This window comes from Trachypithecus francoisi, unplaced genomic scaffold (genome assembly GCF_009764315.1).
Source record: "Trachypithecus francoisi isolate TF-2019V2 unplaced genomic scaffold, Tfra_2.0 Lachesis_group1, whole genome shotgun sequence".
Classification (NCBI taxonomy): domain Eukaryota; kingdom Metazoa; phylum Chordata; class Mammalia; order Primates; family Cercopithecidae; genus Trachypithecus; species Trachypithecus francoisi.
The window spans coordinates 49983705-50044652 of NW_022681454.1; the positions used below are offsets into that span (position 1 = coordinate 49983705).

General features: G+C 42.5%; 1 protein-coding gene across 4 annotated transcripts; it reads left to right on the forward strand.

Moving 5' to 3' along the window:
* The first annotated feature begins 33501 nt into the window (after positions 1-33501).
* PLAC8 (placenta associated 8) lies at positions 33502-59609 on the forward strand. Of its 4 annotated transcripts, XM_033214223.1 has the most exons (6): positions 33534-33661; positions 37594-37846; positions 40144-40284; positions 43028-43152; positions 55498-55611; positions 59331-59609. In XM_033214223.1, exons 3-5 carry the CDS (start codon positions 40173-40175, stop codon positions 55600-55602), a joined length of 342 nt encoding a protein of 113 aa, XP_033070114.1. In that variant the 5' UTR covers positions 33534-33661; positions 37594-37846; positions 40144-40172; the 3' UTR covers positions 55603-55611; positions 59331-59609. The 4 variants fall into 4 exon arrangements, with proteins under 4 accessions (XP_033070112.1, XP_033070114.1, XP_033070115.1 ...); XM_033214221.1 differs by lacking the exon at positions 37594-37846 and having other exon boundaries at positions 33502-33661; XM_033214224.1 differs by lacking the exons at positions 33534-33661; positions 37594-37846 and adding an exon at positions 38129-38538.
* The last annotated feature ends 1339 nt before the right edge of the window (positions 59610-60948 follow it).

Consider the following 60948-nt stretch of genomic DNA (forward strand, 5'->3'; position numbering starts at 1 on the left):
GGGAAAGATTCTTCTTTTTTTTCTGGGAAAAAAATTATTTTGTTTTCAGTTTTTCAAAAGAGCTGTCTTGTTTTGAACTAATCACCTGATGTTTTAAAAGCATATCTTCAATATGAATGAAGGTTTAGTGTTCACGGGAGCAGACAACTAACTTGGTTTTATATTATTTTATTTTATCTTATTTATTTATTTTTTTGCAACGGAGGCTGGAGTGCGGTGGCGCAGTCTCGGCTCACTGCAACCTCCGCCTGCCAGGTTCAAGGGATTCTTCTGCCTCAGCCTCCTGAGTAGCTGGGACTACAGGAGTCCGCCCCTACGCCCAGCTAATTTTTTTGTATTTTTAGTAGACAGAGTTTCACCATGTTGGCCCAGATGGTCTCGATCTCTTGACCTCGTGATCCACCCACCTCAGCCTCCCAAAGTGCTGGAATTACAGGCCTGAGCCACTGCGCCCGGACTCATTTTTGTATTCTTAGTAGAGATGGGGTTTTGCCATGCTGTCTAGGCTGGTCTCCAATTCCTGACCTCAAGTGATCTGCTCCCCTCGGCCTCCCAAAGTGCTAGATTTACAGGCATGAGCCACCGTGCCTGGCCTCTAACTTGGCTTTAGATGACAATTATTTATAGTTGTGTCTCAGCCTGAACAAACAAAACCAGAAGCTCTCTCCTCCAGCAGCCATTCCTGAGTCTACAGGCCAAACTGAAAAGACCTGATATGCACTGTCTCCTGAAAGAGAGCAGATTGGGGGTAATGCTGGAATAGAGGATAAAGGAGCATAAAATGATAATCATTTAGGAGAAAGTGTATTGGTTACTGTTCTTCAAATTTCAAACTGGAGATCTGTCAGCCTCAGCATCTCAGATTAACACATCTGTGCTGTTCTATCAATAAAAACAAAAAGATGAACAAAGAAACATTTTTGGTCATACAAATGTAACATCAGTCTCTGCCCCCCACCTCCTATCGTTGGGAATTTTCTGGACTTTATGAAGTTGTCCAAAGACAATTATATCAGATTAGAATATTAAATATACTGTTTAATAATCTAGAAGTCTGGGCCGGGCGCGGTGGCTCAAGCCTGTAATCCCAGCACTTTGGGAGGCCGAGACGGGCGGATCACGAGATCAGGAGATCGAGACCATCCTGGCTAATACGGTGAAACCCTGTCTCTACTTAAAAATACAAAAAACTAGCCGGGCGACGAGGTGGGCGCCTGTAGTCCCAGCTACTCGGGAGGCTGAGGCAGGAGAATGGCGTAAACCCGGGAGGCGGAGCTTGCAGTGAGCTGAGATCCGGCCACTGCACTCCAGCCTGGGTGGCAGAGCAAGACTCCGTCTCAAAAAAAAAAAAATCTAGAAGTCTGTCCCCTGCCGGTGGTGTGGGAGCTTGGTGAGCAGGGGAAGGAGTACAGCAGGGAGATGTTTTCCACGCGATGCCATGAGGAGGAGGAAAAGACTAAAACTGCCTTTGCAAAGATTATGACAGCGACAGAAGTCTAGCATGGCTCACTCCATCTTGCTTCTAGTCTCACCAGCTGGCTGTCCTCACTCATTCCTGGGCATACACCAAGCTAACCACAGGAGGAATTTAGTTTATAGTTTAACTTTGAAGCAAGGATAATAGTCTCTCCCTAAAACTAGCCCCCTCCTTGCTCAGGGACTAAGACCACCTTTGTAAGACTAATGAAAAGTCACAAGATTAGAATTATGGGAGGGACCTGAATTTTGGTAAAACGTAGGCATGGTTAAAGAATAACCAGTCATTGTTTTTCTATAATCCCTTACCACTCAGGAGTCATGAAGCCAGAGTTCACAAGATCTGTGGCTTCCCAAATTGCTCCTACAGATAACATCACTATTATAGAACCTAAGATTGGTCTTTTGAGATGTTCTTCAGACTTTTGCATTCTGGTGACTGACTGACCACCTGGACCCATGACTCACGACTCAACCAGTCCTGTGACCTCCAGACTTAACACATGAGGACTGTTTTCCACACTCTTATGATTTTATCCTCAACCAATCAGTAGCACCCATTTCCTAGCCCCCTGCCTGACAAATTATACATTAAAACCCTTGCCTCTAAGTTCTTGGGGAGGCTGATTTGAGTAATAAGCTCTCACTGGTTGCTTGGCTAGCCATGTGTTAGTTAGACTCTTTCTCTACTGCAATAGTACTGTCTCAGTGCATTGGTTTTATCTGTGCACCCATCAAGAAGAACCTGATGGGTGATTACAAAAGGAGGAGGAATTTTGGAGGTCCTGAACCTGGGAGAAGAGAGAAGAGGGAAAAAATGCCTTAAGGAAAGTATGGGGTTCCTGGGTGCTGGCTTTTATTTTTCTCCACTAAACAGTGCTGTAGGGAGGCTTATTTCTGAAAACATTGCCATTGAACGACTTATTTGTAAATGTCCTTGCTCATTCTTAAGCTCGTACTATGTGCTGTGTGGCTTTGAAGGCAGGCACCTCACTGCTTGGTGTTTTCTGCTGAAATCACATGGTCACCTACTGTCTATGTCCACAGTTCCTAAACCCTGTCATTCTGCTGCCAGGCCCTTTCTGTGGGCTGTGGCTTTGTAAGGAAAGAAGCAGTCAGGATTCTCCTCCAGATGCAAATATTCAGCCCTCACTCTGACATGTTTCACAGTTTAATTTCTTTCTCTACTATCACTGGGTCAAAATTCTTGAAACAAACAAAAGGATATAACTTGAAAAATTATTTTGCAGACAAAGTCCACCACGCTGCCAGGTTTCACTGCTTCCTGAAGATACTGCTTTTTGCTTGCTTTTCTTCCAAATGGTAAAGCAGATCTCAGGATACATATGTAGCTTTGCTATTACTGTCTTCTTTTCCCCCTTGACAAATGAGAAGTTCAATGCTCATTGAAGCTTTTTGTAAAGCTGTGGTATAAGAACTGGCATTATGGAGTACAGGTCTTTTCCCCATCCACAGTGTTTGTGACCAAACTCAGGTGAGCTTTTAGGCCCAAGAGATTACTGATGCTTAGTGGATTACACTTCGCATTTAACAAACCCTGTTCCTGCACCAGTATATTGTCTCTTTTAACCTTAAAATCTAGGAAATACTAGGAAGACCTTATTTCCACTTTTATTTTTTAATTTTTTTTAAGAGACAGTCTTCCTCTGTCACCCAGGCTGGGGTACATAGTTTACTGCAGCCTCAAACTCCTGGGCTCAAGCAATTCTCCTGCCTCAGCCTCCCAAGTAGCTGGGACTACAGATGCATGTCACCATGCCTGGCTAATTAAATAAAAGGTATTTTTTGTGCAGAGGAAGTCTTGCCATGTTGCCCAGGCTGGTCTCAAACTCCTGGCCTCAGGTGATCCACGTTGGCCTCCAAAAGTGTTAAGATTACAGATGTGAGCCATTGCACCAGCCCTTATATCCACTTTAGTGGTGAGGAATCTGTGGCTAAGAAAGGCCAAGCAATATGCTTGACTTCACACAGTGGCAAGGGGATTGGTGAGGCATGAATTCCTCTCTAGGCTCTTCTGCCTTTGCCAGCCCCTGCCTATGGGGCCACCCTGGGCTCTGACCATGGCCCCTGCTCTCCACGCTCTCACACTGCCCCTGAGCAATCTCATCCTCTTACAGTTTTAACTGTCAGCTGGATGCTGATGATTTCTAAATGTATATCTCCATCCCAGACCATTCTGAGCTCATGTGTTCAAATTTCAGCTGAATGTCTCTACTTGGGTATCTCATGGGCATCTCAAACTCAACATGTCCCTAAGCAAACTCTGAGTTATGCATTGCACTCAAGCTTTCTCCTCCTCCTGTATCATTTCCTCTCCTTCTTCCCTTCCTCTCTCTCACTCTCTCACTTCCTTTTTCTTTCTGAGAATTCAGGGTTTTTTCTGCCTGATTACTCTTCTTAGTTTCAATTTCAGGACTTTAATAGATGAGAACATGTGGAATTTTTGTTTAAGAATGCTAGAAAGTAAAAACATCCATTTGGGGAAAAACAAAGCAATCAGAACTTTAAAGACTATAGATATTGCAACTCTGAAACACTTAACAAAAAGTAAATTCACCATGAAAGTACTAATTTGGCATTTGAACACAAAATATTTATCACTATAAATTAAGGAGAAATGACTAAATTTATATGTCTGTGTGTCCTCTGTAGATATGTCCTGTTCTCTGACATCTGTGGGAAGGAATTATCCATTGTTTAGCAGAAATTCTGATTTGCCTCATTTTTTCATTTCTCTCTTACCAAAAATAACTCTTTTTGTTCTTGTTGTTTTCTCCTGACGTTTACTTTTCAGGGTCTAACTTTATCCAGATCTGAAAATCCAGACAATCCAGCTACTTCTCTCTGTATCAGGAAACAGAGGCCTGGGTCTAGAGACAGGGTCTTGGTGAGAGAAGGACTCAAAACCATGGGATACAGCATGACTGGGCAGCACCACAGCTGTGGAAGGTGAGAATGTTTGGCAGCATATGACTCAAGGCATATGGATCTACATAAAGAAGGAAAGTATCCTGTCCTTGGGTAGGAGAGCTGGGTTGGGCATCAGTTGGTAGTTTTGTGTTTACTGATTTCATCTTCTTAAAACCGTTTCATGATGGTTATAGATTCTGGGGACCAAGAGTGTGGAGGGCCTGGAGAAGTGGTGATATGGTTTGGCTGTGTCCCCACCCAAATCTCATCTTGAATTGTAACTCTCATAATTCCCACATGTCATGGGAGGAACCCAGTGCGAGGTGATTGAATTTTAGGAACAGGTCTTTCCTGCACTGTTCTTGCAATAGTGAATGAGTCTCCCAAGATCTGATGGTTTTAAAAATGGGAGTTTCTCTGCACTAGCCCTCCCTTTGCCTGCTGCCATCCACATAAGATGTGACTTGCCTTCCACCATAATTGTGAGACTTCCCGAGCAAGGTAGAACTGTGAGTTCTCTGTTAAACCTCTTTCTTTGTAAATTGCCTAGTCTCAGGTATGTCTTTATCAGCAGCTTGAAAACGAACTAATACAGTAAATTGGTACAAGTAGAGTGGGGTGTTGCTGGAAAGATACACCAGCAACAACTTTGGAACTGGGTAACAGGCAGAGGTTGGAACAGTTTGGAGGGTTCAGAAGAAGACAAGAAAATGTGGGAAAGTTTGGAACTTCCTAGAGATTTGTTGAATGGCTTTGACAAAAATACCAATAGTGATATGAACAATAAAGTCCAGGCTGAGATGGTCTCAGATGGAGATGAGCAACTTGTTGGGAACTGGAGCAAAGGTGACTCTTGTTATGTTTTAGTGAAGACACTGGTGGCATTTTGCCCCTGCCCTAGAGATTTGTGGAATTTTGAACTTGAGAGAGATGATTTAGGGTACCTGGCAGAAGAAAATTCTAAGCAGCAAAGCATTCAAGAGGTGATTTGGGTCATTTAAAACTAAATAACTAAAGGCATTTAGTTTTAAAGTGGTTTAAAACTAAATGACTAAAGGCGTTTAGTTTTAAAGTGGAAGCAAATCACAAAAGTTTAGAAAATTTGCAGCCTGACGATGCAATAGAAAAGAAAAACCCGGGCCGGGCGCGGTGGCTCAAGCCTGTAATCCCAGCACTTTGGGAGGCCGAGATGGGCGGATCACGAGGTCAGGAGATCGAGACCATCCTGGCTAATACGGTGAAACCCCATCTCTACTAAAAAATACAAAAAACTAGCCGGGCGATGAGGCTGGCGCCTGTAGTCCCAGCTACTCGGGAGGCTGAGACAGGAGAATGGCGTGAACCTGGGAGGCGGAGCTTGCAGTGAGCTGAGAGCCGGCCACTGCACTCCAGCCTGGGTGACAGAGCAAGACTCCGTCTCAAAAAAAAAAAAGAAAAGAAAAGAAAAGAAAAACCCGCCAGGCGCGGCTCAAGCCTGTAATCCCAGCACTTTGGGAGGCCGAGACGGGCGGATCACGAGGTCAGGAGATCGAGACCATCCTGGCGAACACTGTGAAACCCCGTCTCTACTAAAAAATACAAAAAACTAGCCAGGCAAGGTGGCGGGCGTCTATAGTCCCAGCTACTCGGGAGGCTGAGGCAGGAGAATGGCGTGAACCTGGGAGGCGGAGCTTGCAGTGAGCTGAGATCCGGCCACTGCACTCCAGCCCCGGCGACAGAGCAAGACTCCGTCTCAAAAAAAAAAAAAAAGAAAAGAAAAACCCTTTTTCTGGGAGAAATTCAGGCCAGCTGCAGAAATTTGCATAAGTAATGAGGTGTAGGATGTTAATACCCAAGACAACAGGGAAAATGTCTCCAGGTCATGTCAGAGGTTTTCACGGCAACCCCTCCCATCACAGGCCCAGAGGCCTAGGAGGAAAAAGTGGTTTCATGGGCTGGGCCCAGGGTCCCCATGCTGTGTGCAGCCTAGGGACTTGGTGTCCTGAGGCCCAGCCACTCTAGCCGTGGTTAAAAGGGGCCAACACAGAGCTCAGGCTGTGGCTTCAGAGGGTGCAAGCCTCAGGCTTTGGCAGCTTCCACATGGTGTTGAGTCTGCGAGTGCACAGAAGTCAAGAATTGAGGTTTGGGAACCTCCACTTAGATTTCAGAAGATGTACGGAAATGTCTGGATGTCCAAGCAGAGGTGTGCTGCAAGGGCAGGGCTCTTGTGAAGAGCCTCTGCTAGGGCAGTGCAGAAGGGAAATGTGGGGTTGGAGCCCCACACAGTGTCCCTACTTGGACACTGCCTAATGAAGCTGTGAGAAGAGGGCCACCGTCCTCCAGAGCCCAGAATGGTAGATCCACTGACAGCTTGCATGTGCACTTGGAAAAGCCACAGACACTCAACACCAGCCCGTGAAACCATCTGGGAGGGAGGTGAAAGCATCTGGGAGGGAGGCTGTAACAGGGGCTGAACTGCCCAAGACCATGGGAACCCCCCTCTTGCATTAGTGTGACCTGGATGTGAGACATGAAGTCAAAGGAGATCATTTTGGAGCTTTAAGAATTGACTGCCCCTCTGGATTTCAGACTTGCACGGCCCCAGTAGCCCCTTTGTTTTGGCCAATTTCTCCCATTTGCAATGGCTGTATTTACTCAATGCCTGTACTCCCATTGTATCTAGGAAATAACTAACTTGCTTTTTATTTTACAATCTTTCCAGCTCACAGGCGAAAGAGATTTGCTTTGTTTCAGATGAGAGGTTGGACCGTGGGCTTTTGAGTTAATGGTGAAATGAGTTAAGACTTTGGGGGGACTGTTAGGAAGGCATGATTGGTTTTGAAACATGAGGACATGAGATTTTGGAGGGCCAGGAGCAGCATGATATGGTGTGGCTGTGTCCCCAGCCAAATCTCACCTTTAATTATAACTCCCACAATTCCCACATGTGGTGGGAGGAACCCAGTGGGAGGTGATGGAATTATGGGGATGGGTCTTTCCTGCACTGTCCTCATGATTGTGAATGAGTCTCACGAGATCTGATGGTTTTAAAAACAGAAGTTTCCCTGCACAAGTTCTCTTCTCTTGTCTGCCTCCATGTGAGACATGCCTTTCACCTTCTGCCATGATTGTGAGGCCTCCCCAGCCACATGGAACTGTAAGTCCAATAATCCTCTTTCTTCTGTAAATTGCCCAGTCTTAGGTATGTCTTTATCAACAGCATGAAAACAGACTACTAATGCAAGTGGGCAGAACTGAACAACAAACAGAGAAAGAGGAGTGGGGGGATCCTCCACCATACAGGGATTATATCAACTTTTGAGTCAAGGTGAAGGTAAACTGCAACAGGTCATAGTCCTTAGACCCCAGGACTAAGAAGAAAATAAAAAAGGCTGTGCTAGCTAAGGGAAAGCTGCTTGGAAGCCTATACCAGAATCGTCCAGGGATTGATGGGGGATCAAGAGAGCATACACCCGGATGTGATGCTGGTACAACCCAGAGTAGAATTTATTCTGTCTTTCATTGACCACATTGCTGGAGATCAGGATCATACAGATGTAGTAGTAGCTTGTGCTGCTGGACTAATAGGGGACTTATGTACAGCATTTGGGAAGGATGTACTGAAATTAGTAGAAGCTAGGCCAGTGATCCATGAATTGTTAACTGAAGGGCAGAGATCGAAGACTAACAAAGCATAAACCCTTGCTACAACAAAAGAACTGAGGAAACTGAAGAACCAAGCTTGATCTGTTACCATTGGGATGATAAACTGAGGACCCCCACTGGAAATCTCCAATCTTTTGAAAAACGTGGAAGTGAGGAGTGTGCACAGATGCTGAATGTTTGGGAATGACAGGATGAGTGAGTGAGGCTTGAAAACACACCACATTGAAAATCCTGCCATAGCAGCAGCCACAGCCGCCAACAGCAGTGCTGTTAGTGAGCTAAACAAGCACTGACTTCGTAGAAAACCATAACATCGGCCATCTTGGAAAAGAGAAAAACAATGGAGTTACTTATTAAAAAAGAAAGAAAAAAAAAAAAGATTATGCTTATAACACTCTAGTTCTAGGTACCAGGGTTTTCAGTGCTGGGAAATGCCAGTGAAAAGGTATGAGAACTTTCAAAACTAAGCCCAGTGGTTCAGGAGCAAGATGGTTGATATAAGAACATTTTGTCATCTGGTTTCCAGAAGTTAGAACAACCGACTGGGGAAAAAACCCTGGCTGTGTCATATTAAGAATATCATGGCTGGGCACAGTGGCTCACACCTGTAACTTTGGGAGGCCGAGGCGAGTGGATTGCCTGAGGTCAGGAGTTCAAGACCAGCCTGGCCAATATGGTGAAACCTCATTTCTACTGAAAATACAAAAAATTAGCCAGGCATGGAGGCAGGTGCCTGTAATCCCAGCTACTCAGGAGGCTGAGGCAGGAGAATTGCTTGAATCTGGGAGGTGGAGGTTGCAGTGAGCCGAGATCGTGCCATTGCACTCCAGCCTGGGTGACAGAGCAAGACTCTGTCTCAAAAAAAAAAAAGAAAAAATTCCTCTGCAGTCCGCCACTTTTCCCTTTTTGGACGCCTCTCTCTCTCTGCTCTCCTCTATCCTTTCTTCTGCCTATTAAACTTTCCACTCCTTAGCCCACTGTGTGTGTGTCTGTGTTGTAATCTTCTCCGGGCAAGATGACAAATCCCAGGTATCTACCCCAGACAATGGTGCTGCTTCCCTATGACAGGAAATGTCCTCTCCATGGGGCGTAGACCAAGTAAATGACTTTGTAACTTTCCTTCAATCTCTTCATTCACATAGAGCGTACACCAAGCAACCAATGGAATCCTCTAGATGGTATTTAAACTCCCAAAGATTCTGTAATGGGGCCCTTGAGCCTCTATGCTCAGGACCGCTCCCACACTGTGGAGTGTACTTTCATTTTCAATACATTTCTTCAATCTTTCCTTGCTTTGTGCGTCCATTTTGTCCAGTTCTTTGTTTAGGACCCAAGAAACTGGACTCCCTCCACTGATTTCGATGACACCATGGAGCGCCCTGCCCTGATCTCATCCTCTCTTTCAGAGGCAATCTGAATTTTGCACTACAATTTCCTTGATTTTCCTTACAGTTTCACCACGTATGCAGGTATTGCTGACCAACATACTTTTGATTTAAAAGTGTATGTTATCATATAACATGTATTCATTATACGGAATTTCTATAAATATCATCATATACCATATGTTTTCCTCTGACTTGCTTTTTCCCACTCATTGTTATATTTTTGAGCTCACCAATATTGATCCAGACAGCTGAGGTTCATTCACTTTCACTACAATATAATATTATTTGTCTGATAATAATATAGCCACAGCAACTTACTTTCAGCTAGCTCCCTGGTAGACCATTATCCATCTTTTGACCTACTAAGGTTGTATGTAGTATGCTGGGGCAAATCTTGATAAGAACATAGAGCTAGATGTATTTGTTTACTTTTTTTTTTTTTTTTTTTGAGAGCGGAGTCTCGCTGTGTGGCCCAGGCTGGAGTGCAGTGGCGCGATCTCGGCTCACTGCAAGCTCCGCCTCCCGGGTTCCCGCCATTCTCCTGCCTCAGCCTCCGAGTAGCTGGGACTACAGGCGCCCGCCACCGCGCCCGGCTAGTTTTTTGTATTTTTAGTAGAGACGGGGTTTCACCGTGTTAGCCAGGAGGGTCTCGATCTCCTGACCTCGTGATCCACCCGCCTCGGCCTCCCAAAGTGCTGGGATTACAGGCTTGAGCCACCGCGCCCGGCCGTATTTGTTTACTTTTAAAATCTGATCTGGCAATTTTTTATGTTTTAACTGAGGTATTTAATGTGATTGCTGATACGTTTGGGGAGAAAAATCTGCCATCTTATTTTGTGCTATTTATTTCTTTCTCTATTTCTCTGTCTTTCCCCTCTTCTTTCTTGACTTCTTTAGACTTGATTTGAGTCCCCACTTCTAGTTCATCCCACCGATAGGAAATTTTCAAAACATAGAATTTTAAATGTAATCAAACTATAAAATGAAAGGGAAAATATGAATATGTTCAGACAAAGAAGGACTCAGAAAATGTACTTCTCACTCCCATCCCGTCTTAGGAGGTCACATTCATATGTCCCCCAGTCAAATGAGAGAATAAGCCAATGAAAGAGGATGTCTAGGAATCTATAAAACCCCAGGAAACAATAAAGAAAAGTTTCAGATGGACAGAAGCACAGCAAGTCTAGAGAAGAATCCATCCAAATTGGAGCAAGAGGGTAGAGGTTTCAGGAAGAAGCTATGCAGGGAAAACAGAACTCCAAAGATCTGCAACCAGCATTGAAGAAATGATTAAGATAGGTAAGGTAAGGAGACAAAAATGATTTGAAACTTCAGAAGAAAAAAAATGTCCTGGCCAGGCGCGGTGGCTCAAGCCTGTAATCCCAGCACTTTGGGAGGCTGAGGCAGGCGGATCACAAGGTCAGGAGATCGAGACCACCCTGGCTAACACGATGAAACCCCGTCTCTACTAAAAAATACAAAAAACTAGCCCGGCGAGGTGGCGGGCGCCTGTAGTCCCAGCTACTTGGGAGGCTGAGGCAGGAGAATGGCGTAAACCCGGGAGGCGGAGCTTGCAGTGAGCTGAGATCCGGCCACTGCACTCCAGCCTGGGTGACAGAGCACGACTCCGTGTCAAAAAAGAAAAAGAAAAAAAAGTCCTGACTTCATACCTCATCAGTTAACTTTATTGTTATTTATTATTAATCTTATGTTGTGAGCTGTGAAGCAACTTGCCCAAGGTTAATGCTTCCTCCCAGGGCTATTGTTGGGGATTGAGTTAGTTAACACAGTAATTAGAAGAGTGTCCAACAATTAATAAGGGCTACATAAGTATTTTTCAAATAGATGATGGGAAATGCAGCTTGGCTTTGCCCTTAGCAATAGTCACATAGTCACAGTAATGTTACTATTGCTTTTTTAAACTAAATTCAGCCATGAGGCAAAGCACAAATGACTTAATTATGGTTACAGAATGAGATGTAAAGTTTTATCAACTTTGAAAATATATAAAAGCTTTGAATATATAATATAAAATATCAAAGACACAGATGACAGAAGTTGGGCAGTAGAAACGAGGGCAAGAGAAGAAAGGAAAGGACACTGCTCACCTCTTAAAATGGAAAGTCAAGGGATACTGTCTAAAGTAGAAGAAACCAAAGATAAAGGTCCAGTCAAGTATTTAAAGTTATAAGGGAATTGGGTGGAGTGCAGTGACTCACATCTGTAATCTCAGCACTTTGAGAGGCCAAGGCGGGACGATCACTTGAGGTCAGGAGTTTGAGACCAGCCTGGCTACCATGGTGAAACCCTGTCTCTACTAAAAATACAAAAACTAGCTGGGTGTGGTGGCGCATGCCTATAGTCCCAGCTACTCAGGAGGCTGAGGCAGGAAAACTGCTTGAACTCAGGAGGTGGAGGCTGCAGTGAGCCGAAATTGTGCCACTGCATTCCAGCCTGGGTGACAGAGTGAGACTCCATCTCAAAAATAAATAAATAATAAACTAAAATAAAGCTATAAGGGAATTAAAGTAGGAATTAAAAATAGTTTGTGGCCAGGCGCGGTGGCTCAAACCTGTAATCCCAGCACTTTGGGAGGCCGAGATGGGCGGATCACGAGGTCAGGAGATCGAGACCATCCTGGCTAACATGTTGAAACCCCATCTCTACTAAAAAAAAAAAAAAAAAAATACAAAAAACTAGCCGGGTGCGGTTGCGAGCGCCTGTAGTCCCAGCTACTCGGGAGGCTGAGGCAGGAGAATGGCATAAGCCCAGGAGGCGGAGCTTGCAGTGAGCTGAGATCCGGCCACTGCACTCCAGCCTGGGCGACAGAGCGAGGCTCCGTCTCAAAAAAAAAAAAAAAAATAGTTTGTAGTTTCATTGAGGCAGGCAGAAGGGTGACTCTGTAAATGAGCTAAATCTTCCTCTATCATGCAGAAAGTCATACTTTTTTGTTTTTTTTTGTGAGCAACATGGCTGTTTATTTCACCTGGGTGCAGGTGGGCTGAGTCAGTCAAGGGAGATAAGGGTGGGGCCGTTTTATAGGATTTGGGTAGGTAAAGGAAAATTACAGTCAAAGGGAGGTTGTTCTCTGGCGGGCAGGAGTGGGGATCACAAGGTGCTCAGTGGGGGAGCTTTTTGAGCCAGGATGAGCCAGGAAAAGGAATTTCACAAGATAATATCATCGCTTAAGGCAAGGACCGGCCATTTTCACTTCTTTTGTGGTGGGCGAGGCAGGGCATTTGCACTTCTTTTGTGATTCTTCAGTTACTTCAAGCCATCTGGGCGTATACGTGCAAGTCACAGGGGATGCGACAGCTTGGCTTGGGCTCAGAGGCCTGACATTCCTGCCCTCCACTGTAAGAGTTACCCAAAGCATCTGTGCTGGTCCAGAAGGCTTCCGAGGAGATGTGGCAGCGTGGATCTTCAGCCGCTAAGCCGAGAAGGTCTGATTTAAAATTGATGAGATGTTCCTTGGGCTGGTTGGTCTGAGGACCAGAGGTCATAGGTGGATCTTTCTCAGGGAGCAAAGAGCAGGAGGACAGGGGATTGATCTCCCAAGGGAGGTCGCCTGATCCGAGTCACGGCACCAAAATGTCATGTGCGTCCATGTGAAGAGACCACCAAACAGGCTTTGTGTGAGCAACATGGCTGTTTATTTCACCTGGGAGCAGGCGGGCTGAGTCGGAAAAGAGAGTCAGCCAGAAAGTCATACTTAACATCTAAAATTATTAACCAAGACATAAGCGTATAATATGTTATTCAGAGACATGAAGATAAATCCCAGAAAAACTTAAAAAAGAAACAGAAACAATTAAGAGAATTAAAAGTAGTTCCCTCTATGTAGCAGGATTGAGACCATGGAAAAGTAGGGGAGGAGACTGCTGCTTTTCATTATAAATCCTTCTCTATTATTTGAAAATATTTAATCATTTATATGTACTACTTTAAAGAAAAATGAAAACTTTTTTTTTTTTTTGAGATGTGGTCTTGCTCTGTCTCCCAGACTGGAGTGCAGTAGCATGATTTTAGCTCACTGCAACCTCTGCCTTCTGGGCCCAGGTGATCCTCCCACCTCGGCCTCCTGAGTAGCTAGGATCACAGGCATGCATGCACCACTATGCCTGGCTAATTTTTTGTTATTATTATTTGTCGATATGAGGTGTCCCTATGTTGCCCAGGCTGGTCTTAAACTCCTGAACTCAGGCAATCCTCCCACCTAGGCCTCCCAAATTGTTGGGATTACAGGCGTTAGCCACAATACCTGGTCTAAATCTTGCAATTTTTAAGTTCTTAAGTAGTTACTATAATTTACCATCATTCATATCCTAAATTATTTTCAACTTTAAATAAAGATTAAATTTCTCCATGATATTATAGGGAAGAGGTCGGAATGTTGAACAAATATTTTTAAGTTTTAAGGTGCACCAAATTACTAGCTTTCGTAGGGAGTCTTTAAGCCTTGGTCGCTCACTCTTTTAATTACACTGTTCTTTTTTATCCCTTGATCAAGAATTGTCAGGTTTGCACAATAATTAAAGTTTTCAAAAGCCTCTGGAAGCTTCCATCGTAGCTACAGTTTCTCATATACACCTTGGTTTTCTTTCCTTGTTGGGGTGGGGAGGAAGGTAAGAAGAATCAGGAGGCTTCCTTGATATTGAGGAGGAGGTTCAAGATGTCTGGAGGGACCAGAGTCCAATAACAGAACCAAGTCCAACAGTATCAGTGATGTGATGTCAGTCAAGTTATTAACACATAGCTAAGATCCCAGGTTCCTACTAAGCCAATGGACAAGGACCAGGGGACACTCTGGGGCAACTGCACCATCACACTTTTCCCAAATGCCAGGCAAGCCCGTGCTATCACAGGCTGAATCTTTGCAGTTTATGCTCCAGCCTACAGATAGGAATCCTGTCTTGTTAAGTGACTGGTGATTACGCAGGGCCTTAACACTACTCCCTATTTCAGAAAAGCCAGTCAGTCAGCAATTAAAAAGAACAAACACAGATAGTCACAACCCTGTTCCAGTTCCTGGTTCTAGTCATTTCTAAGGGCTATTTATATCTCTGCCTTTAGACTTTTGTTTATTTTTATCTTGCTTCGCTTTAGTTGGGAGCGGGGAGGGAGTTTCTATCTCATAGCCTCGCCCTAACAAGAGTTCCCAGATTTCATGAAGAAAGCACAGCCTATCTGCAACTCCACAGCTATTGAGTATGGAGACAGTGTCCCACATCACCAAAATGAAGTCTTCCATCTGGCTGCAGGTGGTCAGGAATTTAATCTGTAGTTAGGGGCTCCACAGTAAAGATACATCTGTAATTTACCCAGGGAAACAAATGTCATAACTTCTTCCATAACACATACTCATGATCATAAAACCACATTCTCGGTTGTAACCTTCTGGGAATGTACTTCCATCAGACATAAAGTGACTCAGGTTACTGGCATGAGCTTGAATTGCACCAGAATCTAACCACAGAAATAGGTTTCCACAGACTTTACTATTGCAATACATACCTTCTCCTTTACCAAGTGAGTTGTAAATGATACGGTTGGTCTTAGACCGGATACAGCGGCTCATGTCTATAATCCCGGCACTTTGTGAGGCCAAGGTAAAAGGACTGCTTGAGCCTGGGAGGTCAAGGTTGCAATGAGCCATCATGGCGCCACTGCACTCTGGCATGGGCAACAGAGTGAGACCTTGTCTCAAAAAATGAAAGGAAAAGGGGAAGGGAAGGGAAAGGGAAAGGGAAGGGGAAGGGGAAGCAAAGGAGTAGGGGGAGAGAAGAGAAAGGGAAAGGGGAAGAGGAAGGCAGGAAGGAAAGAAGGAAGCAAGGAGAGACAAAGTACAAAAGAGCATATAAATATAGCAGCCATTTGCCATATTGGCATCAACCCTAGAGTAAGAAAAGGCAGATTTTGTGACAGTGTAAAAGTGCTTTATGTAAGTATAGACCACAGATTAGTGATGACAGACAGAAAAAGAATATATCATAGTTTCTTTAGATTTAGATTTATTTGGATTTAGATTTGGAATTTAGATTTAGAATGGATAACAGTATGGAGCGAATGTTTTCCCTTTTCAATTTTCATGTCATGTTTTGTTTGTTTTGAGACGAAGTCTCGCACTGTCGCCCAGGCTGGAGTGCAATGGCACGACATCAGCTCACTGCAGCCTCCACCTCCTGGGTTCAAGCAATACTCCTGCCTCAGCCTCCCAAGTAGCTGGGATCACAGGCACACACCATCATGCCCGGCTAATTTTTGTATTTTTAGTAGAGACAGGGTTTCACCATGTTGGCCAGGCTGGTCTCGAACTCCTGACCTCAAGTGATCTGCCTGCCTCAGCCTCCCAAAGTGCTGAGATTACAGGTGTGAGCCACCGTGCCCAGCCTTCATACTGTTTTTTAAGGCTATTATTCATGGGGAACTGGAGTCGGCAGGAAGAAATTTGTTCAAGTGCCAAATTTCTGTTTCATAATGAGATTTTTTTGAGAAATCTATATTATATTGTTTGCTCTTAGTTCTATCAGTTATCTATTTCTGGGAACAAACCACCCCAAAATTTAGTGGCTTAAACCACCAACCATGTATTTTGCTCACAAATCTGCAATCTGTGCAGAGCTTAGAGGGGACAGTATATCTACTCCAAATGGCATCAGCTGGGGTAGTTGTACAAGGAGGATCTATTATCAAGATGGCTGGCAAGCTGGTGCTGACCCTTAGCTGGGAGTTCAGTTGGGGATGTGGTCTGGGTTTCAGGTTTTCTCCACGTGAGCCTCTCATGGACTGCAGGGTTCCGAGGGCAAGCATTCCAAGAAACAGAAAGTAGAAGATGTTAGTTTCATAAGTCTGGCCCAGAAAGGGGCACAGAATCAGTTCTGCTGTTTTCCATGGCCAAGAAGCCACAAAGTTCAGCTTCAAGGGGAGAAGACATAGACCTCTCCTTTAGATAAAAGAAGTATTAGGCCGGGCGCAGTGGTTCACGCCTGTAATGCCAGAACTTTGGGAGGCCGATGCAGGCAGATCACTTGAAGCCAGCAATTTGAGACCAGCCCGGGCAACAAAGCAAGACCCTTGTCTCTAATTAAAAAACAAAACAAGCTGGGCGCAGTGGCTCATGCCTGTAACTCTGGCACTTTGGGAGGCTGAGACAGGCAGATCACTTGAGGCCAAGAGTTTGAAACCAGCCTGGCAACATGGTGAAACTCTGTCTCTACTAAAAAATACAAAAATTAGCCGGGTGTAGTGGTGCACTCCTGTAATCCCAGCTACTCAGAAGGCTGAGGCACGATAATCGCTTGAACATGGGAAGCTGTGACTGCAGTGAGTAGAGATTATGTCATTGCACTCCAGCTTGAGCAACAGAGGGAGACTCATCTTAAAAAAAAAAAAAAAGATGAAAGAAGTATCAAAAGAAGTAGTGAAGAATTTGGGGGACATATTTTAAAACTGAAACACAAGCTCTCCTTTTTTTTTTTTTTTTTTTTTTTGCATGGTATGCTAAGTCTACATGGCCTGTTCAGAAAATCTAGTGCAAAGAGGAAAAAAAAACATATATAGACATATGTCATATATCCAACTTCAGAGCTGTAAAGTGGCTTTAGGGTCAAAGTGAGGAGTTTGAGAAAAGAGGGATAAAGGGGTGAGAGAAGTATGCAAAGTGTAATAAATGGAAAAGAAAAGAGAAGGCAAGTCATAGACTATATCAGAGATTAAATACTGGGATCAAAACCAAAAGATGATGAAGTAAAAATAATCATCTGGACTTAGTTATCTTTCTCTCTTTCAGATTCGTGCTTATCAAATTTCGGCACTTGGTACATGTAGAAACGTATATGATAAAGATGGCATCTTAAATCCCTGGATGGAGCAAAGTAGACTTTTAATAAATAGTGTTGGAATGACTGGTTAGTTGTTTGAAAAAAGAGAAAATTAGATCTAGAGCTCACACTATACACAAAAATAAACTCTAGATGGATTAGGGAGCCCAATGTAAAAAACGAGACCATGAAAGTACTAGAAGAAAACATGAGGCCGGGCATGGTGGCTCACACCTGTAATCCCAGTACTTTGGGGGGCCAAGGTGGATGGATCACTTGAGGTCAGGAGTTCGAGACTAGCCTGACCAACGTGGTGAAACCCCATCTCTACTAAAAATACAAAATTAGCCAGGCGTGGTGGCCCATGCCTGTAATCCCAGCTACTTGGGAGGCTGAGGCAGGAGAATTGCTTGAACCTGGGTGGCAGAGGTTGCAGTGAGCCTAGATCATGCCATTGCACTCCAGCCTGGGTAACAAGAGTGAAATTCCATCTCAAATTAAAAAAAGAAAACATGGTTGGATTCCTCATTAATCTCAGTGCAGGGAAAGGCTTTTAAACTATAGCTCAAAAATCTAGATGCAGTAAAAGAAAAGACTGATACATTTGACTACATAAATTTTTGTTAATTACATGCTAAAAAATGCCATAAACAAAGTCAAAAGACAACAAACTGGGAGAAAATATTTGCAACATATTCCACATTCAAAGGGTTAATATCTTTACTGTATAAAGAACTCTTAAAAACTGAGGCCAGGTGTGGTCCCTCAGGCCTATAATCCCAGCACTTTCGGAGGCTGAGACTGGAGGATCAGTTGAGCCCAGAAGTTTGAGACCAGTCTGGCCAACATCAGAAGACCTCATCTCAAAAAAATAAATTTAAAAAGACAAGCCAGGCGTAGCTGCAAGTGTGGTCTCAGCTACTTGGAAAACTGAGGCAGGAGGATTACTTGAGCCCAGGAGTTCAAGGCTGCAGTTATTAAGCTATGAACATGTCATTGCACCCCAGCATGAGTAACAGAGCAAGATTCTGTCTCTAAAACAGAAAAAAATTGAGGAATAAGGGTCAAAACTCAATAGAAAAATATAACAAAAATATGAACTGACAATTCTCACACACCCCAAAAAATAAGATTTTAAAACAGCCCCAAAACATGAAAAAATAGTCAAACTCAAAATTAGAGAAATACAGCTTAAAACACAAAAACACAATTTTTCACTTATCAAATTGGCAAAAATTAAAAAGCATGAAACACGTGCAACAGAGTGTTGCTGGTGAGATGGGGAAGAAGATACTCCCATACATTTCTTGTGGGAATACAACTAGTATCACCTTTCTAGAAGCAAGTTTGGCATTATCTAACAAAACTACATACGTACGTACCTTTTGACCACAGTCCCACTTCTATAACCTATTCTGAAGATAAACCTCCAACGATAGGAACATACACATGCATTCAGTTATTTCTTGCAGCATTGTTTATAATTGCAAACTATTAAAAATAAACTAAACGTCCACACACAGGACATGGTTGAATAAACTATGGTATTCCCACACAATAGAGTACCCTATAGCTATTAAAAAATAATGAAGAAGATCTCTATTAGCTAATATGAAATGTTTTCCAGGATTTAAGTCTTAAAAAGCAAAATGCAAAAGAGTAGCCATAGTGTGCTATCTTTCACATAAGAAAATATGCACATAAGGCCGGGCGCGGTGGCTCAAGCCTGTAATCCCAGCACTTTGGGAGGCCGAGACGGGCGGATCACGAGGTCAGGAGATCGAGACCCTCCTGGCTAATACAGTGAAACCCCGTCTCTACTAAAAAAAATATAAAAAATTAGCCGGGCGAGATGGCGGGCGCCTGTAGTCCCAGCTACTCGGGAGGCTGAGGCAGGAGAATGGCGTAAACCGGGAGGCGGAGCTTGCAGTGAGCTGAGATCCGGCCATTGCACTCCAGCCTGGGCGACAGAGCGAGACTCCGCCTCAAAAAAAAAAAAAAAAAAAAAAAAAAAAAAAAAAAAGAAAATATGCACATATCTGCTCCTTTGTACAAAAGAAATGGGAGGATAAACCAAAAACTAAAGAAATTGGTTACCTTTAGGGGATGGGGGTAGGAAAGGAGTGGAAAGAAGGGGGAATAGGAATAGGGCAGCAGAGATGAGGAGAGTATAGCTTGCTTAACCACACTAAAGAGGGTAGGAAAGAAAAGAACTACCCTAAGGAACTTTGAAAAACAGTATTTATTTTACTTTATTATCTTTATTTATTTATTTTGAAATGGAGTCTCATTCTGTACCTTAGGCTGGAGTGCAGTGGTGCGATCCCAGCTCACTGCAAACTCTGCCTCCTGCGTTCAGGCGATTCTCCTGCCTCAGCCTCCAGCGTAGAATAGCTGGGATTACAGGCACAGACCGCGATGCCTGGCTAATTTTTGTATTTTTAGTAGAGACAGGGTTTTGTTCACCATGTTGGCCAGGCTGGTCTCAAACTCCTGATTGCAAGTAATCCGCCTACCTCAGCCTCCCAAAGTGCTGGGATTACAGTTGTGAGCCACCGCACCCAGCCTGGAAAATAGTATTTTGACTGGATATTGTGAGGCTAAAGATGAAAGGAACTATACACAAACTCTGTAATCTAATTAGTAAATTTGTTTCTCATAGAGGTATGCATTAGCAATTCTGAAATCATTTTAAGATTAGACAGATAAATCATGATGATGATGAAGACAGATGGATAGATAGGATAGAGATGTATGTATGCAGCATATATGTATACATATTCACATATATATGCAAATATACATACTTATCCTAGCTGTACTGAAGTGGCCTAAAAGCAATGATAACCCAACAGCAATAAGCCCAGCTAGCAAGTAGATCTTGGTTTCTAAATACCATCCTCCAGTGAAAGGAACCAAGGCTCCTCGAGGAAGAGGTTAATTCCAGGGCTGGGGGAGGGAAAATACAAGATGTAGCTGGAATATCTTGTGATGCCAGAGAGTAAGAAAGTGCTCATAAAGGATGAGGGCATGTGAAAAGGACACTGGAGCCAAGCCAAAGGACTTTTCAATGGCCAAAGTGGGAACACTTTGAGCAATAAAATAAATAATGATAGCATTAGATTATAATCCATATAATAAAATAAGTAAATAAATAATCTGATGGATAAATAAATGGAAAAAAAAGAGAACTTTTCCTTACAGAAGAATTTTAAGTAATGAATGAACAAAAAATGAGGAAATAGAAACTTACTTTTGCAAACAAAATCTACCAAGGAAACTAAATTAGTAAGTGAAAGTGACAGGAGATACAGGGTAGTTGCATAGTCTCAAGCAGCTCATCCAAGATGTTTATTGATTACAAAGGGGAAAATAGTAACTTCATAGTGGAGACAGACAACCCCGACCTTAGCCAAGTGATCAAGGTTAACATCACCAGTAATAAAACACATTGACATCATATATGATCTGATACAATCACTGAGAAAATGGCAGAGAAATCCATATTGAGAGGTTTTCTACAAAATAGCAGACCAGTATTCTTTAAATATGTCAGTCATGAAAGATAAGGAAAAACTGAGGAACTTCTCCAGATGGAGGAGACTAAGGAGAGATGACAACAAATGCAATGTGGAATCCTGGATTAGATACTCAAACCGATAGAGAACATTCATGGAAAAACTCTTGAGATTCAAATAATGTCATCAGTCATTAATACATTACTGTACCAATGTTAATTTCCTGTTTTAAATCATTGTATTATGGTTACAGGAGATGTTAATTTTAGGGCAAGCTAGGTGAAGGACATATGGGAGCTTTAGCCTATTCTTGCAACTTTTCTGTCCAAAATTGTTTCAAACTTTTAAAAAATACGTAGGCATTTGGAGGAAAAAATTCTCTCATGTTTCTAACATATATCTAACATATATATCCTTCAATCAATAGCCAGTTACCACAAAGATCTTGTGAGTAGAATTCTAAAAAACTATCTTCCCTCAATGAAGTGTTTTTTGTTTGTTTGTTTGTTTGTTTTCTTTTGAAATAGGGTCTTGTCTGTCACCCAGGTTGGAGTGCAGTGGCGCAATCTCGGCTCACTGCAACCTCCACCTCCAGGTTCAAGCCATTCTCTTGCCTCAGCCTCCCAAGTAGCTGGGATTACAGGTGCGTGCCACCACTCCAGGTTAATTTTTGTATTTTTAGTAGAAACGGGGTTTCCATGTTGGCCAGGCTGGCATCAAACTCCTGACCTCAAGAGATCCGTGGCCTCAGTCTCCCAAAGTGCCGGAATTACAGGTGTGAGCAACCGCGCCCAGTTCCTCAATAACATTTTTATTGCTTACTCACAGGTTCAAATCAGATAAGAAACAACGTTTGCTGATCTCTTAAAGAGCAACTTTCCACTGCTAGGACAGTATTTTTTTTTTTCTTTTGAGACGGAGTCTGTCTCTGTCGCCCAGGCTGGAGTGCAGTGGTGCGATCTTGGCTCACAGCAAGCTTTGCCTCCTGGGTTCACGTCATTCTCCTGCCTCAGTCTCCCAAGTAGCTGGGACTACAGGTGCCCACACCACCACACCCGGATAGTTTTTTGCTTTTTTTTTTTTTTTTTTTGTATTTTTAGTAGAGACAGGGTTTCACCGTGTTAGCCAGGATGGTCTCGATCTCCTGACCTCGTGATCTGCCCGCCTCCGCCTCCCAAAGTGCTAGGAGTACAGGCGTGAGCCACCGCACCCAGCCAGGACAGTATAATTTTAAGTATATTATTGCTCAAGAGTTTTTCAGCTGTAAAGTGATAGGAATGAAATTCAACTTGAACTTTTGCTCTGTCGCCCAGGCTGGAGTGCAGTGGTGTGATCTCAGCTCACTGCAACCTCCGTCTCCCGGATTCAAGCGATTCTCCTGCCTCAGCCACCCGAGTAGCTGGGACTACAGGCAAGCGCCACCACGCCCGGCTAATTTTTGTATTTTTAGTAGAGACGGGGTTTCACCACGTTGGCCAGGATGATATCGATCTCTTGACCTCGTGATCCACCCGCCTTGGCCTCTCAAAGTGCTGGAATTATAGGCGTGAGTCACCACGCCTGGCCCAACTTGAGCTTATTTAACCAAAGTGAAAAAGGGCCACGGCAGGGGAGGTAGAAGTTGGTAATTGTTGGCTTACGTAGCTGTGAGGATTTGCGGGGCAGGTCACAGAATCTAAAGAAGAGCTACCGGAAGCCGGGGCCTTGGAGTGAGGAGTGGAATCTCAATGCTCCTCTCCTCTCCTCTGCCTGCACATTGGAATCATTCTCCCCTGCTACAGTCAGACTTCCTCCATGTAGCCAGGGAAGATGGCCACCAGCAAGGCTATGCTCTCACTCCAAGTAAACAAAATTCCAACAGAAAAGAGAGAGCAGTTTTCCTTCCCCTTCCCCTTCCTTCTCCCTTTTTTTCTTTTTTTCTTTTTGAAAGAAGTCTCGCTCTCTCGCCCAGGCTGGAGGGCGGTGGCGCGATCTTGGCTCACTGCAACTCCGCCTCCTGGGTTCACGCCATCCTCCTGCCTCAGCCTCCCGAGTAGCTGGGATTACAGGCGCCCGCACCACGCCTGGCTAAGTTTTGTATTTTATAGCATTTTTCAGAAAGAATTTTAATTGGCCCTGCTAAGGTCACACGCTCAATCTTTTAGTCCAATCAGTTTCCGAGGACATGGAGCTCTACCATGGGCTAAGCCTGGGTAACATTGTTGCTGGCATTGAAATGTGTCCCAGATTCTCCTCAAGAAAAGACTGGCTGCCCAGCTGCAAGGAGTGTAGTTAGCTGGTGTTCTGGTGGTGGCTTCCATGACCAATTCTTCTTCCTCTTTTCACAGATGTTGCCCAATAATCTTTCACAAGCATAGCCAACCTGGGACCCATGCCCTGCCTGGGGTTGCACCACACCACCAGAACCATATATAATGTAGGTGAACAGGCTTTTCAAAGAAATGAATGATTTGTGTTTAACAATTATTTATAAACAATTGTAAGACAGGTTGTTTTGACCAATGGTGTACTAACAATCGTTGTAATGATAACTCAAACTGGAATAAATTTTTGATATTTCGATTTATTTTATTTTTATTTTTTAGAGATGGGATCTCACTCTGTCACCCAGACTCAAGTGCAGTGGCATGATCATAAAAAGAGTTTAATTTACATACCTACTTTTGTTGCAGAGAACTATGACAGAGTGATCAAATAAAAGGCTTTCAGAAATAAAAATACCTACATTAGGATAATATTCTGTGGGAAAATCAGAAGTGAAATGCAAGTTGGCGAGAAACAGGAACAATGTAAAATTTCTGACTATTAAAGAGCTTGCTTCAGCATTTTTAAAATAGGTGTGAATGGGTTATAAATTGCCATGGAGCAATCTGGAACTGAAGGGCTGGCACAGGGGACCAGCCACCACCAAAACAGGTGTGTGGACTCCTCTGGGATTCTCAGAAATGCTTTCAGAATGAATGGGAGCTTAATTAATGGCTGGACATCTTGCATTTGGAACTTCAAATTATTATTATTGGTATTGAGGGGAACAGAGACCCCTGTGAACACTTAAGAATAAGGAGATGGCCAGGCACGGTGGCTCACACCTGTAATCCCAGCACTTTAGGAGGCCAAGGTGGGCGGATCACGAGGTCAGGAGATTGAGACCATCCTGGCTAACACAGTGAAACCCTGTCTCTACTAAAGAATACAAAAATTTAGCTGGGCGTAGTGGCAAGTGCCTATAGTCCCAGCTACTTGGGAGGCTGAGGCAGGAGAATGGTGTGATCCCAGGAGGTGGAGGTTGCCGTGAGCCAAGATTGCGCCACTGCACTCCAGCCTGGGTGACAGAGCAAGACTCCATCTCAAAAAAAAAAAAAAAAAAGAATAAGGAGACATGGAGGTTCCATTATGTACACGTATGTATTACTACTTTTCTGTTGAAAATAAGTGCCATGTTAATTATTTAAAAATACATTTCCTTAATCTATTCAAGAATCCCTACAACCACCTCCTGCCTAAAGGTCTGATAAATACATGCGCTATGGTTTGAATGTTTGTGTCCTTGTAAAATTCACATTGAAAATTAATCCCGGCCGGGCGCGGTGGCTCAAGCCTGTAATCCCAGCACTTTGGGAGGCCGAGACGGGCGGATCACGAGGTCAGGAGATCGAGACCATCCTGGCTAATACGGTGAAACCCTGTCTCTACTTAAAAATACAAAAAACTAGCCGGGCGACGAGGCGGGCGCCTGTAGTCCCAGCTACTCGGGAGGCTGAGGCAGGAGAATGGCATAAACCCGGGAGGCGGAGCTTGCAGTGAGCTGAGATCCGGCCACTGCACTCCAGCCTGGGTGGCAGAGCAAGACTCCGTCTCAAAAAAAAAAAAAAAGAAAAGAAAATTAATCCCTATTGTGATGGTATTAAGAGGTAGGGCTTTGGGGGAAGTGATTGAGTCATAAGGGCTACCTGGCCCTCCCACCTTTTCTGCCATGTGAGGACACAGCTTCCATCCCTTTTGCCCCCTTTACCATGTGAGGACACAGCAAGAACATGCAAGCCCTCATCAGATACTTTTAATAAGTATCCCAAGTGATTTTGTTATATAGTCAAGATTAAAAATCACTGAAGATCCCTTCTAACCCAGAGGTTACTTAATTCTAACTATAGCTGGTGCCTTCCTTATGACTATCAAAAGTATTTGAAAAATCATTCCAGTTTAGTATATAACAAAAGTGACAAATCAGGAAAATATGAACTTTGTGGTAAACAGCGTTGTTATAACTGTATAATCTTAAGATAAAGATAAAATTGGATCTGTTTCTCATATTGTACATGAGAATAAGTTCAAATTCGATGAGAGATTTAAATGTAAATAAACAATAAAAGATCTAGAAGAAAATAGGAGTAAATACCTTTATAACCTAAAAGTGAGGTAAATTTTCCTAAGATTCACATTTCAAAAGAAATAAGAGGAAAGATTAACCATTTTTACTATCTAAAACCTTAATTTTCAAAATGTGTAGCAAATAAAATGAGCAAAGTATCAATTTGAAATCACTTTGTATTTTATTCTTAAAATGTGTGTATGTTTCTTTGCTCTAACCCCTGAAAAAGCCCAGTGACAATGAGCACCTCTAGTATCTAAATTATGGTCTCTAACTAACATTTCCCACTAAAAGAAGCCAAGACTCCTAGGGAAAATTGTCAATTTCAGGTCTGAGTCAGAAAATATATAAATTGATCTGGGAACATCTTGTCATACAGAAAGCAAGCAATATGGTTTAAAAGAACAATTTTAGGCTGGGCACAGTGGCTCACTCCTATAATCCCAGCACTTTGGGAGGCCAAGGCAGACGGATCACGAGGTCAGGAGATTGAGACCATCCTGGCTAACACGGTGAAACCCCATCTCTACTAAAAATATAAAAAAAATTAGCCAGGCGTGGTGGCAGGCACCTGTAATCCCAGCTACTTGGGAGGCTGAGGCAGGAGAATGGCATGAACCCGGGAGGCAGAGCTTGCAGTGAGCTGAGATGCACCACTGCACTCCAGCCTGGGCGACAGAGCAAGATTCGATCTAAAAAAAAAAAAGAACAATTTTAACATCAATAAGAATAACTGCAATGGGCCAAGTGCAGTGGCTCACCATTATCCCAGCATTCTGGGAGGCCGAGGCACGCAGATCACTTAAGGTCAGGAGTTGGAGACCAGCCTGGCCAACATGGTAAAACCCCATCTTGACAAAAATTAGCCAGGCATGGTGGCACATGCCTGTAATCTCAGATACTCGAGAGGCTGAGGCACAAGAATTGCTTGAATCCAGGAGGCAGAGGTTGCAATGAGCCAAGATCGTGCCACTGCCCTCCAGCCTGGACGACAAGGAGAGACTTCATCTTAAAAAATAAAACAAAATAACTGCAATGGATCAAAATGCACCAAATATGTTTAAATTCATACGTTCATAATGAAACTAAAAAAAACTTTCCATCATTGGATACTTTTGAAAAACGCTAGGAAACAGCCCATTATTTTGAAAACTGGTGAATAAAGGGAATAAATAAAATATACATTTGCCTTTTTATAGGAATTATACCTCACAGTAACCAAATGGTTGATGAGGAGAATTTTCTTTTTTAGAATCATTTCACCTAATAAATGAAAAAGGAATATGTGTTAGTTCTTGTCCATTGAGAAGCAGATGTCCAGATTGGATGAAATGCAAAGGGATTTTACTTGAGGAAATGATTGTGTGAAAGGAAATAGGGAAGGAGCAGGAGAAGGCTGGGAAGGCTGACAGACTGTGGTGCAAAAGGGTGAAGGAGAGATGAAGAGAAGGCTGGTTGAAGCATCCTAAACTGCTCTGCAGTATAAGGAGGTTTGCCAAAGCCATCGAGCCAAAGTCAACTTACAAAGGCATCCCATGTCTCCCAGAAACAGGTCTACCGTAATATCCCCATTGCACTCAGTTATTGTTGGGAGGAATGGCCTCAGTACAAATGCAGCATTGTATTTCAAAGCACAGCAGCTGGGGCCTGACTTCAGTGACACTCCATGTAGTAGGAGGTCTCCTAGGCACATTCTTATGGCCATCTCAGCATGATATAATTAGAATATGACTATTTTGCAACCTCTGCTGAAGGAATGGATCCAGGCAATGATCATCAACCAACATCAGAAAAAGGAAATCCACTAAACATATATGCCTTCTTAGGGCAGTATAGAGTGGTACCTATGAAGTGTTCTTGCCAAAACAAATTTACCTGAATCTGATCAAGCTTCTAGGGATAACTACCATGTGACAGGAAATACAAGGGGACAGAGGAAGGGGTTAAATGACATAATGGGCGTAAAATCTGCCAATCTAGACTGTAGGAAACACTAGAGACAAACAACCAGGTTTATTCCATATACAAATTGCGTGCATTGGGGCTGGTGGTTGTAAGAAGTAGGGAAAGTGAGAGGACACCTATAGATTTTAAAAGACTTAAGAGATATGTGGCAATGTATACACCTTATTTAGATCTTGATTCAAACAAAAACAAATGTTTAATATTATGAAACAATCAGGAAAATCTGAACACTGAATAGTTGATAATACAAAAACTCAAGGGGCTAGGTCTGATATATTTGGTTTACAGTTTTATAAATGGAGGTTTTGTTAGATATACATACTAAAATACTCAATGATATTTACCTTCTAAAGATGTATACTAAAATATTAACTAATGAAATAATATGATGTCCAGAAGTTGTGTCAAAATAATCCAGGGAGAAAGAACTAACAATTTAGTGTGGCAATAGACTGAATAATATTAACCGTAGTTGAAAATTGTTGAAGCTGGATGATGGGTCCATACAGTTCTCTCAACTTACTTCTAGGTTAAATACATTGATTGTAACAATATGCAAGAGCCAAGAAGAGGTGTATGAAACCTTCTCTACATCATGGTCTATGAACCACAGAAGGAGTTCAGTAGGGCGGCCATCCCATTGTCCACTTCTTTCCCAAGCGGAAGCACCCAGTTCCAAGGGAGCTCTCCTGGCTGGAGCAAAGAATGCACACCAGCCTGGGCAACATGGAGAAAGCTGTCTCTATTAAAAAAAAAAATACAAAAATTAGCTGGGCATGGTGGTGCATTCCTGTAATCTCAGCTACTCGAGAGGCTGAGGTGGGAGGATCACCCGAGCCCAGGAGTTGGTGGCTGCAGTGAGTCGTGGTGCACTGCATCCCAGCCTGAGTGATAGAGCGAGACCCTGTCTCCAAAAGAAAAAAAAGAAAGAATGCACAAAATTGATCTATAACTACATGCAAGGGTGTAAGTGAATCTTAGCAATACGTGTTAGACCTTCCTTGCAAATTATATGAAGTATCTACTAAGTGGAAGAGAAATAAAATGAATAAGAAAATACGGCCAGGCGCAGTGGCTCACGCCTGTAATCCCAGCACTTCGGGAGGCCAAGGCGTGTGGACCATTTGAGGTCTGGAGTTCGAGGCTAGCCTGGCCAACATGGTGAAAGCCCGTCTCTACCAAAAAATACCAAAAAAAAATTAGCCAGGCATGGAGGCACATGCCTGTAGTCCAGCTACTCAGAAGGCTGAGGAAGGAGCATCACTTGAACCCAGGAGGCAGAGGTTGCAGTGAGTCAAGATTGCACCACTGCACTCCAGCCCAGGCAACAGAGATAATCTGTCCAAAAAAAAAAAAAAAAAAAATGGAAGAAGGAAAGGGAAAGGGATGGAAAATGATCCCCCTGCTTGAGCCTCCCAAATTGCAGGGATTACTTCCTCTTAAAGTGCTGGCTTAATCTCAGCACTTTGATAGGCCAAACCAGGGGAATCGCTTGAGCCCAGGAGTTCAAGACCAGCCCAGGCAACATAGGGAGACTCCAATCTCTAAAATAAATTTAAAAATTAGCCAGGCATGGTGGTGTGGTCCCACTTACTCGGGAGGCTGAAGTGGGAGGATCACTTGAGCCTGGGAGGTTGAAGCTGCAGAAAGCTATGATGGCACCACTGCACTCCAGCCTAGGCGACAGAGTGAAGTTAAGTAGTGCCCCTGCCTAAAAAAAAAAAAAAAAAAAAGCCAGACTTATGTGATGAAGGGTAACAAGGACCTACTTCAAGTAGGACTGAAGGAAAGATGTCGAGGCCTGAACAAGAGTTCAGATAAGACAGATAAGAGTTCTAGATAAGAACATTCTAGACAGAGGAAACCACAGGTGCAAGGTTCTAAGGAAGAGTGAGCTTTGTTTCGGGAACAGAAGGAAGGCCAGTGCAAATGGAGAATGACCATGATGGAATTTGGATTTTATTCCAAGTGCAAGGGGAAGAAATTGGAGTGGTTTTGTCGGAGTTACAAAATTTGATTTACATCTTTGAAAGATGATCCTGGCTGCTATGTTGGAGGGCAGGAATGAAAGCAGGGAGACAAACAAGGAAGCTTTTGCAACAGTCCAGATGAGAGTTATAGAGGATGACAGTGGAGATGGAGAAAAGCAGATGGATTAGTTATACATGTCAGAGGTAAAACCAACAGCTCTAGTCAGTTGAATGGTTGGGAAGTGAGGGATGACTTTTAGGCTTTTGGCTTAATCAATGAGTAGACTGTGGTGCCAATTACTGAGGTGGAGAAGGTTAGGAGGTGTGTGTGACAGAGGATGAGAACTGAAGGTTTCAATGGGGACATGTTAACCTTGAGGTCCTAATTTTAATATTTACATATTCAAAGATATGTAAAGTAGACAGTTTTTCTGGAATGGTCCCTATTTCAAGTCTATCCCATTATCTTCATGAGTCAAGATTTTGGGTCAGCAAAGTGGTTACCTGTCTCTTCTGCTGAGTCCTGCCTCTTAATCTTGGCTCATTCTGTTCCACCTCTGCATCATCAGCAGTTTGAAACCTATCCTTCAAAGTTTACTTCATATAGAAAAAAATCATTAACTTTCCCAACCCACAGGGAATCTTACCAGTAGTTAATTCCTATTACATTGTACTCTGTCCTCATTTTCTTTCTGCTGGTATGGCTTCACAAATTTTCTTTTCCTTTCTTTTTTTTTTTTTTTTTTGTTTTTGACAGCGTCTTGCTGTGTCACCCAGGCTTGAATACAGTGGCACAAACACAACTCACTGCAGCCTTAAGCTCCTGAGCTCAAGTGATCCTCCTGCCTCAGCCTCCTATGTAGCTGGGACCACAAGTGTGCACCACCATGCACAGCTACTTTCTGTATTTTTTGTAGAAACAGGTCTTACCATCTTGCCCAGGCTGGTCTCAAACTCCTGGGCTCAAGTGATCCACCCACCTCGGCCTCCCGAAATGCTGGGGTTACACGCATGAGCCACTGCACCCAACTCTGTCCACATTTTCTAGCTGTCTGCAATATATCGCCTTGTGTTGTCCTACAGTTGCTCCCAGCATACCTTAAAAAGATGGACTGAACGTATAAAATCCTTTATTCCCTAATCTGGGTAACATAATGATAAAGATGGACATGGCCTTGATGTAATTTGACCTCTTTCCTTCATTCATTCATTCAGGACAAGAACCAGGGTGAGCCAAAGAAGGTGCCTACAGGCACAAAATTTAAGAAGGCACTCGCTCTTGATGAAACTGCAGGACCAAAATATAAGTATTTTTTTGTTCTTCTATATACTATGTGGCCAATATTGCCCTTCTAAAAGATAGTACCAATTTATAATGCCACCAAAAATCAACCAGTCTACTATCAGCTTTGTAAAACTTTGTTAAAGGCTGGGTGTTTTTGGTTGTGGGGTTTTTGTTTTTGTTTTTGTTTTTGAGACAGAGTCTCACTCTGTCACCCAGGCTGGAGTGCAGTGGTGCGATCTCAACTCACTACAACCTCCACCTCCCGGGTTCAAGTGATTCTCCTGTCTCAGCCACCTGAGTAGCTGGGACTACAGGCACCCACCACCACGCCTGGCTTATTTTTTTGTATTTTTAGTAGAGACGGGGTTTCACTATACTGGCCAGGCTGGTCTCAAACTCCTGACCTTGTGATCTGCCCGCCTCGGCTTCCTAAAGTGCTGGGATTACAGGCGTGAGCCACTGCGCCTGGCCTGGATGTTATTTATTTATTTGTTTGTTTGTTTGTTTGTTTATTTATTTATTTATTATTGTGAGACAAGAGTCTCTCTCTGTTGCCCACGCTGGAATGCAATGGCGCTATCTAGGCTCACTGCAACCTCCGTCTACTGGGTTCAAGTGATTCTCCTGCCTCAGCCGCCCAAGTAGCTGGGATTACAGAATTTGCCACCATGCCCGGATAATTTTGTATTTTTAGTAGAGACAGAGTTTCTCCATGTTAGTCAGGCTGGTCTCGAACTCCTGACCTCAGGTGATCCGCCTGCCTCAGCCTCCCAAAGTGCTGGGATTACAGGCATGAGCCACCACGCCCGGCCATATTTTTTACTTTTTTGAGACGGAGTTTCGCTCTTGTTGCCCAGGCTGGAGTGCAATGGCACAATCTCGGCTCACCACAACCTGCGCCTCCTGGGTTCAAGTCATTCTCCTGCCTCAGCCTCCCGAGTAGCTGGGATTACAGGCATGCGCCACCACGCCCAGCTAATTTTGTATTTTTAGTAGAGACGAGGTTTCTCCACGTTGGGCAGGCTGGTGTCGAACTCCAGACCTCAGGTGATCTGCCTGCCTCATCTTCCCAAAGTGCTGGAATTACAGGTGTGAGCGACTGCGCCCAGCCAAGCTTACTGATTTTTAAAATGTACTTTCCCCCTTTAATACAATAAATAACTATTTAGTATACATTTGTTGCCATCTTTTTGATTTTTCAGTTTTTTAATTTTTTATTTTAAAAAATGAGATCTCACTATGTTGCACAGGCTGGTCTCAAACTTCTGGGCTCAGATGATCCTCCCGCCTTGGCCTCCTGAAGTGCTGGGATTACAGGTGTGAGTTACCACACCTGACCATGTTGCCATCTTTTTATTGTGGAGTTTATACATAGTATTTGGAAGAAAATAGGCTATCTGGAATTCCACATTTCTCTTTTTCTTTCTCCTTCTTTAGATTTCTTTGTTTCTTTGTTTTCACTAACATTGATTATGTGTTAAGCACTGTTTTAAATGTTTTGCATGTATTAATTTTTTGAATTTTTCCTACAATTCTGTGGGGTAGGTGCAATTATTACCCTCATTTGACAAGGAACCTGCAGCATAGACATGTTAAGTGGCTAGCAGATGGCAGCTAGGAATTGGGACTGAAAAGGGACTCTAAGCACTTAGAGTCTGCCATAATGCCACAAATTCTCACTGTACAACCCCACACAATAGCTTTGTTCTAGTGGGAAAGATTTCCCATCCAAATCTTTCAGAGTGAATGACAGGGAAAAACTTCAGAGTGAATGATAGGAAAGCTGGCCACTTTCATTTCTTAATTTTTTTTTTTTTAGAGACACAGTCTTGCTGTCACTCAGGCTGGAGTGTGATGACACAACATAGCTCACTGTAACCTCAAATTCTTGGGCTCAGGCAATCCTCCTGCCTCAACCTTCCAAGTAGCAGAGACTACAGGTCTACGGGCACTTACCACCATGTCTGGCTAATTTTTTCGTTTTTTTTTTTTTTTCTCAGAGACAGGGTCTCACTTTGTTGCCCAGGCTGGTCTTGAACTCTGAACTTCAGCAGTCCTCCACCTGGGCCTCCCACTGTGCCGGCCAACTCTCAGTTCTGAAAGGTTTTGTTAAACAAAGTTTAGGAGAGGCCATTGTTAGGGACTAGCCTCCTGCTTTAGGCCCCAGAAGATCAGACCAAACCAGAACAGAGTCACTTGTGCTAAGTTGACACATAATCAAACTGAACTTGGAAATGGGCCAGTTTTCCAAAAAACAGGAGATTTCAGTCAACCTGAGTCAGTGTAGTAAGGAAGTCTTCTCTGTTTTAGTCTTATAAGGAAAGTAACTTTGAAAAAACCCATCTAGCTTGTTTTCTCTGTTTCTGCTTTCTTCAGCCCTTTCTGTTTATAAAGTCAAACTTCTCTGCTTAGCTCACCAGAACATTCATTCTATTTTATAGAATGATGTGTTGCTTGATTCTAGAATTGCAAATAAAAGGCAATTACATCTTCTAAACTAAATTTGTTGTAATTTTGTCTTTTGACAATTTAAACTATGGAATCAGAAATTCAAAGACTATGAACAAAAATTTCAAAAGAAAGAAATAGTAATACCACCAATAAGAAGAATAATTAAAAAGGTACAAAGACATTGGAGGTAGCGTTCTAAAAAGAGCCATAGTTTGGAGCTGAGCTGACATGAGCTAAAATCCTAAGTGAGTAACTTGTTAGCTGTGTGGCCTCTGAAAGTCAACTCAAGGATCTGAGCTTGTTTCCTCACCTCTAAAATTGGAAAAAATAAGGCCTATCAAAGTCATCAACGAATCATTGAAATGCTTGGCCTATTTTAATATTCAGTATCTGTAAGCTCATACCATTAAAGGATACTTGAGATGCCAACTACTATATAATCTGAAACAATAGCGATCTTCTTTTTTCCCCACAAAGATAACAAAAAACAAACACACACACAAAGAAACAGTAAGTTCTGCCAGACATGTAAAACCAGTCAAACTATATAATGAATTAAATTCTTTCCCCACTGAAAAGACAGATCAGTGTACCTAACACAATATAGGAAAAGGAACACACCTTATTTGGCAAGAGATATATTCATTCTCCAGATAAGAGAAACACACATTGAAACCACTTCTGCTGGATTACGCTGGCCAATGAGAGCGTCTGAAACTGTTCTTTGTACTATGCACTGCCATAGAAACACAGTTGCCTCTCTCCTTTCAGTAGTTTTCATTTGTGGTGAGATTCTCTCCCAGGACACAAGACATTTTCTCCTCCGAACCTGGTTTACTAATTGTAAGTACAAGTAAGAACTTCTTTTAAAAACTTAGCATTGAAAAAAAAAAGCTTTCTTTAAAAATTATTTGATCTCCTTGTTTTTTTCTTAGCATGTTATATTTTGAGTTTCAGCTAAAAGACTAAGGTTTTCTTATCTAATTGCTTTAAATTTATACATTTAGTCAAATTCAACAATTTCGTGCTAAGCGTTTTGCCAAATGCCAGGCTTTTCAAAGTAGTGTAAGATCCCAGCCTTGAATCCTCATCAACTGCTGCTGTCTGCAGCAAACACATATTATATACATTGTATTTAGTAACATGATCATTAATTTCACTCTTTATTTCAATATGTATGCATGTTGACTTATGCTGGTCTAATTTCCTTCTGCTTTACAAATATTCTATTTTATCCATTCAAAATATTTAGAAACAAGATAATGGAATTTTGTAGATTTAGCTAATGAGTTATAAGAATCCTTGAATTCTCATTATGAAAGTAAGAAAAACAGACTAGAATGCTTCAAAATTAAATTCTGGTGCTTCATTAATACGTATAAAGAGAGATGGAGAGATTATGAAATGGAAATGTTTCAATCAAAGCAAAAAAATGAAATTTAACATCAATAAACAGTAGAAAGAAGAGAAAAATCTCAATAATATGTCTAGTGTCTGGATTAATCAATATTAATAATATGTATTAATATATCATGTATTATATTAATATTAATGTATTTTAATAAGATAGTGGGCTGTCCTCAGGAGTGAGGTGCTCATAGAAAGGAGAGACAAATACAAGATTGATTCTTAACTAATAGATAAAATTAAGATGTTTAAAATATGAACCAAATACTGCAAGATTTCCTGACATTGAGACCATTCCACAGAAAGAATTTCCTAAAGAAAGGTATTCTAGTCTCATTCTCCCAAGCTGGCCCACCAAGATTCCCATTCCACTTCCTCCTGCCCCTACTTTTCCTGCATTTTCCAAGGTGGCCCCTGCCAATTTTTTTTATCACTCTCTCTGCTCCTGTGGGGTTAAAGATGGTATGGAACAAAACAGCTGTGTGGTCACCCCGCAATGGGTAGAACTGCTGGCCACAGAAAGGAAACCTCAGGCATCTCCCTAGCCCTTACCAAATCCAGCACAAGACTTTTACACATCCTGGCACTCAGTAAAATATTTGCTGAATTAAATTGGATCTGTTAGTAACAGAAGAAAAATAAGGCCACTGGCTGTGGGTTACAAAGTGTGTTCTGCAAGGCCACTGGCATTAGAATCTAGTGAAGTGCCCAGGATAGTTCACATGCCTGCACCTGAAGAGAGAGGAGCTAGTTTGGAATGTGCTCCTGGGAATGCGGGAGGGCCTAGCATGGGATTCATCACCCTGGAGAAAGATACTCTTTTTCGAATTCTCACCAAAGCAGCTACGTGCTCACCAAGCCATGTCTGTGAGAAAGGCCACCTTTTTCTATTTCACAGGACAAAATCCTATGGCATAAGGGCAGCAGCCCTGCAGGTGCGTGTTACAGATTCTTAGACCTTAGCTCATTCTATCTAAATCACAATGTCTGAACAGTGTGTAGAATTCTACATTGTACAGATTCCTCAACCCTAGCTCATTCTATCTAAGTTACAATCTCTGAGCAGTGTCTAGGAATCTACATGTTAAAGAGCTGTCCAAGTGGTTTTACTAATAGTAACTTTTGAGGACCACTGAACTAAGGAGACAAGCTGATACCTAAGGTCCTAGAAATTCTAGATTTTCAAGGAAATTTTCTCTCCACTTACTGTTGACCTTTTACCTTGAATGGCTAAGGCTAAAATTTTCATGGCTAAAGCAAAGAGAATTGTGGTTGTTTGGAAAAAGCAACAATTTTACATTTGTTTCTGTTTTACATTTGTTTTAACTTAAAAGATACCTTAAATTTTTAAATGATCACAGAGGCACATACAAATGAGTGTGTTTGCTTTCTCATCTCAGTTTTATAACTATCAAGAAGGTATTTTTTTGAATAAGGTATCTCACGGGAGAAGTTATTAGACCCTTTTTAGAATAAGCTGGAAGTGACAGATGGAAGTCCTGGATAGCAGTTCCCTTTAGGACTACTCTTCTATGCAGGGATAAGGCGAGTAGACTTCTCCACCAATATAGGTAATCTGCACTAGAGAGGAACTTATAATAGCATCAGAAACCTCCTGGGGCCCCCCATTCTGCACCAGTTCCTAGTGCTAATATTCACAGAAGCACCTGGGTCCCTGCAATCTCCCACATTCAAAAGAGGAAGTCAAAAGTACAAAAGTAGGGAAGGAAACAGAAACATACAATGTTGACTGCTGGGCTAAAGATTGCTGAGGCTACTACATGGAGGAAGTAAATGTTCACACAAACTAACTGGCAGTTAGCATATGGATATTTGAGATACAGTTGATATATATATATAAATATATATATATATATATATATTTTTTTTTTTGAGACGGAGTCTCGTTCTGTCGCCCAGGCTGGAATGCAATGGCGTGATCTCAGCTCACCGCAACCTCCACCTCCCAGGTTCAAGCTATTCTCCTGCCTCAGCCTCCCGAGTAGCTGGGATTACAGGCATGCACCACCACGCCCAGCTAATTTTGTATTTTTAGTAGAGACAGGGTTTCTCCACGTTGTTCCGGTTGATCTTGAACTCCCGACCTCAGCCTCCCAAATTGCTGGGATTACAGATGTGAGCCACCGCGCCAGGCTGATACAGCTGCTTGGTACAGAATATAGAGATGGCCACTGAGTGGATTTCAAAGGCACTCAGAAAATGTTCAGGACTCAGCCTGCTATGAAGTCTAACATTAGCCAATTTGAATACACAAACACATATGCCGTACACTAAGTAAAGACAGTCAGGTAAAGGAGAAACAATTAGATAATTGCAGGGTAGTTTTTATTCTGAAATCCTCAGATTGCTGTTATTGTATTAAAAATCACAATATAGACTTCTTGAAAAAATAAGGGTGTAAAATGAACATGTTTTTCCCCTGAAAGAGTTGTAGGATCATCTTTATTTATTGAATACCAGTTTCGTGCCAAGCATTGGCTAGGGGCCAAGAGGGAAAAAAAATACAAACAGCTATAGTATCATTTGTATGACATGCCCCTCCTTTGTTTTTTTTTGGAGACAGAGTCTCGCTCTGTCACCCAGGATCCACCCGCCTCGGCCTCCCAAAGTGCTAGGATTACAGGCATGAGCCACCATACCTGGCTTGGTATGCCCCCTTAACTTTATTTTTTCTAGTCACTGGATTTGCTTTTCGTTTCTGAAAAGGATATTTGTTTTGCTTATAAAAGAAATAAATGCTAAGTATAAAAAAAATTATCGGCCATGGGTGGTGGCTTACACCTGTAATTCAGTGTTTTGGGAGGCCAAGGCAGGAAGATCACTTGAGGCCAGGAGCTCAAGGTCAGCCTGGGCAACATAGTGAGACCCCCATCTCTACAGAAAAGGAAAACAAATTAGCCAGGCAGGGTGGTGTACGCCTGTAATCTCAGCTACTCAGGAGGCTGAGGTGGGGGGATCACTTGAGCCCAGGAGTTCCAGGCTGCAGTGAATTAAGATCGTGCCATTGCACTCCTGCCTGGGCAATAGAGAAACCTTATCACAAATCAACAAAAAAAAGTCCATCAGCCAATCACCTAGGGATAACCACTTGACATTACTGATAATTAGCATTTCATATTTTTTCTGGTATTTGATAATTAAGATGAAATGCATAAGAAATTAGAATACACATTCTCTAGCATTTCCTGTAATGCTTCTTCCTCCAAGATTCCAAATGTGGGAAGCCATCACCCAAAGATATGGTTTCGACCATGTTAGTACTGGAGTTGGGATTTAGGGAAGATCTGGGCCCCATCTGTGCAGGTCTAAAGAGTCAGGTGAAACATTAGCCTTGTTTGCGTTTTCAGGGCTGGGCTCTCGCCCTTGTTTGCTGTGCACCATCTGGAGCCTGCATCAAGCATGGCCTCAGCCAGCCGGGAAGCAGAGAGCCTGGTGACGGGGCCGCTAGTGAGCTCCTCCTGTGTACCAGGTCCCGAGCTAAGGTTTTGAGAAACCACGGTGAACTTGGCCCACAAAATTCCCTGCCTTTGTGGAGCTTACCCTCGGTGTTGGGGATTTGGGACTTACTTTTCCCAAAGCCAAGCTAATACTGTAAAAGGGGTGAGTGACGAAAACGGAATCATTGCAAGGTCCTTACCTCTTATTTCATGAGATTGGCGGCATGAGTGTGTCTAGAGAGCCGTGATTGCTTCCTCTTACATTGTGGGCATGTACAGCAGGACTAGAATCCAGGGTCCATCTAATAAGCATTCAAATCAGCGGGCGGGGGAGGGAGTGGGTGATAGTTTCTTGTCTTACTTTCCGATCCCAGCGTTTGCTCAGCCCATACCACCTGATAAAAACTTTTTACAATTTAGAAACAAACGCCCGGTGAGCCTGGGCGCCCGGAGCTACAGAGTGGCGGGTGCCTGGGAGGGAGCGGCACCAGCCCTGCCCAGCGCTGCGGCTCCTGGCGCCTGCAGGTGGGGCTGGGCTCCGAGACAGCGCGCCCGCTGCCCGGTTCACGCCGAGTCTCCAGCGGCGCGCCGCCCCGGCGAGTGGTCCCCCGAGGGCAGCCATCCGCAGGCGCCGTTCCCTGATTGCGCCAGCAACAATGGGCGGTCTCGTTGAGATGGATTCTGCGCGGGCTGCTCTAAGAAGTCACCGGCAGGCAGGTCTGGTCCCAGCAGAGGAGACCCAGGGGTCCCAGAGCGGCTCTGGCGGGAGACATAGTGCGGGGGTTGGTAATCAAAGAGCCCCAGCGCAGCTGCTGCTCACAGTCCCCCTTCTCGAGTGCAGAGCGGGCGGAGAAGGTGCAGAGCGGGCGGAGAAGGTAAGAAGCCCACCCACCCACTCCCTGTCTCCTGAAGCCCCTGCTTCAGACCTGTCCCTGCAACTGGGGAGGAGCCAGGGGGGCTCTCCGCCTCCCGGATCCTCCTCCCTGGAAGAGGCGGGAAGGCAGCGGCCGCCAGACACACGTTCGCCTAGTCCATCACCCGACGGCTCTGCCCCTAGACGGGGACTCCTCCGCCGCCACACACACACCCGCGGATCATGCACGCCCTGAATGATCGGCTCAGCCGACCCCTCCGGTTTTTTGTTCACTTACTGGAACCTTCTTTTGCAGAAAATCTTGTTTGCTGTGGGATCCACAGATGGGTCCACCTCCCTCTTCTAGTGTAAAAAAGCAGTGAACGGCTAATATGGTACATTGAAAAAAAAAAATCAAGCAGAAGCCATAACCACTTTAATGTATATGGAAGGGCACATCTAATACATTTAAAATAAGCTTCAGCTATTCTGAATACAGTTCATGGTATTTTTATTTAAAGACAAATTCTTTAGAATGAGCCTGTAAAGTGGGTAGGTCAGAAACCTCATTTTACAGATTAATAAGTGGACATTTAAATGACTAGTTAAATAATGAGTCTAAGATCACAGTTTCAGAAACTAAGACTTGGGCAAAGACTTTCTCACTCCTAATCTAATTCATGTTCCCTGACCCTACACTGCCTCTCATGATGTAGAGAAATGAGGAGTAACCTTACCAAATGTATTTCTTAGATAAACCGCCCGTACCACACAGCAGCGTCCGTCAGGCCAGCGCTGACAGAGGATTGCAGGCTCCCAGTAACTATGAAGTGAAGGACAAGTCAGGAAGTAGGAAGACTGGAAATGATTGCCCATAGGAAATCAGTCCAAAACAAAAATAATAAATTAGGAGCAAGAAGTGGGGGGATATACACAGAGGTTTAGGATGATGCCATTTTAGAGAATGCTATTTTCCATAATTCACTACTTTCGGCCACGATCACAGGTTGCTCATTTGTTTCACTGCCAGTGTGGATACCAGGTACCTGTCTAAAAACAGTACATGAGCAACACTGTTCCGCTCTCTTACCCCACGAGAAGCAACTGTTCACCTTCCCAGTTCAGAGAATTCTGTGGTTTTTGTTTTTTTGGGGGGGTTGTTGAGATGGAGTCTCACTCTGTCGTCGAGGCTGGAGTGCAGAAGTATGACCTAGGCTTAATGCAACCTCCACCTTCCCGGTTCAAGCGATTCTCCTGCCTCAGCCTCCCGAGTAGGTGGAATTACAGGCACACGCCACCAAGCCTGGCTAATTTTTTGCATTTTTAGTAGAGACGGGGTTTCGCCATACTGGCCAGGCTGGTCTCGAATTCCTGACCGCAAATCATCCGTCCACCTTGGCCGGGATTACAGACATGAGTCAGGGCGCCCGGCCCAGTTCAGTGAATTCCTTCCTCCCACCTGCACGGCCTCTCTCTTGTGAGAGGTGGAGACAGAAATTCTGTTCTTCAAACAGAGCAACTTCCTCTACACTGCCTCAGCATCCTGCCCTAAAGTGGGCTTTCAAGAGCAACCTCGAGATCTCTAACGCCACTCTTTGACTTTTCAGTCCACTGCTTTTAAGACCCAGCACTGAAAATGCAATCTCAGGCGCCGGTGGTCGTTGTGACCCAACCTGGAGTTGGTCCGGCACCCCAGAACTCCAACTGGCAGACAAGCATGTGTGACTGCTTCAGCGACTGCGGAGTCTGTAAGTGTGGGGAAAGCACCCCCTTAATTGATATCAAGGTGAATTACCAATGACTAAACCCTTCCCCTATTCCTCCCTTATCGTGTAGAAAAAGTTTCTAACTTACTACAGGCACTCTGCATGTCAGACAATGGTATGTTTTGCAAAAAAAAGCCTCCGTACGGTAAGTTTATTTTTCTCCAGCCCTTCAAAGAACAGTCTTATTCCTAAAATAAGTTCTGGGTTAAGATAATAGCAAAAGAGCTGATTGATTCTAACAACGAGCAGGTCTGGCCTGACTAAATAGACCTTACATTAATTTAAAAATTCCAAGTTGAATTTAATTTTTTAGAAAGACTATTCTTGCAACATATAAATTAACCTCATTATTTTATAGTTACGTTGTGTCCAGTACCCAGGGGATAGTTTTCATTCATGGTTTCCATATGCATTCAGAGAAGAACTATTTTCGTTCATATATTTAGGTTTTTTACACACCTGAGAATAAAGAATTCTGTGGCAATTAGCTTGTCACTGAGGAAAAAGAAAAATCTCTGACTACTTTGTTTTCTTTTTCTTTCTTTCTTTTTTTTTTTTTTTTTTTTTGAGACGAAGTCTCACTCTTGTCCCCGGGCTGGAGTGCAGTGGCGCGATCTCCACTCACTGCAAGCTCTGCCTCCCGGGTTCAAGAGATTCTCCTGCCTCAGCCTCCCGAGTAGCTGGGACTACAGGCGCCTGCCACCACACCCCGCTAATTTTTGTATTTTTAGTAGACACAGGGTTTCACCATGTTGGCCAGGCTGGTCTCAAACTCCTACTCAGGTGATCTGCCAGCCTCAGCCTCCCAAAGTGCTGGGATTACAAGCGTGAGCCACCGTGCCCAGCCTGTTTTCTTTTTATAAGATATCTCTAAAAGATCTCTTACTTCGAGATCTCTCTAAATGAACTTGCAGGAAAGGAAGTTTGGGGTGAGATGGGCATTGCAGAGAGGAGCAAGGTGCTTAGTTCTCAATAATGACCAAGAAACAAACAAACTCACCTACAGAAAACTTGCTCTGAAGTCTATTTGCTTGCCTTGGTCCACATAGTACTGTAAGACAAGAAAATAAAATACATTATCCTTTAACTTGACAGTTGAAATTGACTTTGAATGAGAGTTGAATTGAACCTTGTATTTGCTTTTTGTTTCTTTGACAGAGTCTCACTTTGTCACCGAGGCTAGAATGTAGTCGTGTGATATCGGCTCACTGCAATGTCTGCCTCCCCAGTTCAAGTGATTCTCCTACCTTGGCCTCTGAGTAGCCGGGGTTACAGGCACGCACCACCACACCCAGCTAATTTTTGTAATTTTAGTAGAGACGAGGTTTCACCATGCTGGCCAGCCTGGTCTCAAACTCCTGACATCAAGTGATCTACCTGCCTCGGCCTCCCAAATTGCTAGGATTACAGGCATAAGCCACCATGCCTGGCCTGAAATTGAACTTTGAATGTGTTAAGAATTACACTCAGGCTGGGCGTGGTGGGTCACACCTGTAATTCCAGCACTTTTGGAGGCTAAGGCGGGGGGATCACAAGGTCAGGAGTTCAAGACCAGCCTGGCCAATATGGTGAAACCCCATCTCTACTAAAAAATACAAAAATTAACCAGGTGTGCTGGCGGGTGCCTGTAGTCCCAGCTACTCAGGAGGCTGAGGCAGAAGAATTGCTTGAACCCGAGAGTGCCATTGCACTCCTGCCTGGCAACAGAGCAAAATTCCATCATAAATTAATTAACTAATTAATTAATTAATTAAAAATAAAAAAATTACACACTCAGTAGCATAGCAAGGGAAAATTACCTAGGGAATGAAACAATTGGGTTTGTTTTTTCACTCTCGTTGTCTGGGGTGATGACTTACGCTTCTCAGGACACCAGTTCAACATCTGCAAATCAAAGTAAGAATTAGATCACATTGGTGAAACTCTCTAAAGATGAACATGTTAACCCTCTCACCCCTAGTTTATTATTACCCAATTAAATGAATACATAAGTTCCAATCAAAGCTTAATTGCTTAGTAGCACATTTTCTTAAATGTAGATCTGATCAAATAATTCTCCCCTCTTAAAATGTTTCAGTGGTTCCTCATAACTCTCATGACACACTCTTAACACTCAGACTTTTTCATCATCTGGTCCCCAACCTGCCTCAACCCACAGCTAAATCCTCATCCCATCCCAGGGCTCCAACCATGTTGAATGAACACTAGCCTTTGCCAGGATATGCCAGATTACCTCGAAGAGGCTCTTTTCCTTTTTGTCCACCTTTAAAACATCTCATCATCCTTCAGTAGTCAGCTCAAACAGCATTTCCTACTCAGGGCCTCGTAGGCCCCATTTTTCTGGGTGGCCTGTTGGCATTTTAAACACGTTTCTGTTGGAGAACTTTCCCTATGATCTGCCTTCACTACTAGACTTGAGCCAGGGGCACTGTCAGTACTGAGGATAATGTCTGGAAAATGAATACGTTTTACTGAATCAATGAACAAATGAATGAAGGCAGAGCTATGACAAGAATGATATACTTTACAAAGGCGTGGTCATTCCTGAAATGATTTGCATGTGGAGGGAGAAACTGACGCAAAGCTAAACAGAAACATTGAAGATGGACTTAGCAGCAGGCTATGTGGCCAAGGCCTCGTGACTTGGACTGCCATTTGTGAAAGCAAGCTAAACTGTGGCACGGGCAGAGTGGAGTAACGTGTACCCCTGGTTTCATATGTCTAGGTCTCTGTGGCACATTTTGTTTCCCATGCCTTGGGTGTCAAGTTGCAGCCGATATGAATGAATGCTGTCTGTGTGGAACAAGCGTCGCAATGAGGACTCTCTACAGGACCCGATATGGCATCCCTGTGAGTCTCTTACCATACCATCTCACTCAAATCTGCAACCACATTCAAAATAATTATTATAAACATGGAGATCATTTGATGTATACATCTTGTGAAATTGATTGATAAGAGTTCCCTAGCATGTGCAATCTTGCATTTAGTTGTAGCAACAGATCTTCTGGTTATGTGGCCTCCTTCTAGGTTTCTGTTGAAAACCTGAGAAAATAAATAACTCGTATTTGCAATGGATGTCATACAACGGAAGAGGATTATTTAGGATCTACTGTACCCCAGATGCATTACCTGTATTATCTCATTTAATTCTCACATCATCTCTGTAAAGCGGTAGGTCCACAACATTTTACTGACGAGAACTTCAAAGTTTTAAGAGGTAGAGTAATTCCCTCAAAGATAATAGTAGAGAAAGAGTCACTACTCAGTTCTAACTGTCCATTCATACACTTTCCATTACACCAACTCCACTTTTTGTAGGTGAGAGATTATATTACTTAGGGTTCTCCTAAGTGCATTAGAAACAAAACCAATAAGATTGGGAGTGGATGTGTGTGTGCTTGTGTGCATGTGTGTGTGTATGCACATATATATACAGGCAAACTTCAGATATACAGGTTTAGTTCCAGACCACCACAACAAAGCAAATATTGCAATAAAGAAAGTCACATGATTTTTTTGGTTTCCCAGTGCACATAAAAGGTATGCTTATACTGCACTATAGTCTATTAAGCATGCAATAACATTATGTCTCAAAAAACAACATATGTGGCTTAATTTTAAAATACTTTATGGCTAAAAAATACTAATAATAATCTATCTGAACCTTAAGCAATTCATGTTTTTGCCTGTTGAGGGTCTTGTCTCAGTGTTGGTGGCTGCTGACTGATCAAGGTGCTGGATACGGAAGGTTGGGGTGACTGTGGCAATTTCTTCAAGTAAGGCAACAATGGTCTGGGCGTGATGGCTCACACCTGTAATCTCAGCACTTCGGGAGGCCCAGGAGGGCTGATCACTTGAGGTCAGGAGTTAGAGACCAGCCTGGCTAACATGGTGAAACCCCTCTCTATTAAAAATACAGAAATTAGCCAGGCGTGGTGGCAGGTGCCTGTAATCCCAGCTACTTGGGAGACTGAAGCAGGAGAATTGCTTGAACCCAGGAGGTGAAGGCTGCAGTGAGCCCAGATTATGCCTCAGCACTCCAACCTGGACGACAGAGCAAGACTCCATCTCAAACAAAACAAAACAAAAACAAAAAACAAGGCAACAATGTGAAAGGAAAGATTTCTATGCTGTTTGATAGCAGTTTACCTACAATAGCAGTTTACCTACAATAGAACTTCTTTCTTTTTTTTTTTTTTTGAGACGGAGTCTCGCTGTGTCACCCAGGCTGGAGTGCAGTGGCCGGATCTCAGCTCACTGCAAGCTCCGCCTCCCGGGTTCACACCATTCTCCCCCCTCAGCCTCCGAGTAGCTGGGACTACAGGCGCCCGCCACCACGTCCGGCTAATTTTTTTGTATTTTTAGTAGAGACGGGGTTTCACCATGTTAGCAAGGATGGTCTTGATCTCCTGACCTCGTGATTCACCCGCCTTGGCCTCCCAAAGTGCTGGGATTACAGGCTTGAGCCACCGCGCCTGGCCGAACTTCTTTCAAAATTGGATTCAGTCCTCTCAAACCCTGTTATGGCTTTATCAACTAAGCTTATGGAATATTCTAAATCCTTTGTTGTTATTTCAACCATGGTCACAGCCTCTTCACCAGGAGTAGATTCCATCTCAAGAAACCACTTTATTTCTTTCTCTTTTTTTTGAGACTGAGTCGCACTCTATTGCCAGGCTAGAGTGCAGTGGCGGCAATCTCAGCTCACTGCAACCTCCGCCTCCCAGGTTGAAGCGATTCTCCTGCCTCATCCTCCCGAGTAGCTGAGACTACAGGCATGCGCCATCACGTCCAGCTAATTTTTGTATTTTTAGTAGAGACAGGGTTTCACCATGTTGGCCAGGATGGTCTCAATCTCCCGACTTCATGATCCACCCGCTTCGGCCTCCCAAAGTGCTGGGATTACAGGCGTGAGCCACCATGCCAGCCAAGAAACCGCTTTCTTTGCTCATTCATAAGAAGTAACTCCTCATCTATTCAAGTTTTCTCATGAGATTGCAGCAATTCAGTGACATCTTTAGGCTCCATTTCTAATTCTAGTTCTCTTGCTATTTCTACCACATCTGTAGTTACTTTCTCTACTGAAGTCTTTCACACCTCAAAGTCATCCATGAGGGATAGAATCAACTTCTTCCAATCTCCTGTTAATGTTGATATTTTGATCTCCCCCCAGGAATCATGAATGTTTTTCTGTTTTGTCTTTTGAGACGGAGTTTCAGTCTGTCACCCAGGCTGGAGTTCAGTGGGGCCATCTTGGTTCACTGCAGTCTTCCCCTCCCAGGTTCAAGCGATTCTCCCACCTCAGCCTCCCGAGTAGCTGGGGCTATAGATGTGCACCACCACACCGAGTTAATTTTTTATTTTTATTTTTTGGTAGAGATGGGGTTTTACCATGTTGGCCAGGCTAGTCTCGAACTCCTGACCTCAAGTGATCCGCCTGCCTTGGCTTCCCTAAATGCTGGGATTACAGCTGTGAGCCACCACACCTGGCCAGGAATCATGAATATTCTTAATGAAATCTAAAATTATTAATCATTTCCACAATATTTTCGATTTACTTTCCCTAGATCCATCAGAGGTATCACTGTCTATGGCAGCTACAGCTTTCAAAAAGGTTTTTTTTTAATAATAAGACTTGAAAATCAAAATTACTCATTGATTGGCTTCAGAATAAGTGTTCTTTTAGAAGGCATGAAAACAACATTAATCTCTTTGTATGCATCAGAGTTCTTGGATGTCTAGGTACACTGTTAGTGAACAGTAATATTTTGAAAACAATCTTTCTGAGTGTAGGTTTCAGTAGTGGGCTTGATATTTGGTAAACAATGCTGTCAACACATGTGCTGTCATCAGGTTTTGTGGTTCCATTTATAGAGCACTGGCAGATTTAGCATAATTCTTTTTGTTTTTTCTCATGGGATGGGGGAAAGAGAAGTGATTAGAATAATTCTTAAGGGCTCTAGGATTTTGCAAATAGTAAATGAGCATTGGCTTCAACTTAAAGTCACCAGTTGCATTATCTCCTACAAAGACAGTCAGCCTGTCTTTGGCAGCTTTGAAGACAGGCACTGACTTCTCCTCTCTAACTATGACTTTCCTCAATGGCATCTTCTTCCAATAAGGCTGTTTCATTTTCATTGAAAATCTGTTTTTAGTGTAGCCACCTTCATCAATTATCTTAGCTAGACCTTCTGGATAACTTGCTACCCCTTCTCCACCAGCACTTGCTGCTTCACCTTGTGATTTTATGTTATGGAGATGACATCTTTCCTTTAACCTCATGAATCAACCTATTTTAGCTTCAGACTTTTCTTCTGCAGCTTTCTTTTTTGTTTGTTTGTTTGTTTGTTTTGAGATGGAGTCTTGCTCTGTCACCAGGCTGCAGTGCAGTGGGGCATGATCTTGGCTCACTGCAAACTCCGCCTCCTGGGTTCGAGCGATTCTCCTGCCTCAGCCTCCCGAGTAGCTGGGATTACAGGTGCGCACCACCACACCCAGCTAACTGTTTTGTATTTTTAGTAGAGACGGGGTTTCACCATGTTGGCCAGGATGATCTCAATCTCCTGACCTTGTGATCTGCCCACCTCAGCCTACCAAAGTGCTGGGATTACAGGCGTGACCCACCGGGCCCAGCCTCTTCTGCAGCTTTATCTCTCTTATCCTTCACAGAATTGAAGAGCACTGGGGCCTTGCTGTGGATTAGACTTTGACTTATGGGAATATTGTGACTGATTTGATCTCCTATCCAGACCTCTCAAACTTTCTCCAGATCAGCAATAGGTTGTTTTGCTTTCCTATCATTTATATGTTCACAGGAGTAGCATGTTTAATTTCCTTCAAGAACTTTTCCACTGCATTCGCAACTTGGCTAACCATTTGGCACAAGAGGACTAGCTTTCAGCCTCTCTCTGGTTTCAATATGTTTTTCTCACTAAGCTTAATTATTTCTAGATTTTGATTTAATTAGGAGATATGGGACTCTTCCTTTCATTTGAACATTTAGAGGCCATTGTAGGGTTATTGGCTGGCCTAATTTCAGTATTATTGTGTCTCAGGGAATAGACAGGCCCAAGGAAAGGAAGAGAGATGGGAGAACAGAACACCTGATCAGTGGAGCAGTCAGAATACAGACATTTATCAATTAAATTTGCTGTCGGTATTAGTCCGTTCTCACATTGCTATAAAGAAGTACCTGGGCCGGGCCGGGCGCGGTGGCTCACGCCTGTAATCCCAGCACTTTGAGAGGCCAAGGCGGGTGGATCACGAGGTCAGGAGATCGAGACCATCCTGGCTAACAAGGTGAAACCCTGTCTCTACTAAAAATACAAAAAATTAGCTGGGCCTGATGGTGGGCACCTGTAGTCCCAGCTACTCAAGAGGCTGAGGCAGGAGAATGGTGTACACCTGGGAGGCGGAGTTTGTAGTGAGCTGAGATTGGGCCACTGCACTCCAGCCTGGGTGACAGAGCGAGATTCCGTCTCCAAAAAAAAAAAAAAAAAGAAAGGAGGAAGTACCTGAGATTGGGTAATTTATAAAGAAAACATTCTTGCATTGCTATAAAGAAGTACCTGAGACTGGGTAATTTATAAAGAAAAGAGTTTTAATTGGCTCATGGTTCCACAGGCTGTATAGGAAGCATAGTGGCATCTGCTTCTAGGGAGTCCTCTGGAAGCTTACAATTATGGCAGAAAGCAAAGGGGGAGCCAACACTTCACATGACTGGAGCAGGAGGAAGGGGGACATAGGTGCTACACACTTTTTTTTTTGAGACAGGGTCTTGCTGTGTCACCAGGCTGGAGTGCAGTGGTGCAATCTTGTCTCTCCCATCTATCTTTGTGTGTGTGTGTGTGTGTGTTTAGTAGAGACCAGGTTTCACCATGTTTACCAGGATGGTCTAGATCTCTTGACCTTGTGATCCGCCTGCCTCGGCCTTCTGAAGTGCTGGGATTACAGGTGTGAGCCACCATGCCTGGCCTGTGCTACACACTTTTAAACAACCAGATCTCACGAGAACTCACTCACTATTGGAACTAAGGGGAAAATCTGCCACTATGATGCAGTCACCTCCCACCAGGCCCCACCTCCAACATTGGGGATTACATTTGACATGAGATTTGGGTGGGGACAACATCCAAACTATATCACCATCTTATATGGATGGGTGTAGTTCATGGTGCCCCAAAATAATTAAATAGTAACATCAAAGTCTAATGATCACAGGTGGCCATAACAGATACAGTAAGAATGAAAAAAATTGAAATATTGCAAGAATTTCCAAACTGCGACACAGAGACATGAGGTGAGCACACACTGTTGGAAAAAATGGCACCCATAGACTTGCTTGATGCAGGGTTGCCACAGACCTTCAATTTGTAAATTGCAGTGAGCTGAGATTGTGTCCTTGCACTCCAGCCTGGGCAACAAGAATGAAACTCCATCTCAAAAAAAAAAAACAGTGATAGCTGATTATAAAATCATCTTTTAAAGAGGACCAAAGTGAGAAAACAATTGTCTGTAGATGACAAAGACATTTTAGGACAGCCACAGTTAAAGGCACAATTGACAAGGAAATTTGCTACTGTGGCACACAGTCATTCAACATAATAATTATTATTGTTAACATATACTAAGTCATATTAGAATTATAGCAGTTTTATATAATTTTGGAACACATACCAATAACACATTTATACAAATGTAGACCAAAGAAAGTCATTTCATATTTGACAATGCTTCCTGCATGATTTTTGTACAAATAAGCCATTTTAAGACTTTAGAGGACCTAATATCTAAATATTAGGTTAGAAAGAGACATAATTTATAATTTGATTTTGGAAAGGTTGTCAAATATCAAAGGTTTAAAACACCGGATATCACAAAATAGAATCCCAAGTCACCAGAAGTCATTCATTTGGCAAAAATAACTAAAAAAAATTTTTAAAAAAAACCAAAACTTTTATTCTAATAGAGGAGACTTAACTTTCTAAACAAGACTCAATGAAGATAGCATGAAGCCAGCTGAATCTGTCTCTTCTTTCTGTCCTCCTTTTTTTCCCTGCCATTTACCCAAAGGAGAAAACAAAACTCTTTCGTTATCTTTTAACATTACGTAAAAATCATCTTTGAAAAAGAAAACCGAATTTCAAGTTTGCATTAGCACATCTTTAACGCTAAAGCTAGTTTTTACATAAAATTGTATATATCTATCCAGTTTTAATCAGTTTGACCATAAGGTAAGATTTTTCATAAACTTTTTAGAACACTTTATAATTTTCCATCAAACAGCAGATCCATTTTCTTTTTTTTTTTTTGAGACGGAGTCTCGCTCTGCCGCCCAGGCTGGAGTGCTGTAGCCGGATCTCAGCTCACTGCAAGCTCCGCCTCCCGGGTTCACGCCATTCTCCTGCCTCAGCCTCCCGAGTAGCTGGGACTACAGGCGCCCGCCACCTCACCCGGCTAATTTTTTTTTTGTATTTTTTAGTAGAGACGGGGTTTCACCGTGTTAGCCAGGATGGTCTCGATCTCCTGACCTCGTGATCCGCCCGTCTCGGCCTCCCAAAGTGCTGGGATTACAGGCTTGAGCCACCGCGCCCGGCCTAACAGATTCATTTTCTAAGAAAACCCTGTTATGGGCCCAGATTCTGGCACATCAGTATGATTTGAATGTTTTAACCTATGGAAAAATGCTAAATAATTTTTTTTAGCTCTTGGCCAACTTGTTTATACCCACAGAATTTTTTTTTTTTTTTTTTTTTTTTTTTTTTTGAGACGGAGTCTTGCTCTGCCGCCCAGGCTGGAGTGCAGTGGCCGGCTCTCAGCTCACTGCAAGCTCTGCCTCCCGGGTTCACGCCATTCTCCTGTCTCAGCCTCCCGAGTAGCTGGGACTACAGGCGCCCGCCTCGTCGCCCGGCTAGTTTTTTGTGTTTTTTAGTAGAGACGGGGTTTCACCGTATTAGCCAGAATGGTCTCAATCTCCTGACCTCGTGATCCGCCCATCTCGGCCTCCCAAAGTGCTGGGATTACAGGCTTGAGCCACCGCGCCCGGCACCCACAGAATTTTTTACAAGATCAACCCTTTACAAACCCTTTTCACTTTGCTTAAACCTTTAGTTTTGTCCCGTTACTCTTTTAGGTTAAGACAATCTTTAAAACCCTCGGGCCCAGCACAGTGGCTCACGCTTCTAATCCCACTACTCTGGGAGGCCGAGGTGGGCGGATCACAGGGTCAGAAGATTGAGACCATCCTGGCCAACATGGTGAAACCCCGTCTCTACTAAAAATACGAAAATTAGCTGAGCATGGTGGTGCACACCTGTAGTCCCAGCTACTCAAGAGACTGAGATAGGAAAATCGCTTGAATCCCGGAGGCGGAGGTTACAGTGAGCCGAGAACTCGCCACTGCACTCCAGCCTGGCGACAGAGTGACACTCCATCTCAAAAAAAAAAAAACCCTCCAAACTAGACAAAATTACATTCTCTTTAACAAAAGCCATACTCGGCCGGGCGCGGTGGCTCAAGCCTGTAATCCCAGCACTTTGGGAGGCCGAGACGGGCGGATCACGAGGTCAGGAGATCGAGACCATCCTGGCTAACACGGTGAAACCCCGTCTCTACTAAAAAATACAAAAAAAAAAATTAGCCAGGCGAGGTGGCGGGCGCCTGTAGTCCCAGCTACTTGGGAGGCTGAGGCAGGAGAATGGCGTGAACCCGGGAGGCGGAGCTTGCAGTGAGCTGAGATCCGGCCACAGCACTCCAGCCTGGGCGGCAGAGCGAGACTCCGTCTCAAAAAAAAAAAACAAAAAAAAACAAAAGCCATACTCCTATGCCTTCTTATAATCTTTTACCAAAAACACATTCCCTACACACCTTGTATTTTTTAAAACTGTTTCTCCAGTGGTCTCAATTACATGTTATAAGATTAACTCTTAGCAACTTTTCTTTTTGGTGAAAACTCTGATAAGTAAGAGATTTTAATTATGTGTTGGGGTGGAGCCTAGGACATTAGACAGAAATCAAGATAAGGTCTCACTTTTTAGCATAGCTAGTGGGCATGGCTCTCCATATGTCCCCAGGCCTTATATTATCTAAGCCTCCAAAGTAGGTAAATCGAACAATTTTCAAAAGTCAAAGAAACAGTTTGACCTTAAAGCATTTAGCAAATCTGATATCTGACCTTAATTTAGGGCAAATGTCTACATTTTCAAGACAACTTATTTTACCAATAATCTTTAAAATTGTCCTTATTTCCAAAAGATTACTAAAGCCATGTGAACAAAAAGGCATTAAAGTTTCCATTGTTCTGACAAAATATTTTATTTAAGCCCTTTTTTTCTAAAATTAATCAGAGTTATTTTATATATAAACATCACACACACATACATGCAGACACACACACACACACACACCTCACATGTAAATACAGACAGACAGAAGATTCAGCACTTGTAAGATTTTTTCATTTGCCAGTTTCTTAATTGGATGACTGGCTTCAGGGTGGAGCCCTTGGAGGAACAGGGCTGGGAGAGCATGCGTTTCTAGGACCAAGTAAGTAACGAATAAACAGCTGAAGGCAAAGACAGATCTCCAAAGTTAAAGATGCCATTTTATACTAGTTTCTGGATCCCCAAAAGGAGGGAAATACTACAGAAGAAGACAGTGCAGTGCTTTTACCGACTGCATTTCATTACAAGGCAACCCAAAGCCAATCAGCCCATTTTGTAATCAGCCCATCCTCATGAGATCTCATCTCCCAGTGAGGGGTGAGGATGTTGCCTTATCTTCCAGGTGGCCAAGAGCATGCTTCTCTGATCCAAGTGTGCAGAGTCAAGTATCCCTCCATAATTACTGTTAACCACCCCTTAAAGTATATTTCCTACTTAGTTATTACACACCAAAGCTCTCTCATAATGCAGAGTAATTGCTGATACCCCCCAAACTCAAAACCGTCAGATAACACCATGCAAAACAGAACAGAGCCTTTGATTCTGACAGGGATCTATCCACTTTGGCTGTATCCAATTCCTGGGGTTTCATGAGGAAAACAGTGGGTTTTTTTTTTTCCAAAATGCGGTCTCTGGTGCCTCCTCTGTTTTTCCCAATGAGTCCTAGGCTACCAGAAGTTATCTTAGGGCCTCTCATGTGCCTTAAGGATGACAAGACCAAAAAAAAAAAAAGAAAAATGGAGAAAAATAATTCAGTCAACTGAGAAGAAAAAAATCTTTTTTCAGAAAAACGAGTTCCAAGAAGAGAAAAACATAAAGGTCTTTTAAATATACCTATAGCTTGTTTATCCGCTTTAAATTAAGCTGACTTTTAACTAAGTCCTCTCTAAAAAATAAATCCTTTCAGATATCTTATTACTCGATTTTAGCCATGCCAAGCGGCCAATATTTCTGGTTTCTGAACTTTACCAAAGGTAACCTCCTAGGTTCTTCAAGGACATGGCAAGCGGTTTCTTTTTTACAAGATTTACAGTCTCCACGAGGTAGTTCAGAGAAAGGAAAATTCAAGAGGGGAAATCAGAAGCTATCCATTGGTGGAAAAACACCTCAATAAATGGCAAAGTGACACAAATAACAAACCAGAAAGGAATCATTCCAGAAGCCAACAATTGAACCCAGGCCACCACTGCCAAAAAGAGAATGCCTTAGCTGCTGAGCTATATAGCATTGAGCAGTTTCTACTGCTTTTTCCAGAAGGAGCCTAGAGAAACCAATTTCGAGCTCATAAGGCTTTTATCTGCTCAAGAAAAATTTTTTGGACTAACTATGACATGAACCCCCAAATTCCTGTCCTCTGGATGGTGGAAACCAAAAGAAAATATCCCCATATGGTCACAAGATTTAGCTCTCAAGGACATAAAACAAGACATAGAAATGTCTTACAGTATTGTCTATCATATATCAAGTAGGAAAAATAAGTTACGGGATAGTATGATCTCATTTTTAAAAAACAAAAGAACTCCTGAAATGCCAAACTCTGTATGTCTATGTTCATAGCTGTATCTTCGTCTAATCTATATTTTTTTTTTTTTTTTTTTTTTGAGACGGAGTCTCGCTCTGTCGCCCAGGCTGGAGTGCGATGGCCGGATCTCAGCTCACTGCAAGCTCCGCCTCCCGGATTTACGCCATTCTCCTGCCTCAGCCTCCCGAGTAGCTGGGACTACAGGCGCCCACCACCTCGCCCGGCTAGTTTTTTGTATTTTTAGTAGAGATGAGGTTTCACCGTGTTAGCCAGGATGGTCTCGATCTCCTGACCTCGTGATCCGCCAGTCTCGGCCTCCCAAAGTGCTGGGATTACAGGCTTGAGCCACCGCGCCCAGCCTATATTTATATGAGTCATAGGCATAGAACAAAAGCTAAGGAAAGAGGATACACAGGAGATTATTAATAGTTTATCTCTGGTAATGCCATTGGGTAGAAAGGGATTAGACTGTTATTTTCACTTAATATTGTTCTGTGTTTCAATTTGTCATTAAAATTATCTATAGCATGCATTTAAAATTGTTTTAATTTTTATCATTTTTAAATTTTGTTCACAAGTGCTGTCAGTAAGCATTTTTTTTTTTGTAATTCACAAAATGATAAATATTTTTAAGTGACAATATAAAATAGTTTCAGCTAGGTGCAGTTGAGCACGCCTGCAGTCCTAGCCTGAAACTCTTTTTCAGGAGACTGAGGTGGTGAAACTGCCTTTGCAAAATTATGACCGAGACAGTGAAAGAGATCTAACTTAACTGACTCCATCTTGCTTCTAATCTCCAAGCTGTCCTTATTCATTCCTGGGTGTAGGCTGAACTAACTTTGGGAGAAACTTAGTTTATAGTTTAAACAAACATGGCAATAGCCCTTTCCCAAAGCAGACTTCCTTTTTGTCTGGGGACTAGATTGCCTTTGTAGGACTAACATTAGCCACAAGATTAGAAATTATAGTTTAGAAGTCATAGAGCTGGAGGCTACAAGGTTTTGACCCTCCCTAAACTGCTTCTAAGATCAGTGCTTGATATGGTTTGTAGACCCTGCACTTGATGGAGATTAGGGTTCATCTCGTGCCCTGCCCGTGACTGTGTTCAGTTTCAAGTCGATTAAATGCCAGGAATGTAAATGCCACTGTTTTCTAATGCAGCTTTAATATTTTTATTTATCAAAACCCTGAAACAAAGTGTTTTTAAAATCATCTAATTTTACAAAGTAGTCCCCAAAAGTTTCTTCCTTACTTCTTCCCTAGAGCTGATGTCTTGGGAATTTTCCTCCGTATCTCCAAATCACATACTTGTATTGCTGCTTCTTGACTTTTAGTTAGAGGCATTATCTGTTAACCTCCTACTAGGGAAGATGTGAGTTTAGTTCTGTTTTCTCCTTTTCCCCCTACCACACACATGTGCCCTCTCCCCCATCCCATTCTTTCTCATATAGTTATATGGTTAATTCCATATTCAGTGTTTACGTTAGGATACTTTTATTTGTTTTATTCAACTTCAGAGCTGAGTCATGTAGTAAATATGATTGCTTTTCCTGCTCAATTTTGTTTCTCCTGGTATTAGTAATTATTGAGTTTTTTGTTAGTATTTTTCCTCCATTTACTTATGGGTCCTTTAACCCCAAATTGTTTGCTAGTTTTCTAAATCTCTTCCCAACACCTTCAACACGTAGATGTTTTATCATTTTCATCTTCATGATGAAATCACTTCCAGTCCTGCTACCTTTTGAACTGGTTGCCCATTATTCCTAGTGCTTAGCTCTCATCCTGGGATCTCCCTTCACCATGACCCTGGAGATTCCATTAGCTTCTCTCCTATGTTAGACTCCTGCTTCTTATATCCCATATCTTCCTCTTCCTTGGTTTACACCCACATTTTGGTGGAGCACATCCTCTACTAACTTCCTGTGACAGAGAGGAGGTCCAGGAGAAAAGAGTTTTGAAATTCCTCTTCCTAAAGATATTTAACTCTCATACTTGATAGTTTGGTTGGACATCTTCTTCTATTTTCAGAAATGTAAAGTATAGAAAAATATTTTCTGTCATAAAATGAGACAACATTTATATGAAAAAGCGAGATAATATTTCCTAAATGTATCCATCCAAACTCTGAATCTGAAAGAGCAGTGCCTTCTGCTTCTCTTCAAGATGTGGCAAGTCTTAATTCCAAATAGGTGAATTTTATATTTTTATTTCTTTTTTGTTTTCAAACAGGGATCTATTTGTGATGACTACATGGTAACCCTTTGCTGTCCTCATTGTTCTCTTTGCCAAATCAAGAGAGATATCAACAGAAGGAGAGCCATGCATGCTTTCTAAAAACTGATGGTGAGTCAATGCAAACATTCCTCTCAGAATATATGGGTTTTTAGAAATATCACTAAAGACTTTGTCAATTATTCATTGTTTTGAATAATTCAGCAATAGCTATTTCTTAAGTCTCCTAAAGTGCTATCATAATATCAAGATTGGCTTTAATTTCTTCTTATGAAGAAGATAGCTCCATACTTTGAAACCATAATTTAGTAAATAAAGGAATGGTGAATTTTCTAAACTTCTCAGAATTCTGGTGATCTATTAAGGAAGCACTTACCAGTTGTAAAATACCAGAGTATGGTGAGATACAAAAGAATTAGAAAACATTTTCCCTGTTAAGACAAACAAGTTGACAAAAGGAATTGGTAAATAATTATAAAATAGAAGAGCAATGAAAATAACATACTATATGATATTCGGATTGACTGTGGCATAAAGCATCTATCATAGCAAGGTGAGGTTAAATAGAAAACTCCTATTGGAGAAGTTGAACTTTGAAAGAGGTGGACATAGAGTTTAGAACATTTGGAAATGTTATATGGAATTCACCATCTGAAATTCAATCAAGTCATTTTCAACTAATTTTTCTCAGGACTACCTATTGAGGATGTAGTTAAGTAGAAATTAACATGATTTACTCCATCCCCTGTAGAATATGTCTTGAGTATGGGAAGAAAACAATTTTTCTACTCTTTATAATAGCCAATTTCCTTCCTGAAGTGATAAGGACTCTGTATAGGTTAATAAAAATAACTCTTGGGAGATATGTAAAAAAATGTTCATTTACTTAGCAAGTAATGTATCAAGGATCTAGGATCAAGTATACATTGTCTTTGCAAGTAATGTATCAATGTATCAATATCTAAGAGTAGGTAAGATACTGTTAGGTATTGTGGTGTGGTTGGGGGGCAAGATGAATAAGCTGGTCCCTCTGTCATTATAGACTTTATACTAAAAAAGGGGGATTAGACAAACCCCTAACTAAAATGCAGAATTCAATTAATGCTTGTAGACAAAGTGGTATTTTATGTTCAGAGGAGGAAAAGATCACATCTTGTAAGATGTATAAGTGAAAGTTTCTTGAAAGAAGTGATTTTTAATTCTAAAGAGGAAGTGTGTATTAGTTCACAAGGAGAAACTGATGGCACTGAAACTGTTTTAGTTCAAGGATTTAATGAAGACTAAGTATAAAGGTGTGGGTGGTGCACTATAGGGAAATGACAAGGGATGGTGTAATAATCTGCCTGGCAACAGCCCCAGGGAGGAGAAGAGGCAGCAGTTACCTGAATCCTTAAGGAGAGAGCTGTGTGAAGAAGTCCGCCCTGAAAGAAACAGTATCCTCTCAGGAGAGGGTTGTGAGCAGCCCGAGGCAATCCACAGAACTGAAAAAGTACCCTGACCTCACTTTAGGATGTCCTTCTGGGTTTCCCGTTGGCTGAACCCACCAGAAAGGCAGAGGGCAGCCAAGTGTCACTGTAGTCCACAGGTCGCCTCCCAGGGCACACAGCAGGATGGTCAAGGGAGTAAGTGAATTAGATGGGGCAAACAGAGGATCACTGACTCAAGATGTGGTTTTAATTAATAGAAATGGAGGCTGAGTGCAGTGGCTCACGCCTGTGATCCCAGCACTTTGGGAGGCCAAGGCAAGAGGATTGCTTGAACCCAGGAGTTCAAGACCCACCTGGGGAACATGTTGAAACCCTGTCTCTTCAAAAAATACAAAAATTAGCTAGGTGTGGTGGTGCACACCTGTAGTCCTAGCTACTTGGGAGGCTGAGGTGGGAGGATCACTTGAGCCTGGGAGGTAGAAGCTGCAGTGAGCTATGATCACACCATTGCACTCCAGCCTGGGCAGCAGAACAAGACCCTGTCTCAAAAAAAAAAAAAAAAAAAAAGGAAAAGGAAAAGAAAAAGAGAAGAAATGAAATGTTGCTTCTAATCAGCAATATTCATGAAACTAGAGAGGCAAAAAAAAAAAAAAAAGAGAAAATATGAGCTTAGGTCCAACTTGGTTAGAACATATGGCATAAGTAGAAAAATAACGAAAAATAAAAGATTTTAAAAAGTGAATTGGGGCCTTAGCATGCAATGTCTGAATACTAAGCTAATGACCTGGTAGGAATTGGGAAGTTATTGCAGGCTTGAAGTAAATGAATAGAACTACGCTTTAGAAATATGAATCTAAGGCTGGGCACAGTGGCTCATGCCTATAATCCCAACACTTTGGGAGGCCTAGGTGGGAGGATCACTTGAGCCCAGGAGTTCACCACCAGCGACCAGCCTGGGCAACATAGCGAGACCTCATCTCTACTAAAAAGTAAAAATAAAAATAAATAAAATTTAAAAATAGTAAATATTAATCTAATAGTAGTATATAGTACAGACTGTACAGGATGAAGCTAGAAGCAAAGATGGAGAGTTAGACCATTCCAACACTGTTTACTTAAATAAATGCATGAAACAATTTACATCAAATATCTACCCACACATTCATGATAATGAGTCCTGATAACACAAGTGTTTTCGTTAACCTCAGGGAAAATATCTCACTGAATCTTTAGATGGGTTTGAAGTAAAACACCTCGGCAGTCCTGACTCCTCCTCATCAACTTGGACCCTACATCACTCACTGGCAATAAAGCTTTAGATACACAGATATCGAAATGGGGAGAAACAAGAGAGAAAGAGCAAGGAATAACAACATGATTTACGTTAAAATAGATTGAGACAAAGGACGTAGGAATCAACTGGAAAATCTCCCCAAGTCCAAACTGGGACACTTTGAGGAATAAAATAAGGTCGTGTTAGATTATAACCCAACGTGTCAAATATTTATGAGTTTATACTAACATAAACGATTGAATAAAATTTGAAAATTGAAGAAAAGTATGTGTGTTGAAAGCAGGGAAAACTGGGAATTTTGAGAATTTCTGTATGGGAGAAGAGACACATCTGCCATACGGAACTCCACATATTTAGGTAGGTACTCCTTCCTCAAGGAGAGCGGCATGATTCCCCACCCTGAAGTGGGGGTTTGCATGGTGACTTCCTTCCAAAAAGTACAGTATGAAAAGTAGAGCATGCAAGTACACTCTCTATACTGTATGGAGTAACTCCACACTGGAGAAACCTGACACAACGACCTGAGGCAGGTAATCGACGTCACCATCATTGGTAATATACTGGTAGTTTGCACCCCTGATTTGATGTGATGAGAATGGCACTTTACCTTTGTGGTCTTCCTCCCAAAACCTCATTACTCCAGTCTAACCATGAGAAAATCATCAGACAAACCTAAACTGAGGCACATTCCACAAAATACCTGACTACTCCTCCTGAAAACTGTCAAGGTCATCAAAAACAAAGAGAGGATGAGAAACAGTCACAGTTTAGAGGAGCCTAAGAGAACATGACATTTAAATGTAATGTGGTATTCTGGATGAGATGCTGGAACAGAAAAAAACAGTAGGTAAAAACCGAGTAATCTGTAGATAGTATGGGCTTTGATTAGTAATAATGTGTCAATATGGGTTCATTAATTTTGACAAACCTCCCATGGTAACGTAAGATGTTAACCAACAGGAAAATTGGGTGCTGGATACCTGAGAGCTCTCTGTACTATCTTTGCAACTTTTCCGTCAACCAAAAATGGTTCTGCAATTAAAAGTTTATTAAAAATTGTAAAAGTACATTGAGAAAATTCAAAATTCTTCTTTGTGTGTCCTTTATAGGTGAAAAGCTCTTACCGAAGCAACAAAAATCAGTAGAACCTCTTCAGCTTGAGTTCTTCACCATCTTTTGCAACTGAAATATGATGGATATGTTTAAGTACAACTGATGGCATGGAAAAACTCAAATTTTTGATTTGTTATAAATGAATGTTGTCCCTGAGCTTAGCTAAATGGTGCAACTTAGTTTCTCCTTGCTTTCATATTATTGAATTTCCTGGCTTATGAACTTTTAAAATTACATTTGAAATATAAACCAAATAAAAGATTTTACTGACAAGATTCTTCATGCCTTTTTGCTCCCCTTAAAATGTCTTTTTCACTAGTTAATTCCAAGGGTCAGTCTCATAATTTTGTTTTTACACTTTGGTTTCTTTTTTCTTTTCTTTTTGTTTTTTTAAACAGAGTTGGGGGTCTATTTTTTTTTTTTTTTTTTTTTTGAGATGGAGTCTCACTTTGTCACCCAAGCTAGAATGCAGTGGTGCGATCTCAGCTTACTGCAATCACCACCTCCTGGATACAAGCGATTCTCCTGCCTCAGTCTCCCGAGTAGCTGGGATTACAGGTGCCCGCCACCATACCCAGCTAATTTTTGTAGTTTTAGTAGAGATGAGGTTTCACCATCTTGGCCAGGCTGTTCTCAAACTCCTGACCTCGTGATCCACCCGCCTCGGCCTCCCAAAGTGCTGGGATTACAGGCATAAGCCACTGTGTCCAGCCTAGAGTTGGGGGTCTTTCTATGTTGCCCAGGCTGGCCTTGAACTCCAGGCCTCTAGCAAGCCTCCCACCTCAGCCTCCCAAGGTGCTGGAACTACAGGTGTGAGCCGCTGCACCAGGCCTCACACTTTGGTTTCTGAGCAGGAGATTTTGTTCCACAGTAACCCAGCTCTCTTTCTTCTAAGAACTTTAGATGAGAGAAAAAAAAATAGACTACAGATAACTATTCCAAGGCAGTTATGGTACATTTAGCCAACACTTTTGCTTCTTCTCATGCTATCTGTTAGTATTAGTGCTGGTAAAGCAAGATTTTATGCAAAACAACATAACAAGCCTTGCTTTTCCACTGCATTCCTGAGGGGGTTATTTATTGTGTTGTTGATTTTCTTTCCCTTTTGAATATGAGGTATCAGATTAAGAAAATGTCAATAATCAAATTCAATGACACAATTTTGGTTAAATATTGATGGATAAAGGTGTAAAATGATTTTTTTCACATTTCTTATCCCATTTGATCCATCAGCATCATTTTGCCCTGACGAAAATTTCACTTCCTAATTTCCCCTAGTTCTCCTCCTACACTTCTGATTCCATTTCTTTTTTTGGTGGGGTGGGGGGGGGGGGAAGTAAGGGGCAAAACTATTTGTCTTATATATTTATTCTGAAATCTCAGTGAGAAAATGTCAAAGCACCTGGAACTTAGTAGGCACTCAACAAATTCAAGCACTCTGTCTCTTCCTCCACTTACTCTACAGATGTGGGTGCTTTGCAGGGTTCTAGCTTGGGTCCACTCCTTTCACATCTCATGTTCTTAGATAGTATCATCTACTTTCATGGTTACAACTACCTCTTAGGACCCCAAAGTCTGTACTTCCAGTTTCTCCCTTACTATTTATCTTCAGAA

Coding starts and splice junctions, on each gene's coding strand:
- PLAC8 (XM_033214221.1), top strand. CDS start 40,173: ATGCAATCTCAGGCGCCGGTGGTCGTTGTGACCCAACCTGGAGTTGGT. Junction 40,285..43,027: donor CTTCAGCGACTGCGGAGTCT/GTAAGTGTGGGG, acceptor TCATATGTCTAG/GTCTCTGTGGCACATTTTGT. Junction 43,153..55,497: donor GGACCCGATATGGCATCCCT/GTGAGTCTCTTA, acceptor GTTTTCAAACAG/GGATCTATTTGTGATGACTA.